The 72,089-nt window shown below is 42.0% G+C and overlaps 2 protein-coding genes across 2 annotated transcripts; both read right to left on the bottom strand.

The window, feature by feature from the left end:
- Nucleotides 1–25,102: 25,102 nt before the first annotated feature.
- On the bottom strand, nucleotides 25,103–43,562 carry ptp4a2b (protein tyrosine phosphatase 4A2b). Its single transcript, XM_034544700.1, has 7 exons — nucleotides 43,404–43,562; nucleotides 29,941–30,232; nucleotides 29,501–29,609; nucleotides 29,328–29,420; nucleotides 29,089–29,219; nucleotides 27,427–27,501; nucleotides 25,103–26,409 (listed from the first exon to the last, which is right to left on the bottom strand). Exons 2-7 carry the CDS (start codon nucleotides 29,943–29,945, stop codon nucleotides 26,298–26,300), a joined length of 525 nt encoding a protein of 174 aa, XP_034400591.1. The 5' UTR covers nucleotides 29,946–30,232; nucleotides 43,404–43,562; the 3' UTR covers nucleotides 25,103–26,297.
- Nucleotides 43,563–45,178: 1,616 nt separating this feature from the next.
- col8a2 (collagen, type VIII, alpha 2) lies at nucleotides 45,179–54,841 on the bottom strand. Its single transcript, XM_034546059.1, has 2 exons — nucleotides 54,679–54,841; nucleotides 45,179–50,424 (listed from the first exon to the last, which is right to left on the bottom strand). The coding sequence occupies exons 1-2, from the start codon at nucleotides 54,839–54,841 to the stop codon at nucleotides 48,521–48,523; spliced, it is 2,067 nt and encodes a 688-aa protein (XP_034401950.1). The 3' UTR covers nucleotides 45,179–48,520.
- Between the last annotated feature and the right edge of the window lie 17,248 nt (nucleotides 54,842–72,089).

The following is a 72,089-nucleotide window of genomic DNA, read 5'->3' as shown; positions in this document are numbered from 1 at the left end:
GCAAGTTCCTATTAACGATCCTAAGAGTATTAAATGGACCTGAAGATAAATGCTTCAGCCCACAACTCTGACTCCCTCGTCTTTCTTCAGCATCCAGCTAACGATGAGGTCAGCATTATTTTAAACAAAGTTCAGAAGAAGTTCTCCATTTGGCCTTTCAGTAGGAAAAGCAGCTTACTTTTTATTGGCTAAAGGACAACTAAATCAATCCTCAGTCTGGGTAGTGTCCATTGCCCGAGCATCAGTGCAAAAAGGTTCTCACCTCACAGAGAAGTTCAACACATTCAGCACAATTAAAATATATTTACATTAAGAGATGACCTGATTGCAATGTTCTTGACCGATTCTGAATTCAAATTTATTTTTTATTCTTTTTTTTTAATTAAAAAATCTTTTTGCAGATTACAATTTCCAGGAACTATAATTGATATCCGACTAACTCTTTTTTTTACCATCGTCCCAAAAAAATTAGTAGAACCGTCCCAGAGTCCAAATATTCTTTTGCATAATAACATAAATTGTTTTTTTTTATTTCCTTCTTATTGAAATACTTCCTTTGATAAAAAAAAAGTGCCATTAGTCATATTAATTCTATACTATAAGCTGCTTAGAACAAGTTTGAGGAAGTCCAAAAATACATTTTACAAGATTACATCATGATAGCGTTGTAATTTACCTTCCCTCAATATTTTTACTGAGTAGAGCTTGAAAGCATCACAATGCAAGTCACTGCCATCTCTGTAAACGTTCGCCGTTTAGCTCATTGCTTTCAGCAGAGTTCACTGCGATTACTCTGAGTAGCATGCGTGGGAATGAATTACAATAAGATGAGTGTCTAATTAAGTTGTTTCAGAGGTTTTAGGATTGGTCCTCCATGGGATATTCTGGTCTTGCAGTTGTGAAAAATTGTGAACTCCATGTCTTCTTCACTCGTGCTGTGCGTGTGTGTGTGTGTGCGTGTGTGATGTTATTGTCTGTGCCACCATGTGCCACCTCAGATTGTCATGCGTGTGTAAATGTGGCAAAGAAACATGAGTGATCAGCCGGTCACCCGTCATTTCAGGTCAGTTGAAAACTGTCCGGTTCCGATCGACAGCCGATCGATCAGTGCATCTTTACCTACAAGCACATTCCTTTAAACGTGTTTCAGTGCTTAAAACCACAACTGCAGTCTTACTCTAATAATCCATTAAAAAACTGCATGATATTAACTATGAAATGCATCTCAATCCCGACTATCATACGTGTTAGACAGACGGGCAGATTGGCAACTCCTGCGATCAGGGTATGAATGTGTGAATGGTTGAATGTTGACATGTAGTACAAAACCACTTTGAGTGGTCTGAAGACTAGACTGCTGTCTGTATAGCACATATAAATGCAAGTCCTGGCCTCATTGGTCCGGCCTCTTTCGCGATGCCTCCTGCCATGGCCCTTTCCTAAGATGTGGAACTAATCTAATCCATTAACAAGATTGCAGTCAAACTTACTCAACAGGAACACAAAGCCTCCACATCCACACAAGATCGAATAGTATTTCCTTAGAATGGCACCGTCTAGTGCCATGATGCAGTTGGAGTTCAGACAAGTCCAACTGAAAGTGGATGACGGCGCCAAATAACATAATATGTTCTAAAAATGACATGCAATATTAACAGCTATGGGCAGCAGGCTTTCTTTTAGCCAAGGTGACTGAAGATGGTAAATCAGGGCAACATGAATCTGAAGAAAGTACATCCTTTTGGTGACTGCTGGAAAAGGACGCAAAGGGCTCTCTGTGAGCGTGACGCGGACAGAAACAGCACTTTTACTTTAGAATAATACAAAAATAGAAAAATAAAAAGAGAAAAAGTAGACAAGTGCAGACACACTCACAAATCCAACAGACTAATCCATGGGCATGACGAGGCACTCGACTTGGATGAATAAATTCCTATAGGCACACTCAATATTGTGGCATTTTGACAAACAGTCTGCCAGAAGTGGTCTGTCCACAGAGGGGGGGGATAGGAGCCAGCAGAAAGGGCTCGGAGACTGTGCTCTCCCCCCCTGGGGAGGAAGTCTGCTCAATGTCCTGGAAGGCTGGACAACTTCAAGGACAAGCCTCATTCAGAGCACCACGAATACTCGGGTCGTTCATGTCGAGCTCAACTTTCGACATTGTTTTGCACAAATCTGTGAGTCGGGCGTTCTGGGAGGGTGTGATAAGCTGATGAGGCCGTTATCAGAAAATAGACTAGAATTAGGGCATTTTTCATTGGAGCTGAATTTTACAGAAATTCTGATCATCATCTGGGAAAGCTGCTCCGAATGTACTGTGTGTGTAGACACATCGATGGTATGAGTCATTTCAATGGTTCCTTAATTCGGGAAAACTAAAGGGCACGCTGGTTGCCACGACAAAACAGAATGATTCATGTTAAATGGGGATAAGAAAAGGTGTATTTTCATATTCAACTGTAGCTGCAGGTTTTATTTATTAATAAATATACTAGGTGTTGATAATTAATCATCATTAATGTATTTTGTTTAGTGTCATTTGCATTTGAATTTCGTCATGAGTATTTAGTTCTGATTAATTAAGCTGTAGGTTTTAGAGTGGATAGGAAGAACTCCGAACGTTGATGTTTCATGGGAAATAAGTGCATAATATATAGTTCATATATTTATTTATTTTTTTATACAGCAAAGTTACTAAAGTAGTGATTTTCAGGCTTGCCAGTAAGACATTTTAATATTCTTTCTACATCTGGAAAAATCCAACGTAATTAGAATTCCACTTCATCTAAATATCAAAACAAGTTCTGATGAAAAAGGAAAAGGTTTGTGAGTCAAAAAAATAAAAATAAATTGGTAAACACATCTTCATGCCCATCTCACTCTCCCGCTTCTCGGTCCTTGTCGATGCAGATCATTCCTGCTGAGTGGAGATATTTGGGCTTGTTTGTTATGGTTGAAGTGTATCACTCACTGAAGCCTTGCTGCACTGCATCACATGAATTAATGATGAATGGAAGACAAGATAGGAAGAGGGGAAGAGAGAGGGCAGAGGGCTGCAGAGAGATGGACGGGGGAAGAGGAACATGAATCAGAGATTGGAGACATTAGGAGATGCTTATTTTGAGAAGCAAAATGAGAAAAAAAGATTGCAGAGAAAGAGAGAGAAACGGAGATAGTGAGAAAAAGAGAAGGAGCAGCCACACATGGTCTTATCTTTCCTGGTTGTTTTGTGGCAGAATAATCATATAACTCATTTGATGACAAGTGTCTCATTGAAAAACATGGGTTTTCATAAGTGTGCAGCCAAATCCTTCAATCAGCACTGCAAAGCATTTTGTAACTGGGGGTTTGTAATGAGTACTTATTTCACGACTGGATATTTCATCTCGTCTGATGTGCAGTTGGACACTTTGTGGGGATTATTCATTTGGAGTCAGTTCCAGGAAATGATTTGTAGTTTTAGTGGCGTTAGCGGCAAGGCTCACTGGCAATGTCAACCTGTCTTTACTGCACATTTTGTACACAGATTCGTGGTTCCTAGAGGATGAATCTTACCGACTTCGCCCTAACTAGTGCCCCCATGAGGATGACATCGTGAAGGTTTTTTTGTGAAATATCTGAACAAGTACTGGTGAGATTGCATTGAATACATTGAATCCGAAGGAGAGAAGAAGGTTGGGAATCAGGGCACAGCGGGCGACCGAGCCATGAAAAGAAAGCCATCAGAGATCGTTTTACCGGCCAAACACAAGACCACAATGATGGTTAATTACTCAATACAATATCAACCAATCTCAATACCCAACTGTTCTCATTTTCATGAAACGTGACCATGTTCTCACTCCTTCTTATTATTCTAGCTGCTTCAGAGAGATGTGACGATTTCCTGTCTCACTTTGCAAAGAGGTATAAAAAAAGAAACAGCCTTCAGATAGTAACCAACCTTTCTTCCTGTCCAAGTACCATTGTCTCCTTTGGCAATTTTGAGCAATTTTCTATTCAAATACTTCATTTTCTTTTACATCAAGCCATCTTTATGGACAAATCATTAGTTACAACTAAGCAGGCATCTCAACCGCCCATCTTTTTACATTTATTTTACCTTTGCTCCACTTCTTCCCAGGCAGAGATCTGCAAATGCTTGTGGAAATGTGCAAGTGCGTGGTCTGAGTCACTCTGCCAGCACTGTGCCTCGGTAGCAATAGCCTACATACCAGTCGGTAGTAGCAACCATTGGACCGGGAAAGACTGTAGACAATTAAGTTATCAAGACAGCGGTCTGTCTGGATAAAAGCACCTTCAAGTTTTCACTTTCACCGATTTTCAATAAGGCGTTATTATGTTCAATGGTTTATGATCGATGCGTTGTAGAAAACAGTTAAATAAAATCTCAATAGTTAGGCTATCGTCGCTGCTAAACTGAAAACAATACGAAAACACACACTCATCTCTTAAGAGTCTAACAGCAGCGATGAAGCCAATATGGCGATTACGTAGAATACGCCCAGCAATCTCACGCTTAAAATCATTAGGTGTGCGACAGGCAGGTTATTCGTCTACTTCCCTGCAGCCAAGACAAGAGAGAGGCACCGTGGAAACTGAAAGAGGAGAGAGACGACTAGTTATACCTTGCCGTTACACCTCTCGACAACCGGGGAAACAGGAATCATGATCTGACAGACAAAGCTAACCAGCTAGCTCAGACTAGAACAGAAGTCTCCCAACATAAAGTCATTTAAAAACATACTTCTATCAGTAGGGCAGACAATATCAAATAAAACCTGTCTGGTGTACAATGTTTCATCTAAATATATACAGTACGGCTATGCAGCACAGCAATGTCACCCTTTATTACTGGGTGCTACCGCCAACTGGTGGTATGTCGGCTGTATTGCTGCTGGGAACAGTGCAGACGGAGTGGGAGAGACAAATCTACACACACATTGCAGAGCTGTGCCACGGCAGAAGTGTAGCAAAGGTCACCTTGAAGGACAGCCGGTAGAAAGGCCTGCTGAGTTGTAACTGATTACCTTTCTGCGTGTCCAGTTCTTTGATCAAACTATTTACTTTTCACCCAGTAACATGTACGTATGCATTTACATATGTGTCTCCACATTTAAAGATCTATGTAGCATTTACATATTTGTCTCCACATTAAGAAATCTCAATACACTTAGAAAACTGAATAGAGTATTATTTACATCACGAATCTGATTATGCACACAGATTATGAATACATGTTTGCAGATTCTTCAACACATTCGCAAATCCCTGTGCGCATTTAGAGTTTGTTTTACACGTTTATAAAACCGATTACACACACACACACACACACACACACACACACACGCACACACAGAGATAAAGTTACGCAATCCTCCACACACAATTGCAAACAGTTATGGCCCCATACAAAACACGTTAACGTTACCATCCTGTGATGAAAATGTGCCAGATTTAGCCAATTGCTATGAATGAGCAGAAAGAACGAGAACAAAGACTATATTTGAGTCATTCCAAACAATGTGCTGTCCAAATAAAAAGTATTACTATGATTAAAGTAAACCCTTGGAACTCTTGAGTGACATGACATTTCCAAAATGTCATTCTGTGTAAATGTTTTAAATGGCAGTTGTAACACCACTAATGGGAAAGTACTTGTGGTAAAGGTCACTTGGTATTACTGCAGAGGTTTGGGTTTGAGGATCAGACATGCCACTAATCCCTGCCCATGGACTTTACCCCAACTCCCTTTCAGTCTCAAATCAATTTTAGGAAAACAACACACAAACAAAACACACTCAAAAATTAGGTTTTGTTTTAGCTTATTTTATAATAATGACATCCAACATGGCAATAAAAAAAAGAACGATATATTGAGAGGACGTTCTTACCTACTCATAGGTAATTCAACTGTAGGTCATTGGAGACATTTTCTTGTCTCTGTGTGCAAGTATTGAAGATCTCAAAACCATTAGCCTAAATCACACACCATAACAGTGAAATATAAAGGAATGGAGCATAAACGTGCTTTAATTCAGACGAATTTTCCATTTGTAGAAGTAAGAGGTTATGACTGGGCCAAGGACAAATGTAGTTTATTAAAGACACAATATATATCAGAGTTTAGTTATAACTAGAAATACCACGTCACGGTTGTCAAGCAACATAGTAGTGAAGACTATGAATGCAATAGACAATAGTAAATGTATTTGGCATGTTTGAATCCAGTGAAGCTTTTCAGGGGAGAAACATGCTGCCGTCACTTAGAAACCATTGTTATAGAGTACAGAAGACTAACAGAGCGCTTTGTCACGTGTACAGCAGAAATAACCTGAAGCTTTATATCAGCAGAACCAAGGAGCTTGTGGACAACCAGAAGAACAATAAACACTCTGTCCTGGTTGTCATCCAGGGAGAGGAAGTGAAGAGGATGTTCTCGTACAAGTACCTCGGGGTCCAAATCAATCAAAATCTGGACTGGGTCCACAATACTGAAGCCCTCTTCAGTAAAAGAGAGACAGATTGTTCTTCCTGAAGAGACTGAGATGCTTCAGTCTGGAGCCAGTGCCCTGTTCTTCACGGTGGCGAGCTGAGGGAGTCCAGCTAGGTGATCAAGTTAGAACTGGACGGAGAGGAGGACGAGTGACGTTACACATCTTGGATAACCCTTCTCACCCTCTCCACAACAAGGTGTGGCAGATCTGGGCCCAAATGATCGAGACGGAAAAAGGTTGGCACTCTCGTCTGAAGCATCTTCAGATTTATGTTTGTAGTTGTGAGTGCACTTCTAAGTTTGAGCATGTGTGTGTGTGTGTGTGTGTATACCTGTGAAAATTGCCATACGGCCAAGTCCTTTCCGCTAATCATTGCAGCGGGGATCTATTACCTCAAAGCCTGCTGGGAAAAACCTTCTGCTCAGACGTACTACTCATCTGCCAGCATATTTTACTCCCTCCCTCCAGAGATTTTTCATGAGATGTAAATTAAATATGAGAGTAATCAATATCAAAGTGGGTGTTTTTTTTTTTCCTGACTCACGAAGAGTAATTACCATAGGCTCATTCAGAGGACAGTATGATTCTATATTACAGGGGAAACCTGCTACAGTCGTTAATTATTCTCTTCACTGTCAAAGCTGTTGTTTCTGTCTCAATAGTGCAGGAAATTAAAAAGGTGCTTGATTGTGCATTTGATCTTTATTTGTTTGTGTGAACAAACCTTCCCCTAAAGGCTCACAGCGGATGCTGCTTAGACTTATGCCAAAGCATTAGATACATTCAGGATTGACTGAAAGTCGTCTGCCTTCTTCCCCCTTCAAAAGCAGTTTTGACACTTTTTAGAATTCAGTTCTTTTAATCACAGGAAGATGTAAATACATTGGACCTTTACATTGTAATTGGACTTTATTTTCTTTTTCTTTTTTTACCCCTCGGGATGACAAATGTGTGTAAAACACAACAAACCAGGGAGAGGAAGTGAAGAGGATGTTCTCGTACAAGTACCTCGGGGTCCAAATCAATCAAAATCTGGACTGGGTCCACAATACTGAAGCCATTGCCGATGCTTATGCCATGAAATAACCGTAGTTGCATCCCTAAATCTCGAAAAGGTCATATTTTGGGAAATACTTTTATTTGCTATCTTACAGAGAATTAGATGACAAGATAGATGGGACTTATAGACGATAGAAGTCTGCGACTTGGACTTGAGTCTCTGCGACTTGGACTTGAGTCCCACACACACAGTGACTTGAAAAAACGAGATGAAAGCTTCTCTGGAAGTGTAAGAGCCAAATGTGTTAATGAAAGTGTAACTATGTATGTACACTGGGTGGCGCTGTTCTGTGGTCCTGTGCTTGCCTATATAGTCAATCAGATCATGATTGACGGCAGGTGTTGGACCCCGGAAAGGGGCAAACGGTTTTGCCCGCTGTGGCGTTACGCGTATTAGCTCATAACATAACCGATATGTTGGCATACCTCGGCAAAGAGAATAAACACATTATATTTATACATAATCAAATGTGTCCGTGGGTGATGGGACGCGCAGGTGGAGGCTGAACAAGAGCCCGTCAGCCAGATCAATCCAAGGGAAAAACACCTCAGTAGCCTAAGTACTAGACTGGGCTCCTTTAACAGGAAGATTGATGCCACATTCATGTGTCTACAGTAAATAAAACAACAGCCAGCAGCAGCTGATAAACTTAACCGAGCATGGCGACGAGAAATATTAGGAAACAGCGAGCCTGAAATCTACCTCCCAGCGTCTTTAAAGTTCATGATTTAACATCATGATATATCATGTTTGCTCAATCAAATTGGTAGAAAAGGTATGAAAACCGAGAGCGTCTGGTTTACATTTTTAGGATGCAGTATCCATTTGCTTCTTTGGTTGCCAAGATATAGTGGACATATTACCTTTGAGTAACAGGAGGAATGTGAGGAGCATTCTTTCCTATTTATTGGCACTTCAGATCAAGTAATCAAAAACAATGATAGAGTAATAATAATCAGTCATTATCATTTGTTGTAGCCCTATGTAGTTTGCAAACAAGCACAGAAAATGTGAAATAAGTACAAAAAACTAAGAAAAGATCTTGAACAACATCATTTTGATAGAGTGGCTCTCTGAACAATTTCCTTTTGTCCCACTTAATTTTAAGCCACTGCTTATAATCCTCTTTCAAAATATTACTATATATATACACACAATACACAAAAGCAGGGTTTCTGAACTTTTCTGAGCGGCGCCTCAGTTTTAGACCTAGTCGGTACATTTCTGTCAGTGAACCAGCGCTTCATACCAATAACATTGTCTTGTAAATCTCTAACAATTCATATACTCTCTTTTATTTCACTGTCTAGCCGCCCGATATCAACAGAAGCAATCTGTTTTAAAAGCCTGTACCAGAACGATATCCAGCCAACGTGGCCGGGATGATTAAGCATTGTCTGGTAATGTGTGTGTGTCCGTGTTTCCCTCGTATTCCTCATCCTGAACATTAAAATCCTTCCACTCCTCCACAAGACGACCACAACTTCTCTCCATCTTTACTCCAGCAAGTAAGACTGGAAGAGCATGAGCGGCAGCAGATCCACTCAGAAAGGCTTACCATTTGCAAAAATAATAAAGAGAAGGAATGAGTGGGAGCAGGCAACAGGAGAACCAGAGCGATGGTGAGAACACACAAGGCTTCAGGCAACATTAGGAACTCTCAACATAATCAAAAGCGACACCTGCATTATGGATATTTGATCAAGGCCAGAGGAGATGTGATATGCACATGCTTATGGGAACACGCACAAATTAATTCAAGTACACACACTTCAAAAAGTGTTGATTTATCATAAATTATTTTTTCTGGTATTCTGTATATACACCACCCACCTGGAAAAAAAAAAAAAGGAAAAAAAAGAAGAAGTTGAGGAGAAAAACAATCCAGGGGCATTTTTAAACATTTTAATACAGATTGTTATAGTGTCGGTGCTCAAGCTCCCTCTAATCAAAAAGTGTCGAACTTAACTTTCCTCCAAGCCGTGCTGCAGCACGAGAAGCCTGTCGGTGTATTCTTCCTCCTGGAAAAATGGAAACAGAAACTCCTCTGACATTGCATTCTGCATTTCAGGCCTCGGTTTGTCGTCCTGAAAATAACGCTTCGGAGAATTCAGCGCCGGTTAAGCACATTTTCCCCCTTAAATACCGGCAGGAGAAAACTGAAAACCAAATTCAATATGGCTGCCTATGCCAGCGTCAAATCAGAGAGGGGAGGTAATGCCGCCGATACATCTTCATTACGGAATCCATGGGGGGGAAAAAAAAAAGTTTGAATAATGAAACTCCTTTTTTTCACTTTGGCACTGGAACACCTCATTATAAATCACACCTAACTCATCACACAATCACTCTACTCTCACCCTACTCAAAATCTCTGCGACTCTCTGGTGAGTGAAAAAGAAGATTAATATATATGAAATACAATGGATGCCAAAAGGTGTTGTTTTGACATTCCGAGGGAGCAGGGTAAGAAAAAGAAGAAGACAAAAAAAAAACCGCATGACACAGGAAGATAAATATATGGCAGAGGTGGAAATGGTTTCCACCTGATTTGATATGGAACGCTCTGCCTGTCCCTCTTAATCTCACTGTCTTGGTAACATATTCATTGGCACTATCAGACACACTGCTTTATAGGCTAAAGGTGGGGAGTGTTGTCACATGCTCTTATCTATGCGAACATGTGCAACTTTCGGCATCTCCGTTCAGCACACACAGAGCGCTGTAGAAGATGTTCATACGGAGGCTTTTGGGGTCACACAGCGATGATATATCATTTGTGTATTCACACATTATGGATGTTTTCAAAGCAGACTCAGGGGGCAAACACACATTAAGGTTGTTTAAAGTTTAAAGTGTTCAGGCTGATCAATCTCTCTCGCTCCAGGAATAAACGGATTCTCTGATGAGAGTCGTTCTATCTTCATCCGTCTTCCTCTCTGCTGGTCTATATTTTCGGCACACACACACAAACACACACACACACACACACACACACATACATACACACGCATACATGCATACATAAGCTGCTGCTGGTGGTGGTGATATAGAGAGGCTGCAGAGGCCCCAACTGACCTGGGATCTGCCGCTCTATGAATCTTTTATCACATCACCTCTGCAACCGTTGCTCCCCACTCTGCCTCTGCCCCCCCCCCCCCCCTGCTTTCTTTTCATCGTCATACTGCAAAAATATCCATATAAACTGGGGCAATACTAGAGAGCATTTTAACTTGAATAAATTATAACCATATCAACGACAATTGATTCCTGTAATTTCCACAAACAACAACAGACAATCGTTGCCATGAAGATCATCATCCTCTGCCAGCCAATTGAGCTCTTTGAGTGAGCTTTAATGATCCCTCCATTCTGCCCAATTGAATGAGAAAATTAGCCTGCAACACAAATATTCCTTTTAGAGCCGGGCGATAAATGAATTCTATCAATCATCTTCCCAATTCATGGTTTAGGACAGTGTTTAAAATGACTAGTGTGTGGCCCTGCGATGGGGGCAGCATTAAAACACCTGCGGAAAGGTAGGTAACATTTGCAGAATAATGTTGTCACAGTTTCCAATATAAGAAGAATGCGAGTGCAAATGAAAGCGCTGGAGCTGGAAGTCCCGCCTGCTCCATCTCTGAAAGGTTCTTTGGGCTACATTCAGACGGCTGGCAAATCCCATTCGTTTCTCATTCAGCCACATCGGTAAGGCGGACTGGCCTCCCGGTTTTATTTGCAAGTCATCAGATTGGATTTGGTGCGTCGAGACGTCACCAACCTTTGTGAATGGGTTGCTGTGGTAACGGCGTGGGCATCAGTAACTACGTAGCCACGTGGCAACGTGGAAGCATGAAACATGGGGGTTCACCATGTGGCCCTCAGAAACAATCACTCAGAAACAATCACTCAGAAACAATCACTCAGAAACAATCATGTGGATGTGCATCACATCGGAAGGGATATTGGTGAAAATGCAAGAAGAAAAAGGACGAGCTTGAAACACACAAACACAGAGAGAATAGCACAACATTTATAGTGTAAGTAATGATGTTGCAGTCGAATGTACATAATATAGTGACCTTGTATTGTACTTGTATACTTATATTTTAAGTTGTATAATATTGTATCATAATTTCTGACTACTTTGGCCGCTGTCTCGCACGGAAACAAAATGCTTTTTAACATTTCAAATCGATGCTCCAATCACCAAAAGCACAATGCACTGTTGCCAGGCAGATTATGTGACGCAAAACTTTGAATATTGATTTTTAGCAGCCCAAGCATTCGGACCGAGATTCTAATGAAGAAATCTGATTGGAAAGCACAATTCAAAACCACCGCCAAATGTGGCTTGGATCCAATATCAGAGAAACGGAGCCACAATCTGAAACATGTATAAGGGATAGGAATTCCCCAGAATTCTCAAGGAGCCCATGAATGTCATATTAGAATTTTATTGAAAAAATATTAAGCACTGGTTGTGTTATGGAAAAATGAATGATGGTCAATTACATTTTTCATGAGCAGTGATTTCAATAAAACATACCTATTTGAAACAGCCATTGTGGAGAAATGGCTTGAAGGTATGGTCTGTCATTTCAGAAGATGAAGTACACATATTCCTTAATTATTTCATTTTTAGTCACATATTCCTGCAGCAGTTTAACGTGCAGGTATGGAGCTACGTTGCATATCAATTACTTGATATCAAACATAGCTCCATGTTAATGGACACAATTTAATGGATTACACAATATATTCCACATTCTATGTTCAGGCTGATCTCATCCAGCATTTGTATCAACGAGAGATATCACACAAAATTATTTTGTATGTTATCCACGCAATCATGAACAGGGAAGTATTAACACACGGTATAGTATAAAGGAACAGAAATATTAAAGCCAGGAGACCGATGTTTGTTTCTCGTTTGAAACGAGAAGACAACGTTTATGATTTGTCACATAACTTGATAACAGTGCGGATCTTTTCCTAAACCTAACTAAGTCGTTTTGTTGCCCAAACCTGAGTTTCCTATGAAGACAGAAGTTTATTTGGAAAAGAATGTGTGCATGTAAAGGGCTGGAATTGACACGTGTTGCTGACTTTCATAGGAAAAGGCACAAAAAAAGGAGGAATATCCATTCAGACCATTGTATGAGGACACGTTGTTATGTTCATGTTTAGGCGGGGGATATTAATTAAATTTTAGATTGCTGTACAATCAATATGTGTGCATCACATAATTTCAGCAAAACAAAGCTCGGAGAAAACAACCAAAGACAATGTTTGCAACTCCAATGACAGCTGTATGTAATGTACTGATACAGCTTCATCATTATCAGAATATGAATATGCATTAACTCCAGCTCCCCCTAGGTGTTTTGGTAACCACCGGGGGAAAAGCAGACAAAAGAGGCAATGAGCGAAAGAAGAAAACAATATATGTTTCTAAAGGTTAGAGGAGAGGGTTAGAAATCACCTCCCTCCCCCATGTCTGTGTGGAAGATGAGGGACCGACAGAGAAAATGACAAGCAGGATAAAGCGTCACGCCCACACACAACTGTGTAAACACTCCAGAAACACCAGCATATCTCACAAGCCGTATTCAAATTCAAACGCATCTCTTCTTCACCTCCAGTCACTCTCGACACCGCTGTCACTCCGTCCCATGGCAGTCCGGAGAGGAGGCGCGCCGTTCAATTATCCTTCTCTTTACAGGACGAGTGCGGCGACCTTGGCCAACCCGGCTCAACTTTAAATGAATAACGGCGGGGCTTTTATGTGAAACGTGAAACAGTACGGCACATGACAGGCAATTACTCTTGGTGATGTCACTCTGTCGAGGGGTCACTCGCGCCGCCATTGTTGTTATGCTCTGCTCCTCCCGTCCGCACGACTTTTGATAGACATTTCTTTAGTGTTTGGCCTGAGCTTTGCTGGCAGTTTGTGGCGGCGCCTGGACAGAAACTCAATATGGGCCGGTGCCTGTATGAAAGAAAGAAACGGAGGGAGGGGTAAAAACGTAATGGTGGGCGAGGGAGAGAGACAACAGCTTTAAGTGACACAGACGGAGAGAGAGATTTTTTTTTTTTTTTTTAAATGACTCTTTCAGACTTGAGAAAAGGTTTTTTGTTCTAGTGAAATCCAGCCATGGTTTATTCATGCCAATCTCATTTAATTTCTATATACATGCATAACATATTATTCCACAGATAGCCCCGTCCGAGTCCTCCGAGACATTTTAGACAGCATGATGACATTTTGAGTGACAGTGAAATACAATGGCTGATTTCTAAAGTGCTGCATCATTTAGGGAGAGAAAGAAAACCCTGCTGTTTTATAACAGCTTCTTTTTGTGATTTTTTGTTGTCACTGTAACCACATCTCCAATAGGGAAATGGGATCTTTATCCCATAAGGAACAGAGAGAAGTGGCAAAAACGTGAGGAGCTCTTTTCCCCTGGGGTCCAATTAAAACTACTTTCGGCAAAGTGGCAGCTTTTCATCCTTTTCGCTTTCGCAATGTTTTTTTCCACCACATCTCTTGACAAACTGAAAGAAATAAGCAGTGAAAGCAGGCTTTTAGAAACCGAGAGCCAAGTGAGCGAGGAAGGCGGGTGAGATAGGCTAGAAGACGGAAAGAGCAAGAAAGCTATTAGTCATGCATTAGTCAGAAATTATGGAATAATTTCAAATGTTAAAACTCCATATCTGGTTTTCGGAGTCATTATTATACGGTTTGCTTGAACTTAAGGGAATGAGCGGACTGCTTATGTAGAACAAGAACGACAACTAGGGAACGGGGGGGAACTTTATAATGCCACGAAACCAGGAAGCGGCTGCGAGAGGTGTTATGAGTGCCGTGTGAAGGCGAACTCACGTGTGGCTCAACATACAATGTAAGGATTCAGATCCAGTTGTGAGCATTTCTTTTGATTCTGAAAGATGTTCATATTCACAGTATGACGCTGCAGCTCAGGCTGGAACTGAAACTTTATCTGTTCGATTTAGTGCAGGTCTATATTCATATTGATGCTTGCACATCTCACATAATTACACTTCAAGGAGCCTACAGTGAACTTAAACCCCCTACATGTCACTATTGCTTTGATGGGAGGCAGCACGCTGTGGAATGATTAGTTATGCTTCTGGGGTTGGGATGGTTGGCTAGAAGTCTATGCTTTCTTTTTGCCATCTCCATAAGCCAACAGCTCAGCGTGTTGTTTCTAAGAATACAACGTTTTCATCCGGACCAGACCATCAGATTCAATTACTGAGCACAAAGCCCACAGCGGCACAAAACCCGGAGCATTCAATAAAAGATGGAAATAAATAATGTGCTCTTATAAAAAAAAAAAAAGGGGAGCTCTAAGATGGTGGAATTGGCTCATGAGGTATTTTGATTAAAAAATATGCACTGATTGCTTTCTATCCATCTTTCTATTTAATTTGTGTGTGACTTGCAGCATTCAAAAGACCTGAAAGAATAACGAAAGGGTTCTTTTGTGCCTCTAAACTTGTTGAGATTAGACACTGCTTTAAGCAAAGAAATATTAATATTGGTTTGAAAATGTCGAAAAAGTTATCTCAAGACCCATTTGAAGCTGATTGTATGGAAATAATCAATCCGGAAATAAAACAAGAACATTAATTTTAGAAGTAGGGTACCTTCACAAGCAGAATTCATATCTGTCTTCTTAGAGAGTCAACCCTTTTAAAATGAGTAAAACAGAGAAATTAAAATTTAAAGAAATCCTGTTCTTGAAATCTGAAAGACACGTTGCTCTCCTTTCACACAGTGGAATGTCAAAAAAAACTCAATTCAATTTAGAAATGTAGCGTTTGCCCCTGAGCATCACTTCTACCGCACATCCAGAAACATCAATCAACACGAACCAAAAGGTGATTGGTCAAGGCCGAGGTGAATAGACTTCCCTGAGCAATGCTGCATTGGCCTCTGTGTGAAAATCAATCGCTGATTAAACCCCGGCACATAATCTCAGTGTTGACACCAGAGTATAGAACCCAGAAGTCCTATTTGTGACACTGTCTGAAGAACTGGAGTCAATATCCAACTCGGAGCGAACATCGGCACGTAAAGCTCAACTGAACGTCCCCGTTCCAAAAAGCTCCACCGCAGCTCTCTGCAGCACGTGAGCTCTCCATCAGCTTGAGAATGACATATTAATGACGTTGATCCGCAGCTATTTCACTCGAGCACAGATAAGAGAGCAAGCATTGCTCCATATAAATGAAATCAGGGACCATATCTCACATTGGTACATGACGCATTATGAAATATAGCGTCAACCATGGAAGCTGGGCTGGTACTGTGTTGGTAGTGAAACGTGTGTGTGTGTGCGTGCGTGTGTGTGTGTGTACGTGTGTGTGTGTGTTGCAGGGGATGTGACAGCCGGGATCAGATAGCAGTGAATGCATTCCAGAGTGGATTTAGAGTCAGCCTGATATAAAGGGTTTGAAAGGGGGGGGAGGGGGGGGGGGAGATTGTCTCTGATATTTATTGTATGCAACATTGTCGCAAAGGGAACTTTTATGCTTTGTGTTACCGCAATTGCAAACTTGTATTATATTGGACTTCTCTTCACGCAGCTTGATGGAACGAAGAGCCCCTCGTGTGGTGCCCTGCAACTTAATACTATCTGCAGTATTGGATGTCCTTGCAAAAACATGCGGGCCTCGTCATAACACGAGCTCGGATTGAGCATTCTCCTTAAAAAGTCTGTCCCTTAAGGCCAATGCTTTACAGCATGTCAGCAGATGATTGCAGATGTCAGAGCCACACTCAATCAAGCCAACGTCCACTCCTTGCCAACCATTTGTGAGTGTCCTGCAAAGAGCATTTCAGGACGTAAGGCCTGAGAATCCTGCCACTTTACTCGTGGCGAGGAAGAAGGATAGACTGCATGCCTCTGGGAGAGCGATGGGTAAAGAGAATAAAGAATACAATGTTTGCAGCCAGGAACGCTGTGGAACAGTAGGCAAGAGAGAGAGAGAGAGAGAGAGAGAACACGCATTATACTGTTTGCTCTTTGCTTGACTGAGTGTACTGCGTGCAAACTATGCACAACCCCATCCATGTGCGCTTGCCTAGGGTGTTGACACAGTTTGTCACCAGGAGTTTATGTCCTAACAAGTCTTTGTCTGTAGTCAGATGGAGGCAAAGGCCTTGAGTGGACAAGCAGCCTGGAGAGAGAGAGAGAGCCTGATTAGCTACAAGAGGCCAGGCCCGTGGCAGACCTTTCTCAAGACCTTTTCCTGTCTCCCTCATCTCACTACTGGAGACAGCTGAAGACAAAGCCCTGGGTGCCTGGCCCTGAATGTAGAGTAGTCATCTAACAGTAAACACTGTGGCACCATAGGCCTTTATTTAGCAAAGAAATTGCATCACATTTTTCCTATATGTATGCAAACAAACAGCCCCAAAGGCATGAATTTCCTGATTTGCCCTCCCACTGCAGTTTATTTCTACGCCTTGCCTTTTGTTTGCCAAGAAGATTGCCTCCGAGTCTTCGCCTGTGCGCATTACCATCAAGGTGGTGCACCACAAACACATTTGAGGGAACACACGCTGAATAGTTCACAAGTACATTTGCATGAAGACAAGTTCATCAGTTCCTCCACCTCTCGTCGACCTCTGATTTCCTCCACTGCCACTACGGTCGCCTCCACCAACAGGAAACCCGTGATACATCTAGACAGTGGAGAGTGTTTGCCAGCTGAGTAAATGGTCGGCATGCTAAATAGGTTGATACAGTGTTTCTATATAGGCTTGAATTATACATGTGTTTGTAGATCATTGTGACTGTGTGCGTGGAGAGGGAGAGAAAAACAAAGCAGCAAAGGTCGGAGGTCCGCTGTGTAAAATCAGCTGTCAATTACAGTGGCTTTATATTCCCCCATTCCTCTCCCCATCTCTGGTGCCCTCTGGCAACTGCACTTGTTGAATTTGGATGTATTATTGTTTATTCCCTCCCACCACTGTCGTTCGCTCGGTCCCCCCTGATTGCAATCGGAGTTCCAGCCTCCCGGCATTAAGTATGCAAGCCCTGCCACATGCGGAGCATTCGCGAGCAGCAATCAGCAAATGCCACCGTCTCTCGCCTTTTTCCTAAAGACAAGATGAAAAAGAACCTAACACAGACAGAAAACTGCACACTGACGGGGGTCGGGGGTCGGAGTGTGTGTGTGTGTGTGTGTGTGTGTGTGTGTGTGTGGGTGGGGGGGGGAGAGGGGGTGGGGGGGTAGAGGGCAATGAATGCTGACGACATAGAGGTACGCAATTACACGCACTTGTCATTGTGCAACTCAGGTGTTTACAATGAAGAACCCCCCCACCCCCCCCCCGCTACCTCATTAGCTCCATACACAGGATTGAATCTGTACCTTAGCATCATGGGAGTCTCATCTTAAAAACTGACTTTTACATGACCTTTATGAATCTTACATTTTTACTGCCAATGTTTTGGATAATCTGCATCAACAAACATTTGATTTTGCCAAACCCGGATTACAAAAACAATGCTTGATCACAATTTAACAGCCCTTTGGACATTTTTTCAACACGCTTCACAGAATTACAGAAAAACTGAGTTGTTTTTTTGACAGGTCTAAATCTCTTTTTTGGAAGCGTAATGGAACCAAGAGAGAAATTCTGGTGTTTTTTGAGGATTAAAGGCATTTTTCAGACAGATGCATGTTGTCTGTCGTTTAATGAAAACATCAGTGCCTGCACTTGTATCTACTGAACAGGCAGATGTCACAGATGATCACAGCTACCGAGAGGAGCACGTACAGATGCCTCAATCTCACACACTGATGAGCTCACCGTGTACCTCCAACTGTGGCAGCGACAGTCGAGTCTGCATTTAAATAACTTTGCTTCAAAGTTGCAGTTGAGTAGGTTAGTGCACTTTGTTCTTTAAGTGATTCACTGCATGCGTTTCTCTTAGAAAATCAAATACACAAGATAAAAAGTACCTGAGCAAAAACCAGTGACTTGATTCCTTATAATGCTGAAAAAGGAAATTCTGGTGATGCATTATCTATTACCATCAGTGTATGAATGGGTGTGAATGGGTGAATGAATGATGTCATGTAGTGTTAAAGCGCTTTGAGTGGTCGGAAGACTAGAAAAATGCTGTACAAGTACAGGTCCATTGTTGTTATCAATTGGTTGCCAAGCAACCAGTAGAGACTCCAGGACATTCATAAGAAATACTCCGGCACATAATTTACATTTTACACGTCAGATAGATTGTGTTACCGTTGGAGAGCTAAACTAAGCTAAGCTAATCTAACTGGCTGCTCGCTTCACCAACAGATTTACCACACAGACGTGAGTGTGGCATCTATTTTCTCATCTCGGCAAGAAAGGAAAGCTTATTTCCCAAAGTGTCAAACTATTCCTTTAAAACAGAACAGCCGTATACACGTTGCCGATACTCATACGCAATAGCAGCTTTTCGCTGGATTGCTCGGGGCCTGATTAGCCCTTTTGAACTTCCATTTGGGCCAACAACCTTTCATCCATTAATGGAAAGGCTTTCACACTACATCGGAGTATACTTCTCCACAGCAACATGGCATGCACATATCCAGAGGCCTTGCATAAATACCACTTTGATCTGGCCACAATGGAAGAAAAGCTTAGGGATAATACAGAGATCACCTCTTCAAGCCCCTCTCATCCACTCCCTAGTATATCACTCTGGCAGTGGTCAATGAGCAATGCTTTGTACCACGAGTCAATAGTGGACAAGGCCAGCACTGAAAAGAAACCATTATTGAGTCAATGACTTGAACATGACTGTAAGATTCGCATTACTTGAACTACGTGGACTAGACTGCCGCTGCGCTCCTGTGAAGGTTGTGAATCAGCAGGTGGAGCGTTTGTGGAACGCTGCAAAGATCTCTCATGGAAACACAAGTGGGCCCCAGAGGAGCAGACACAAAAGAATAGTGTACTTTGTACGGGGAATAATAGAGAATATATAATACCATGATGTACAGTATGTTAATAATTTCTACCTTAAATCCACCGGGACAAATTCCTTGTACGGAAATAAACAGTTCTCATTCATCTCCTAAAGCCTGACCAGTGCAAAAAAGGGTCTCTTAGGAAAAAAAGAGGGTGAGTAAATAGGTTGTAGATGGAGCTACATCCCTGTAAACAATATTCCTCCACTATACATACAACTTGGTATACGACCCCTGTTTGAATATTGTATGTGTGCATAGCCTCTAACCCGGTCTTTTTCAGGTAGGAAAGGAAGACTGAATAGTTGCTGATTAATGTAGTTTGTGTGTGTGTGTGTGTGCATGTGTGTGTGTGCATGTGCGTGCGTGTGTGCGTGTGCGTGTGCGTGTGTGTGTGTGTGTGTGTGTGTGTGTGTGTGTGTGTGAGCGCGCACGTGTCCGCTTTGCTAGATTCAGAAGCTATTCAGATATGTGCTGAAGTGGAAAGAAATGCTCAGGACAGGTCCAGTGACTCACAGAGTTCCACAGAAAAGAGATAGTAGATGAGGTGAAGATTAAGAACAAAAGGAATGCACACACCTGCCTTCTGGAATGGCGTGACCCTAACTGCTAATGAAAAGAGAGCTCAAACACAACCAATTAGTGGAGGTGCTTGTTAAACTGGCCACTTAGCGCATGCTGTGTCAGGATAGATCGGCCTTTCATGGCTGCTTTGGGGCTATTGATAAGGCTGCTGAGAGGAAAAATGCCTCTGCTCGGGATTACTATTTCATCTTTGGTGAGCAAAATAAATAAAGACCAGCCGGCCAAACAGCAACCACATACCACTCAAGTGCTCAGGCTTTGCTACTTCAGTTTTAGTCCCTCGCCAGCTTTGAGGGAAAAGGGAAAGGTTAGAGGCTGAAGCTGTGGAGCTACAGCAGGGTCACATCTTCCACAAATGGGGAAGATGAAAAGAAGCAACTGGAGTTGAAGATGAGAGCTGGGCTGAAAAGCAAACAGGTGAAAAAAGACGGGAAGAAGAAGAGAAAACACCATCCGCAGAGATGAGCCAGAGGGGATAGTAGAGAAACTAGTACAGAGAAGCAGCGTGTAGGGTGGGGGGGGAAGGTCTTGGCACAGTAGAGGGCCGTGGTGAGATGCCTCATGGGAGGATGACACATATCTCATCCCCTAGACTAGAGAGTGAAGGAGAGGGGCCAGACAATCCTGCTGATTGACTGGCAGCGTGTTGGCCTGTCATTCACCATGCACTCACACTCATTAACACTGGAGCCAAGGGCAGAAAGCAGCACTGCACAATAACATTCACCGACACAAAGCTGCCCTCTGCCAAACGACTACACTGCATAAAAAGGAGCTTTTAAAAATATGCGATTCCCCGTCCTCACCTCTTTTTCAATGAACATCAATGTTATTCTGGCAAGACATCAGAGAGCTGCCAACCATTTCTGATATAAACAAACAACATTTCATATGCTGTCATCTCAGGGAAAGAGCTTGAAAGAAATGGGCTACAAACTGTTTTTATAACTTATAATACTTCAAGCTGAAGTCTCCTTGTTGCAGCCTCTCCTTATTGAGTTAGGTGGTGAGTTGCAGAGATGCTAAACAACCTACATTTTCCACAACTTTCCTTGTTCCACAAATACTAAATATGTAGTTATTAATTACTGCCTGCTGAATCCAAACATCGCGAATAGTGTCAGTATGACTCACCAGATTGACGCTGTCCAAGGTGCACCCAGAGAGAATACAACACACTTCTCTACACTAGTAGCATTTGAGGGATTGGTGTGTTAGTACCGCTCTCTACTGGCTGTTTCATGCATTACTGCACTGTTCTTACAGGTCTCTATCACCATCTGGTGGAGAGGGGAGACATTACACTTTATTATATATATGTGTCTCTACACCCACTAACATCTAACTAATTATTTTTGACAATGAAGGAAGTGTTGAAGTGAATTCAAATGTTGTATCATAACTTTGTATCGGCTGATGTTAAAGACTTTGAATTCATTTAATATACAATATGAATATGCAATATGGCAGTTGAGTGAACTGGTGGTGCGTTCCTTTACCCGCCAATAAAACACCCAGCATGCGCCCCAAGGGCAAAATCCGTTCTGAGCCGTCACATCCGCAATGCCACATCTGTGATGTGTACATCCCTATTCATATAGCATTCAAGCAGCACATTCTAATGGGACAAACATCCATTTTACAAATGCGCCTCAATGCTTCGTGAAAACTGATAATTTATTTTTGAGTGTGAATAGTATTAAAAGATGCTAAATCCCACTTTGAAAAGGGAATGACTGTGCTCTGAAGCACCAGAGAATGGTATGCACCAGTGTAGCCTGTGGGGGAGTTACTGTGCGGAAATCCTCCCTCTGTATTAGACAGAGACAATTGATCAAAACAGACTAATTAATGTATGTGTTTTACATATATTCATTTCCGAATCAAATATTAATGAAAATAAACGTACTTGTTTTTCAAATGAGCACAGGGCTATCAAATATTTCAGACACACCTCATTAAAGATAGAGCCAAGAGCGAACATGCATTTTTAAAGGGCCACGAATCACAATAGCGTATCGCAGAGTTGGCTGATTAATAGTGTGCCCTTGATCAGATTTGCAGAGGGCCTCATGTTGCATTAGATCAAGGTCTTCTTGAGAAGAATCAAAACCTCCTGGCTTTTTCCCCCTACGTCCTTTAAAGCAAACATAAAATCCTGATCTTAACTCAAGAGTTAAGAGAAGCTTTGGGCCACTGAATCGGCAGGGTTTGCATGTGTTCATGTGTTGTAATGACAGAAAACACTAAAGAGTGAGGATCTATACCCAGACTGCAGTGTATTGATAAGTCCATAGCCAAACTAATACATTCAGTTTGGGTTAAAAAGTCTTTCTCATAGTTTCTCCATCTCATTTATATCAGTATAACAGCTCATACTATTTAGCAGTGCTACAAACTACAGCCTCCAACATGACAATAAAGTGGAATCAACACCTCTACAAAATCAAAAGGCACTAACTTTGATGTCAAAATGATTGCCGTTTTATTTGAAATCTTATTTTATATTTCTTTTTTTTGTATTTTATTCACTAGACTTTAAATGTTGTGTTTACCAGGAATGTAATTGTGCATTAAAAGGCGTTAGAAAAACAGGCAGAAATAAATCTAGTCACTACCGACACGACAGGCAGCTCTACACTTCTGATTGGATAAATGAACAGATGTCACAGCAACAAGCCAAGGCAGAATGACACCAAGTCACAGAGACAGACCAACAGGAAATGCATCAGGCCAAACATAACATAGCCAACACAAACAAAGTCAGCGAAAGATTTAAATGACAGGCATTAGCTGGCACGGCGGCCTTCATCACACACACACGCATGAATTTAAACCAAACATAATAAGATGCTTGACTTTTCTATCAAGTTACCACAAAACGTGACTAAATTTGAACAACATCAATAAACCTTGAACGGCTTTCACTTTATATACACTGTATACACTTAGCATTGTTGTTTGAATTCTTGGTATGTCCTGCCCTGCTATTTTATTTTATTATTTATATTGTAAACATGCTTGCTGCTGCAAACAAATTTCCCCCTGGGGATGATTAAAGTATCTATCTGATATATTTCCAAGATGGTTGCCGAAAGGGATTAGGATATCTTATTGCGTCACCCAAAAGTATATTTTTTCTTCGCATGATCGTTATCTAATATTGGAAGTCGTTGTGTGTGCTGAGCCTCACACCAACATGTGTCAATGGAAACCAACAGGATCCTATTGTGGTGCTGGAACTGATGCCAGACCAGCAGATACATGCAGATACAAGACAACGATTGAAACCACAAGCCTGTTGTGCAAACAGTTGAAAGCACAAGACAAGCCAGCGGCCTGCTGCGTCCCTCCCATAACAGGTTATATTTTCATCTGATTATCCAAATACTTGGCTATTGACGCTCGTCACATCTCTGTGACGCCTGCAACTTGGATTGAGGGACACTCCCAGAGATGTGGAGAACAACCTGTGGGATTTGAACCCAAGACCTTCCTGCTGTGAGACAATATTACCACATAATTGCACACAATTTTAGTCTACCCAATGTATTGAACACATGTTGTACAAGGGAGTTTGTACTTATTGGTTTCTCCTACATAATCACCAGACATTTAAAATAGTGACAAGAGTCATAGATTTGACATGTCACAGCTGGCAACACACAGCTGTACATAATGCCATGAAAGACTAGTACATAAATAGACCATTGTTATGCGTAACAAGTGTGCTTTTCCTAATATAACAGAGGCTATGTGGAGGAAGAACAATACTCACATAGATAAGTGATCGTGCAAATAAAAAGTATACATTTTGGAAGAGATATGCAGCAATGATCTTGGACCCAACAAGATGTTCCCGTCTCAGACTAAACTAGCATGGAATTAGGCATAACATAACATCCCCAGATACACAATCTGTTTCTCAAAATCTCCACACAAAAAAACAATCATAAATCAGAAGAATTCAGGTGGAAAATTAAAAGGCCGGTTGTATTCACTGGAGTTTGATGGACTGTATAACACCAGAGGCGGTGTCTGAATACAGCTTCCCAAGTGGAACGACGAATACAAAGTCAGACTCTCTGGTCGTCATACATTTCACTGGAAGCCTATTTGGCATTCATAGTATACGAAGACGGTTACGCAGCTCTAATCTGTTGACACACGCTCATTTGTTTGTGGTTCCGCAGCATTATTGCCGGCAGTGACAATAAGCAGCAGAACAATCCCGGCGTTTATTCGGTCTGAAAGGCCAAAACTATATTGTGGTGTCAAGTTATTAATCTTTGAGCGGTTTGGTTTGTTTCATTAACTACTGGGTGGATTGTTGACAAACCGCATGTTGCACTTTCTATTCTCGAGCGCAGGCCATGACGAGACGTGAGCAGCAGAGGGCGCTGTTTCAACTGGTCCCCGTTATCGGCTGGTGTCGTGATTACCAGTTGCGGTTGTGAGTCATTCATGTTCTCAGTACCGTGGTGTCCTGTGCCTTCCACGAGGTGCTGACTCACTTTCTGCTGGGAAAAGGACATGAGGGCAGGCTTTGACTGACAAGCACGCGCGCCCACAGACAGAGGACAGAAGCGCTCGTTTGCAAAACGGGAAGATCAAGTTTGAATTTGGTCCTGAAGGACTGGCACAACAACGTCGCACGCTTTGAGTTTTGTAGACAAGGGCAAATTGATTTTTTAATTTTTTTGGGAAGAATTCAAGAAAAGCATATTTACTTGAATACGACAGAGCAGCTGGTGGCGCAGACAGAGCCCACAGCCATGTACTGCATCCAGTGCCAATGTTGACTCCAACTAAACTGCCTCCATAAAGTACAATCCACCGTCACGCCTCTCACTTCCCTTTTAAACAAACATTACATACACAAAAACACATTCAAAAGCAGGAATAAAAGACACGTGTGCTTTTTATTCAATTTATTTATCTTTAAAGAACCAATACGAATTGGGGATTTTTTTTTTTTTTTCAAAATGGGTACAATGATAAAAAACTGACCATTTTCATTCTTCTCCACTTTGTCTTTCAGGTTGAATCTTAGGCTCTGTGTGTGAGAGTTTAAATATGTGTACTTAGGGAAGTCCTATTGTAGCCCTGTTGGAGAATGAATGAAAGCCGGAGAAGTACCTGTTGTTGTTGTTGCGTTTCTTTTCCTGTATCAGGTGGTCTGAAGTATATGAGTGAGTGTGTGTGTGTGTGTGTGTGTGTGTGTGTGTGTGTGTGTGTGTGTGTGTGTGTGTGTGTGTGTATGCATGCGTGTGTGTGTGTGAGTAGGATGCTCAGCAAGGTTTGTTGGGCTTATCTGAGGTGGACTGATTATTGCACTGCGATAAAAAAAGAGAAAAAAAAGACATGGCTCTCAAAAGGAAAAAAAAAAAAAAAGGTATTGGATAACAAGTGTCCTTGCCCCTGCCAAACACATAACTGCCACACATCATATCTTGTGAATAAATATTTCAGACATATTCAAACTGAGTGAACCCCTAAACTGAAAGTGACATTAAGCAAGTGAAGGGTAAAAGAAAAACATTACTGCATTTTCAGGTGAACCTTTGAGTTTTTGTGCAAAAAATAAAAACACCCAAATACCAAAATGGACAGTCCACAATGTGTTCAAAGATTAAAAATGTTTTTTTTTCTTCTTCTTCCTTTTTTTTTTTATTTAATGTTTTTAAAAGGTACATTATTCTGGCCTGATCATAAGATTAATAATTGTGGAAATGAAAATCATTTAACATTACATCTTTTCATCAACTTTGCGTAAAAATAAAATTCACAAAATGGAAAAATGTTATCCCATGATTACAACTGAAAAAAAAAGAAAAGAAAAGAAACAGGATGGACTCAAGTTGAAAAGATTCTGGCCCGCGGTTGAACAGTATAACCGGGAGGCAGGCCTATCTGTGTGCTTTGACCTTCCATTCATTGGTTCGGCTGGTGGATCCCCAGATCTGGATTCATTCATTCGATCACTCACTAGCTCTCTGATCAATTAACCATGACTCAGTGTTGACAAATCATCACAATAATTACTGATAGCACTCTTCATTTTTTTTTTCCTTTTCTTTTTTTTTTTTAATCTCCCCTTGTTGGAAGATTCCCCACAAGATGTGCATTAGAAAGATGCACCGACAGGCCGCCTACTGCACACAGCAGTTGTGGCTGTTGGTATCCTTGAACTTCAGACGCATTTTGGGTCTGTATTTCTCGAGGTAAAGAAGCTGTTTGGAGTTGAAGGCTCCACGTCTCTTCCTACGGAAAGCAGAGGAGAAATGGGGGGGGGGGGAGACAGAACATGAATATAATAATATCCACAGAATTGGAGAACACACCATAGCAAACATTACGGTCATTACTGGAGTGATATACCTTCTAGCTTAACTTACTTTGTACATCCCTTCACAGAACTGTTAGGCTTCTCTCTTTTTAAAATTGCTTCTGCAGTTAACCCATTCGTAGCACGTTGGGAGCAGTCGGCTGCTGTGAAGCGACCCAGGGGCATGCGGGCAAAAGGAGCTGGGGATCAGGCTGCCGACATTGTGGTGAAAGAACGACCAGCTGTTCCCACTAAGCCGCAGCCAGACAACATGTTTGGCAAATATAACGCATTAATTTGATGTCAGAGAGAATATAAGCTACATTTGGCAGCGTCTTAGTACGTTTTGTACTACCGTGTCATTTGCAAGTGCCTTCATCATTTTAAGTGTTGATTGTAAAAATAAATGCCTGTGAGCTTCGCTTAAAACAAAGACTGGAAACGGGGGGGGCAAACCGCCAGCCTGGATCTGTTCAAAAGGCCCACCTGCAGGCACCTGTAATGCTCAATAAATTAGAGATTATAAGTTTGTATGATCTGTACGAATACCGAAGTAAAGATATTAGTTTGCCATTTTACGGGGGTTTATGTGCCGTATTTTGTGGATGGGTGCAGTAACTTCCTGGAGTCTCAGCCAGCCATAAGTATTGAACTATTCCTTTTACACGGTCACCTTTGTTTCTAGTCGTAGTGCCAAACTCGAGAAATACCTCTTCCCAATATTTACCATAGATGGACAAATGCCAAAACTCAAAAGTTGTCAACATACCAAAGAAGCAAAAATGCACAACTGATTTCCTTAAATGACAACTTTAAATTACAGTTTGGCTAATACCAAAAACAGGCTGTTGATTTCACATGCACTATTCTAGTCACACACATTGTACCATTTACTGATTTAAGACTCAATCTTTATTAAAGCCTTAAAGTGCAAAAGTAGGGAGGGTACTTACTGCCTTATGAACTGCACAGCATCCTCATACCTCATCCCATTCTCAATGAGGGCTAAGGCCACCAAGACTGGAGCTCTGAGAGGTAAAGAAATCCAATGGACCAGTTCAAGGAGACAGTGAGAGAATCAAAAAGAGAGAAGGAGAACAGAAGATTAAATGCCACGGTTCACATTGTTCCATAGTAATATGGTGGAAGGGAAGGGAGGCGGTTTAAACCTGGGAAACAGGCCTGGGAAATCAACAGGGGTGCACAAGTTCACTGTTGCCCTGCTGGCGCCCGGTGCTCACACACACAAAACTGTGATGAGTTACAGTAAGATAACCTTCTCCTTTCTCACCAGATGAGGAAAAAAAACTAAACAACTTTCTAGACCACTTGGAGGGTCAAATCTCAGTGCTGACAGAGCATTTTCTTCAGTGGCTTCTCTCTCACACACACAATTCACAAGGGATAGATAGGATGTGAGGAAGAAAATAGGCGTGCGTTAGTGTGGAATGAGAATATTGTTAAAGAAAGGACAAACGACTAGAGGCTTCCAACACTGAAGACCCTTAAGAGTGCAAAGCGGATCAGACTGCAGTAAACGCAGGTCAGGGGAGAAGAGGAGATGAATTCAGAAAATAGCAGTCTAACCAATACTGGTAATTATACAACCTCTGGAATGCTACAGCAATGCAAAATGCTGGAAGCCATTGAGAACTGATTGGCTTATTGTGCATGTGTGGTCAGGGAGGACATTTTAACACTAGTTCTCCCACGTCATGGGCTTCTGCCTTCTTTGTTTTCACACTTGAGTTGTTGTTCTGCACAACCCGTTCTGTGAATATGACATCAGCGCATTGCCTGTGCAACCTCACGACCAACATACAGTTTTCAAGTCTGCAGAAACAACAGAGTGTTGTCATTAATGATCATTTAACCAGTCCATTCATGCCTTGTTCATATTAAAACAACTTTAGACCTGAATTTCCAAATTTTTTGGAGTTCCCGGAAAAAAACTAAAACAAATCGGAGCCAAAGCCGCGTTCACACATCGTCACTCAGGCGCTACGTGTCAGCTGTTCAAAGACAGACGCATTCCGGATATCTAGCATGCCAAATATATGGATCTGTCAAGGAGCTACAGCCAATGAGCGCTGGAGGAGAAACCGGGCAGAGCGATCGCCACGCCGACAGCCCACCCGTGTGTGCCATGTGTTGCATTTGCAACACGGAGCAAAGTTGGTGTTGAATGTTCGCATGAGAACTTCGGAGAGTCGTGTGGTGTGAACTCGGCTTTACAGAGCACAAGCAGGAAGTAAGGACAACCAGTCAAGATACTCAATTAAGTTTAAACTAAAGATCAGACACAAAAAGAGCAGGCACAGATGCACTGGCACAGAGAGTGCAGCTCATCCAGTCTGAGGATGCTATATATTGAGAAACATCAGGCATGGACAGGTGAATATCAATTGAATCAAATTGTGAGTCCAGTGAAGAATCATACCTCTACTGGGCTAGCCTGCTAGCATTGTGCCACGGACCATGATAATCAGCAGGACATAGATTGACGGGAAATCTTTGGATGAAACATCAACAAAGAAGTTGACCGTACAACAATCCACACTGCCTCTCGCGTTATTGTCACAGCTCCAGACAAACCGATGCAGCTTGCCACTCACCGTCCAAGTCCTGCTACACAGTGCACAGCGATGCAGCAGCCAGGTTCCTCTCGGAACTTGGTGTTGAGCAGCTTGAGCCAGTCGTCCACAATCTGAGTGGGAGGAGAGGCGCCATCATCGAAGGGCCAGTCCTAGAGACAAAAAGGGAGAGTGTGTGTGCATGAGTTTAAAAAAAAAAAAAAAAGAATAAACATACACTAAAGGCTGCCACAAATGTGTGTGTGTGTGAGAACTCTTACCAGGACCTGAATCCCCTCCTTCTCCACTGGAGTCTTATCATAAGTGGCATCACACACTCTCACCAGTGTGTTCACGTCACACTTTTTCAGGTCCTGGTGGACAGAAAGAGTTTTAGACTCAGGACTTGCAAACGAACGCACACAGATACCAACATGGTCAGACGCGGGCGTACCTCAGTGAACTTGTTGAGTGTGGCATTGGTGGGGTTGTGGGTGATGAGGAACCTCATGCACTCGTAGGCAATCTCGACTGCAGCGGGGCGGTTCATGTTGGCGAGACGGCTTAAAGAACAATTACAATACTCTTACAAAACAAAAGAAACTTTTGGCTCAGAAGTCAGCAGAGACCGCTAAGAGATTCATGTGTTCAGGAAAGGGTAGAATAAATAAAAATGACAACACGTGGTGAAGAATGGCTCAGGAGGACAACAGGTGTTCAACTACGGGATGATGTACACAGAAACGGGTAACAAAAGGATCAACTAGTCCACAGTACTCCGGGATGTAAAAAAATGAATTACTACAACAACAAAAAAATGTAAAAGAAGAAAAAAAAATTTTTAAAAAGAAGAAAAGATGGAGAGACTATCCAAGAGTCATCCAATCAGTTTACCCCATTCAGGAGAGCTGTTTGTGATTGGCTGTTCGAGAAGAAAGCGGCGAGCAAAGATTTGTCGTATTGGTGGGGACAAGGCAGGACAGTCGGGCCAAGGACTACGCAGTATCCCAGGGGTCTTTAGATGAGTCAGCAGTTCCTAGTGTGCTGTCAATCAGGGGGGTTTCTGGGTAGCGTAGTCCCTTGGGGGGCGGCCGATTCACTTCTCCACGGAGGTGAGGTGCTGTGCCTGGCAGAATTCTCCACTCACACACGCCATATAGGTATGGCTCAAGTCAACACAGAAACCCTGCCAAGAGAGGAGAAAGACAAGAGGTTACATGATGATAAAAATAATAATATTGACAACCCCTCCACACCCACGTTGCTTGGTGGTTGTAGTCTAACATTTGGACGAGTTTATTACAATCCTGTGACCGACAGATACCAGACTTGTTTGCGTCACCGCATTTGATTCATTAATTGCTGTCGGGATGACAATGAGAATTTCAACAAAAATATAACAAATGTTTTTAAAGACGATTAGCAACCCTGCCTCGAACTGAAACATACTTGTAGAATGCTAAAACTTGTGGTCACAATGGGAGAAGACAGTTGCATCTTTAAAGTATAATTAGACCTCTGTACTTCTTAAATGTCAACCTGTAATTTTGAGTTTAGAAGAAAAGGCATCATCGTGATTGTACCTTTCAGCTATAGGTATACATGGCGTATGCGTACCATAGTGACGCCGGCGCAAGGTGCGTGGGCCTAATAATTGTTGTCAGCACAACTTACATGTCGGGCAAGAGGCCAACAGACAAGTTACTGCATCAGTTGGTCGTGCACCTCTGAATTGTTCAATCTATGGGGACTCGCGCCACGGTACTTTGCGCGAGTATAAACAACACTTTATGCATCTGCTGTGAACCAACTAGACCTTGGGATTACATTAGCCATGTATTTTACCACCCGTCTCAAAATTGGAAAGTAATAATATGCACAGTATGAAGCGCGTGAGCGAGGGAGTCTAACGCAACAGGTAATGTCTGCTCTGTAACTAGCCAGGGTGCAGTCAGTCAAACTGTGCCAAGTCCTTGTCAGTCTAAACCCAGCCGCCACAAACTGGCTGGAACCGTCTCAGAGCAACATAGGAGGGGGGTGGGGAGAAGGCGCACACACACACACACACACACACACACACACACACACACAGTGGGCGGGAAACCGAGAGAAAGGGCTTGGACTTCAGCACCGTGTCACAGACAGTAGTCACAAGGTGAGGATTGCCGGGTGGGCAAAGCTTCAAACAGCCCCAGCATTACAGTCCCACGCTCCCTCTTTTCACCTACTTGAGACCGACACAAGAATCTCTGTGTTCTAACTCTTTTTATTCCCATCTCACTCAGAAATTACTCAGGATATTAAACTTAACTGTAAGAAGTATATACCATTTTATATTGTGGCTCTTAACCCCACCAGCTTGATTTCTAGTAGTTTGTTTTTAAAGAGCCAGTAAGAGAAATCTAATTTTTTGCAATCCACAGTCACTCTCCAAAACCACAACAACTCTCTCCTCTTTTTCTCATGCTCTCACCCACTACCCTAGTGTCACTTGCCCTCTCAGTTAACTGCCAACCACAGAGCCACTGTCAAGGGGATATTTCAACCCCCTCTCCTACATACATTTATTTTCTCCCCTCTGTCTTTTATACTTGGCAACAGCTGCAAGGGCACTCAGAATAGCCTTGATGTTTTTGGTTCTTGCTTGATGGCCGAGATCCTCCGTGACGCCTTTAATTATTGTCTCCGAGCAGTTCTAAACACAATGTGGCACTGCTGCATGCAGACAACTGAAACTTGGGGAAAAAAAGAGTAACCAGACTTTAAAGGCTTGTTTGCTTCTAATCTTCCAGAAAGGAAAAGGGATGGACAAGGGGCTGGAGTGGGCGGTGAACCTGTGCCTTCACCTGTGAAACCAGAATGTGGAAAGGAGAGGTGAAACATGGTGGAAACACTGAGGAAAAAAAGCCAACAGACACACCAAGGACACCACAATGACAGCTTATGCTAAAGGGTGAAAAGCAGATGGTTTGTGGATGCTTTCCCAGATGCAAAGTGACATCATACCGTCTGCATTTTAAATGCAGCCAATAGTCAGGTTACCAAGAGCAAAAGGACAAAAAGCCATTTAAAAGTTCATACTGGTATGGGCTGGGAAGCAGTAATTAAGTGTGAGTGTTAATGGGACCAACAACAGTGTTTCTTTATTGGCCATTCCCTCATCATGGTGAGGTCTCACATACTTCGACTCCACTGATCTGAGAGAAACAACCCGAGTGAACTTATCAATAGGGAAGTGAGTGGACTGTCAGCGCTGGGAACGCATGCAAATTACTCAGAAATTTGCAAACTGGTTCTGTAGTTACAGTGTACAGATGCATCAAGAACGAACACACACACACAGTTTGTAGAAGCACAAACATGTCAAACCACACAGGAAACAAGAAGCAGAATAATACAAAAGCCTCAGAACTGTAGACTGCACAACCTCCAGCTGGTGACACCAAACAGGTGACACCAAACAGTTTTGCAAAAGTTTACCGATACTATAAAGGTTTTAACTTTGCTGCAAGTGGAAGCCAGCGGCTCCACTCCTCTTAGTGTTTTTTGTTGATTATTTTGTGATAAAAGAATTGACATTGGATTATTATTCTTGTACTTAAACAAAGTCTTTTTTGAGCAGCACTATGAAACATTACAAAATGTTCGAAACACATTTGCAGCATTCGTGCAATGCGATTAGCTTTCTCATTAGAAAACATCGTATGGCATCGCTAACGTTAACTGCAGTGGACGAGGACGGGCGGCTACTTGCCAACCAGGTGAAAACTGTGCATTTCTGTAGATTTATACTTTGCTTGTTTGCCAAATGTTTTGATACATTTCAGGTATTACCTTCCTTACTTCCAAAGGGTTTGATTGCATTTGTGGCAAAGAGATTTCTCAGCATCTACTCGAGTAAAGTGTCACCACCCTTTTGACCTTTTGGTTCATGGGTGTCTCACGCTGTCCTGAGCTGGAGTGTGTGCACGAGTAAAGCACACACTTCTTCTGCGGAGATCTCACTTTCTAAAGTAAGAACCGTCAACTCTGGATCAATACTTTGGGTATTTACTACTTTAGAACCGGTTCCCATTTAGAACCAGGTTTCGGGGGGCATCGCTAGTTACGGTGGTGTTCTTTCTGATTTTAGCAGCTTTTCCATCAACGTTTTTGTTTTGGAGGCCTCTTGCTGTTTTTATGTGCAACAGTACCACTCTCTGCCCGCTGTTACTGATAAACAGATGGGGGAGATTTTTTACAAAGAAAGATGAAAACTTTAAGTTACATGCGTTGCCATCTACTAATATTTCATTTGTTTACTTTTTTTTTGCAGTGCTTGCCATAGAGATATTTAGGCACGGTATCATGTCGACACTAACCATCAGTCTAACTTGAAGATGGTTAGTTTACTATAACGGAAGACTCAGAAATCCAGCAGACATCCGCGTGATGCTGCAAACCACAAATCATTTGGCATTTTTGCTTTAAAAATGAGCAGCCGCTAAAATGTAATAACCAATGCCTCTCAGAAATCTCCTACAGTGACTAAAGAGACAGAACAGAAAGAGCGGGTATGATGGGAAGAGGGAGACTAGCAGTACTAGCTGATGAGGACAGCTGTCTCTCAGAACAGAAAAGGACACGCGATAAAGTCGAAAAATAATGGAAATCGGGTATCCTGCAACTGCTCACTGATTATTTATGGATGATGATGATTCATAGTATGGCAAAGTATAGAGCGTCAGGTTTAATAGCAATCTGAAAGAAGAAATGTATTCGATTGAAGTGTGGTTTCATTAATTTATCGTGATTTAATACGTTTCAATAACAGAGCTTAAAATATCGAAAAACACATTGGAACACTGCCTGTGGAAGTTGTTAAGTTATCACAACTAAAGCGCATGGAGACAATGAAAGTGGGAGTCCTAATTGAAAGCCTTCCACATTGTGAAGGATTTTACTGCCATGGGACTCCATAATTGTAGAGCTAAGGCCGTGGGCAGCTCTTGCTGACACCTGATAGCTGTCAGGTGGCAAATCCTCATCACTCGCACACTACCACTGATATACATGAACTATGTAACACCATTTACATACTGTGGACAGTCACAAGCTGGCTGGGGCAATACATTTGCCACAAGGGCGAGAGGGTTGTTCTAAACTTAGAGAGAAAGAAAGAAATGGTCACACAGACTCAAAATGTCTGCACATGAATTATACAGACTGGGGGTGGCAAAAACGTTGAGAGGTTTACACAAAATGTGGAATGTCTGAGTCCATCTCCTTGCCACCTTGTGAAAGATGTGAGTATTACATGTAACCCTGTCTGGTGGTCTGAGGTTGTGCCCGAGTCTCGCTGGTGTTATGTCTGGAGCCAGACTGGGCATGACTAGACTGTTCTGCCTTAAAGCAGCTCGAGGGCTTCTTTGCTGTGTGGGAGCCGAGTTAAGAAGCAGGGGAAGCGCCTGTCATCCATGTCGAAACATTACACGCCTTCATTAACACAGATACACACCAGCAACAACAAAAAAAAGTGGGAAAAAAACCCGATGCTAGCTCCTGTCAACGGTCCGAGCTAGCATTGATCTGAAACTGATCTGAAAGACGTTCACATTTAAAAGTCAGAGACACCGTCAATCAATTGGAATTAAAATGAGGCCATAAGTCACAGGGCCCTGTCTTCATTCCTGTGGCCTCTATGAATACCAAATAGAAGATAACAGATGTGCTTGAAAATGTCAAGGTGGACAGGGACAAAGGAATAGTAACATGAAGAAAGCTGGTAAAATCATTAAGAGGACATAACAATGGATACGCCAAATTAAACAAGTGAGGAAGCAAAAAACAAAATGAGTTCAGTCTAGAACTTGGCAGTGACTTTGGCTGCAGGGGATCACACCTGCCCGAGGGTCCAGCTGGGTCCTTGCAGTGACGTCAATGCTGTCGAAAAAGGCTGGGTGGGTGTATCTCACCTCAAATTGGAGCTGTGCTCAACTTAACTGTGTGCTCACACCAACATAAGATGAAGAAACCACTATTCATTCATTTTAAATGAGTGCTGGGACACAAGAAGCAAAAAAGCAACAGCTGGTTGGGAGATCTCAGTGACAGGGAAAAATTGGGCAAGGTCCAACTATATACAAAGAGCTCTACTGAGATATGACTACTCTTAGAGGAGGAGGGGGGGATACTCCCAAGATAAGGCAGGCATGATTAGTCATAAATTAAACAATTACGCTGATTTGTATAGGGTGCCTATGCGCGTTGCAAGGACGATAGATTGAATGTTATAATGCATAATTTCCAAATTGGGCAAAGCGCTGCCAGTTGTGGCAGCATCATCAGCTGTAACCGCCATATGAGAGCAGTGCAGAGCAGCAGCTGTGAGATAACCAGACGGGCCAGGCTACATCTAACCAAACAGGGAGATGCTTGGTTAGCAACACAAAGGGGGAGAGAGACAACTTCATTCTCTGCTCAGGTAGAAGTTACTCCACTTTATCTTTACAAGGCAAATGGTTGTTTGCTGCTATGCACATGTTAAATACAGCTCCTTTAAGTTTTCAATTGTTTAAACGTTTGACATACCTTATGTAGCACAATCAAACCACCGATCAGGACACCTTCAGTAACTTCTCCTGAACAGATTTTGGTTTCAAGTATTTGGGTCTGAGAAGTCTGAAAATGTAACGATAAAAGTCTCCCGTGGGTCAAAAAGATAAGATAATTTACTTTATGCCCAAAGACAAAAGCATGGTATGGACTCTGGGGACACGGTCCCCGACTGAAGGGGGCCTGTCAATGTGGGGTATGTTGACAGGTCACCACACCATTCAGCAAACAGTACGCACATAAAAGCAAGTAGCGTACGACATCAGTCATGCTTGAAAACACAAAGACAAACAAGAAGAAAGCACTCGCACGCTGACGCACACAACTATAATAAGCTACACTAGTTAAGCTTCTAATACTTTTTCTGAGCCTCACCAGTTTATCTAGTGTTACAACCAAGACTAAAATCTCCAGGCAGGCTGGGACAAGACAGCATTGAGAGCTATAGGCCTATATGCAAAACTCCAACAGAGATCCTAAACCGTTGCCGTGCCTCCCATGAGCACACCTCGGGGCTTTGCAAACTGGAGACTCGGGCTGAAAGTGATACTTGGACGTTGTGTAGATAATGTGTGGCCGCATGCTTTGTTTACTGAATTCTGATAATGTGGCCGCCTGTGGGTTTCTGAGAATACAGTCTTGGGGCAGGGAAGAACTGATCCACGTCCACACAAAACATTTCCGACAACAGCACTTTTATGTCAGCTACCATGAGGGTATGGACAGGGTGTGTGTATATGCATTTAATTATCTAATTCATCTATGTATTAGGAGGTGAAAAAAAAAATAATCTAGATTTTCAATTCAAAACTCCCCCACCCCCCACAAAATAACCTAGATATTGCTACCGATGAATATCAATCCTGCACATCAAAGCAGTCAACGAATATTCTAAATTAGTGGCGAGCAACAGGGATTAACGTATGACAACAGTTGAGCTCAAAATAGCACACTGCACCTTGTGGCCAGATCGGACACAGAATCATGGAAATAATGCATGCCATTTATTGGGTTTTAGGGGGGGGGGAGAACATTTCTTTATTTTTCATGTCATTCTTGTTTTTATTTGTGCACATTTAGGATGAATATATGTTAACTTTAAATATAAAAACTAGGAATGCACAATATTGGATTTTTTAAGATATCCAATATACAGATATTTTCCAGCTTATTTTGATGCGCACATATTTTTCTCCAAATTTGCAGAGATCATTGAGTGTCTCTGGCCGGTGAGCCTTAAAGTTACGTGATAAACATGCCCCATGTATTTCCGTGCAACATGTTCAAACAAGACAGAAAGATTCATCCAATTTTAACGAGGTGTTAATCTCTGGCAGATATGTCACTTTGAAGCCATTATCTGCCAATACCGATGACGCGCTGATGTAGTCATGCAGTCCTAAAAACATGACTCTGTTTTCAAGCCAATATTTGGACTGCCTTTCTTGGTGCACAGGGGATTGGAGTAGACTGGGAAAAAGAACTCAAAAGAAAACTGTAAAATGTGGAAATGCCTTGAAAAACCTAGACGCCAAAAGGTTTACTCATAAAAAAGGTCTTAGTGTTGCCATCTTGTATTTAATTGTCAACAATATACATGCTCCAGAACTGTTGCTGCTATTTTGGGAACTTTTTTGCAACCTTTCTTCTAGGTCTTGAAACATGTCATCTACGTATTGTACAAAGACTTGTTCTGTGGTTTGTCAGAACAGAGACAGCCAAAACATGTCGTCAAGACAGGCTCTGAAATGTGGCTACGACATGCACTTCTCCTTCTTGATTAGATCCACTGATGGCTTAATGTATTCTTCGTCTACAGCAGCTCAGTTTGGTAAAGGATGGACCTGTAATTGTAGAGTGCTTTTCTAGTCTTCCGACCCACTCAAAGTACTTTCACACGACTTGTCATCGTTCACCCATTCATACACTGATGGGAGGGGCTAAGGTTCCACCTGCCCCTCAGGAGTAGCTAACATTAATACACCGTAGGCACACACAATTTGAGGTGAAGTGCCTTGCCCAAAGACACATCGGCATGGGCTAGCGGAGCCACAGTCGCCCTGGTTTGTTATGTTGTTGTAAATGGGCGTACAGTAACAGTGTCCACTATCTTTGATGCGTTACTGGTTTTTAATGCTTTTGTACCATGCCAAGTCTTTTTTTGTATTGTTCATTTGCTTAGTTGGAAGTAGTCTTATTACCCATCTAAATGCTGTTGGCATTTTGCTTAATGGACATCCTCATTCTGTCTCCTTCAGTGCAACAGGTTACCTCGCTTTGCGCCCAGAGGACAGTACTTTTTGTTCTGGCTTCTTGTGTCCGTGTAAACTGGGCTGGAGAGGGGAGGTGAGAGAATATGTAACCCCCCTTATTTCCATGAACAGACGAACACTCCACACGCACGTCCTCGCACATGGCAAAGCCCACTTATCGCACTGCTTTGCAGCCTCTGAGTGAGCACAGATAAACAGTGTGATGATCAAAGGCCTCTGATAGCGCTTACGGGGAGGGCGAGGGGGGCAAGGACTGATCCGTCTCTGGAAAGGACTGAAAGAGAACAGGGCTTAGTACCTTACAAATGGGAATGAAAAGAGGAAAACATATCCAAACAAAGGCCTGTTCTGTTCTCGTGGTGGCCTAGTTGCACTTTTAATTACACTTTACACAAAAATCAAACACCTGCATGATAGACACTAATGACAATAAGCCAATACCTTAGAGGCAAAAGGAGGAGGACAAAACCACTAAATGTGTAAACTGTGACATGGGGAAGTCTTTCATTTCATGCTATGACTACATAATTAATCAAGTAGGAAACAATTTGTTACATGCAGGATTAAATAATAAACGACATTGGGACATCCCCAGAGCTAAAATGATTGAATCATTAACCTGTTTGAGCCTCAGTCGATTGAACATGTTCACGATGTTTTAATGGATCACTAAATGACTCTTGAAACTCATCTGTTGAGAACAATCACGGATATGATGTTGCAATGAAGTTCAAAGTAAGTCAGTAGATGGGAGCGAGATACCGCTTGGAAAGTATCATATTTCACCAGTCAAGTGTTTTAAATGACCATTTATACTTGTTCCAATGAGTATAAATGTGCTACGAATATATTTGTCCATATTAACTATTATTGTTTTGTTTGTTTTTTAAGTACTGCACCCTCCTCAGACAGAACATTTAAGTTGTTCTAGTCTATATAAGTTTTTATCTGGAATATGGGTCGAGGGACTATATTCAGCCATCTCTGAGCTCCGTTGAGAAATCATAATCTCATGTCACACAATCCTCAAATCGGCTACAGGATAATATTTCCCAGCCTCAACAGACACATTCGTCACACCAGTGAGCCACACCTCTACCTCTTTGCCAACAAATCAAGGTATGATAGTAATATTAAAGCTCCATCCACACTAATGCGTTTTCCTTTTAAACAGGGTTTTAAAAAGAAAATGATCTACCACACGGGCGTTACAGCACCATTTTGGAAATGCATCCATACTAACATGCTTGAAAACAAAAATCACATGACTACTCACGTACACTGTAGATACCGGTGTAAACAGGAAGTAGAGGCTGCCTCGAGGTCGCATGCACGCGCCTGGAAGTCCTTGTCACACTGGAGAGCATTTATGCCTTTGTTTGTTTAGAGTTTGTGCAGAACAAAATAAGCATTGTTAGGCAAAGGAAAGTCCTCCACTTTGAGTCCATCCCCCTCTTTAAAGCTGCAAACCGACAAGCAGTATCTACACGAGTACTAGTATCGATAAAATCATAACAATACCCATCCCTAGTGGACGTTAGGAGTAAACGTATCAAAAGATATGCATTTTAAAATGGAAACGTAGTCGTGTGGATGTAGCCTAAAAATGGGATTACAAGAAATTAGCAGGTGGATCTGTAAAGCTATAATGCTGATTAGTTGATCATAATACACATTTTTCCTCCTACATGCCAGGACACAATTACTTCCATTCTGACAATTAACTGTCCACCACTTCCTGTGGGGTGAACAGTTTTACAGGGACAACAGTCCCTGTGTGTACGCGTGCCTGGATTGTTGGTTCATTTGAGTATTTAGATGTCAGAATTATATACTTGAGTCAATGTGGGACACAATTACTATGGCTGAAATCATAGTCATTTTGTAATCTAAAATAGAAATACGTTCTTAGACCGACACTCAGCAACAGACAGGAGAATGTCTGCTCACATTCTTGCCGAGAGATGCAGAGTCCCACTGTGACATCAATTCTTCTGACATTTGGAAACTAAGTTGGCTTTCGGACAGCAGCATCAGGGGATGCCTGTTGCCATACCAACGATTATCTCAGCAGTAGCAACAAGTGCTCCTGTAGGGAATTTTGTTGTCCCTTGTGAATAGATGAGAGAAGAGCAATGGTGCACTCTTAAAACATTTGCAGAGCAAAGCTGAAAATGCAGTATGCAAAATTAAAGAGGGGCAGGGCTGTGGCTGCTCATATAAACAAAACTCAGATGTCCAACTTCCTTCCCAAAGGCATCAAATACAACCCACCATGTGATCTTGAATCTGCTCAAAGTAGAAAATCCATCTTTTTCAGATTATGGCCTCAATTAACTAGTTTGGAGGTCATGTTGTGAGAGGTAGTCACACATTCAATAAGCTGCTTAAGGAATGGAGAAACGGCCAAGCTTCTGTGAGAAGCAAAATAGTGCCTAGGCAAGAGGAAAACACACCAGGCTTGTCAATGTGCAATAACACAGCATTTTCTGGACTACAGTTGCTTCAAAACTATAACATGTTCTGGATCAGTAAAGGTGAGCAGCTACATACTCCTACAAAAAAACGCTCTAATGACAACATACTTTACTATAGCATGTTTTGGCCACTGACAGTTTTTTTGCCTGCTAACTGCAGTTTCTGGCCGCTGCAGCTAGACACGATAACTGTAAACACAAACAACAAAGGAGGATCCTATTCCTACCTGTTGCTATAGTTTCAGTAGACAGCCTTGCAGCAGCATCTAGAATAGTTGTCAATCTGTCAGATACTACCAGCATTACAGAGCCGATGTCTTTGCTTTATCCCAGCACTGTGGCAACAACTGTAAACGAACGCGGTGTCGAGCAGGGCATGATTCATTAACCAACACACCACACAAGGTGCCCATGGCTACCAGGGCATAATTATATATGGCTTTTCACTTGAGGGCTGGAAATTAGACGAAAGTGATGATAAAAAATTGTGGGCATCTAATCATAGCTTTCCACTTTCACCTTATTTCAACACAACTGCTGTGGAGCCAGGGATCTTAGCAAGCAAAAGCGTAGTAAAACAATAAAATAAGCTTGTGTTCACTTCTCAGCACAGCCAGACACACAGGGGCATAACTATATTTTTAAAAAGTGGCCAAATCTGTTAATTTAGTGGAATAGACTTCTTCAACCCTACCTTTCAACACTTGTAGCCACCCTGTGGCTAGATGGGCTGAATGCCAGCAGGCTACAACATAGGTGTTCTTCTCCCCCAGTAACCTCCATGGTAAGGTGGTGTCATGTTACTGGACAATGGGCTTGCCTTTCTCCATTACGGTAACCACGGGTGAGAACTTCCCCACTTGTCACATTGCCTTTTTTTTATGCCGCCTATAGACAGAGGAACCAACCATCTGTTGGTGTAAAATGTCATGCAGCTAGATTTAGGCCAACTTTGACACACTTCAATACACCAAATTATACACCAAATTATTTGTAAGAAAAAAAGAGGTAACGCAAAATTGAAGAAGTGTTTCATCCAAGTCCTACAACAATGCAGCAAAATGAATGCTCGGATTAACCTTGAAGTTCATAGTTTACAAACATGCACAAAAATAAGGTTCTGCCAATTTGACTTTAAGTGTGGTGTCTCTGGGATGAGGGCTTCCTACTGTATAAGGTCTGCTTTTAGCTGCAGGCTGTGCTCTCAGTGGACTGAGAGGAGCGATGTTATTTCTACATCGGGCTGTCAATTACCTATAACATGAAGCAGGTCACCAGTATGAGTGTCCTACTTCCACAGTAACATGTAAATAGAGCATAAAGACTCACTTTTCTGTAAGATATGTGGAATCAATGCATTTGCGATGTAACATTGTTGCTAGCATTACTTAATGTGGTACAACTATATGATTCGAGTCCAAACATAAGAAAGATAACAGGAACATATTGCTACTTCTACTGTGCATTTCCATGTCCATTTTGATAACTGGTTGCATTAAAGACATATCTTCTAAACTTGCAGAAGGCAAAATTGGGTCACCTTGCAGTGACTCATGAGCAGGAATGTAATTAGCTTACCTGTTACACCAGTTACTCATTGACTCATCCACCCATGTTGGTAGGAGTGTTCAAATCTATTCATTTGTATTAGCTACCCACTGGCATTTATTACAGAGAGGGGACTGAAATCATAGGAAGGTCATAAATTGAAAACTGAGAAGCATGGGAATGTGCTGCGGCCTTTAGTGTCACAGCTGCTCGAGTCAACTTCCTCCCCAAGTGCATTTCCTCATTTTACTTCTACCAACATGGCTAAATGGTTGGGTGCTTTCCGTTTTAAGAAACCAGACGAGGCTAGATTATAGACCCACAACTTTCGGTGCTAGTTATATTTTTACATGAAAGGCTGACAAATTTACTGAGACTAACCGGTTAGTTAACAATTAAGAGAGAGAGACGATACAAACGGTCACCAATGACACCACCACAACAACAGACAGGAAATGTCGGCCAACTCGTTTTATTCTTAAGATGCGAGCTAGGCATGTTGCTTCAAATAAATGGGTCAAGCATGCTTTGGGTCAAGATTTGTCACAAAGGGCGGAAGGCAGTTAGCTTAGTCGCCATCTATACTTCTAGCCAAGCTTCTCACAACTAACGTCACCGACGTCTGTCGAGTCCACCGCAACAAAAAGACAACAAAAAAAGCTGAAAACACTAGAAAACCCAGCTACTGGTTACAGTTTAAACACGTGAACGGTGTCGCTAACATGAACGCCAATGCATCACTCAAAAACGTCAAAGAACCGGTAACGTGAAGCTATCTTGTTGTCCAAGAGAGGGGCTACCTTGATACGCCAAGACTTCATTGTATAGCTAGGCGTTACATTAGCCCTTATTTTATGAAACTGCAGACGACGGTCAGTGCTGGATAATAAACCATGGCGTGAGGCTGCACACAATGTGCTGCGTTACCAAATACAAATGAAAGTCAGCGGGTACTCCCGTGCTGACACTTGAAGCCGAAACGTCGGAGATGATTCTCACTGTTATTCTAGGAAATAGCCTTAGCCCGAACAGCAAGCTAACGTAGCTGCAGTAGCTAGCAGGCTAGCTCAGCTCCGTCACTTTGTTTTTCCCAGCAACATTTGGCAACCAGTCCAGGGATATGCCAAGACTCGCAAACTTGAGTGGAAAACACCAATTGGGGGGAAACAATTAGGGATTGCATTATTACATGTTGGCACGATTTGGAATAGTGTAGAGATAACGTTACGTGGACAAGAGTCTAACGTTAGGCGTTTGCTCTGCGAGCTAACGAGGCTACATACTGGTCCGTCTACTCAGAACCAACTTACTTTAGCTCCCTTGTGTTGTGCTGATCTTTCTACAATATGCAACCCAACTTTTAATCGGGTTTCTGCGGATCTGTGTTATTGCAGTCGTGTACGATCACACCGGAGACACATTCAAAGGGGGTCAGCTATAGCTAGTTAAGTTATTAGTTACTTACAAAGAGCAGGCTGAACATTGAAATCCCGTGACTACCCCGGAGAAAGTGGAGGGAGTGTAGAAAACCGCTGCCAGGTCGCCTTTTTGTTCCACTTCAATGTGGCAGCTTGAATTCTCGTCGGAGGTCGGGAACTGTTGTTGGGGAGGAGCCTCGTCGGTTTGTCCACACATTCAGGGACTGTCGGAAATATGATAAACGAGGCAGTCAGTGGCAAGTCAACACAGTGGGAGACGCCTGGGAAATCTGTCACTTTCTACGGCACACGAGTGTATATTGTGTGCTTTGTAATTTAAAAGAAGAAAGAAAAATATTATTAAAAAACGAAGGAATACAGTGACAATAAATTGTGCCCATTTGGATACATTTGCATACACTTTGTTTGATGTGCGCATCTCTCTGCGCTTCCCTATTGTAGCAAAATGTGCCTCGGTGTCCCTTTATGTATTCATTGTAACTAGGTAAATGAAGGCACAAGTTATTACGAAGCTATCTCTACGAGAGCACGTGTATGCACGTCCAGTCGTAATCTCACGTACGGAATAAAGATTTGTACGAGTTTACTACTATCACGCGAATGCAGCATGAGGGTCTGGAGTCAGTGCGACGTAAGAAGAATCCGGGTGAACGACGAGGGCTCACCAGTGACGACAGTTCCAGAAAATAACCGTACAATTATGGCTTTACTGATGGGTTGTTTTGCAACCTACATTTCATGAATTTGATCATGTGTGTGTTTGTACATATACATATACATATATATATATATATATATATATATATATATATATATATATATATATATATATATATATATATATATATATATACTGTGCATGTATGTGCATGTATAAATGTCTGTATATATTTTTAGTTGGATACCAATGGCATAGCACAGTAAGGTTAGACACTTGTCCTTCTGTTCCTGAAGATGATTTGCTGCTTGAATTGTTTTTCACTTTGGATGGCATCTTCAAACAGGGCAAATTGTGAAACATATTGCTTTTGTTTATAATAGGCCTTATGTATTTTTGTATTATAAGTTAAGTATTTTTGTGTTACAATGAATGAGCATTTCGGCCATACAAGCGGCCGAAATGAGCTTCCTCCGTAGGGTGGCCGGGCTCAGCCTTAGAGATAGGGTAAGGAGCTCGGACATCAGGTGGGAGCTTGGAGTCGAGTCGCTGCTCCTTCGTGTAGAAAGGAGTCAGCTGAGGTGGTTCGGGCATCTAGTCAGGATGCCTCCTGGACGCCTCCCATTAGAGGTTTTCCGGGCACGTCCAACTGGTAGGAGGCCCCGGGGAAGACCGAGGACACGCTGGAGGGATTATATCTCCCGGCTGGCCTTGGAACACCTCGGGATCCCCCAGAATGAGCTGGAAAGTGTTGCGGGTGAGAGGGAAGCCTGGGTCGGCCTGCTGAACCTGCTGCCACCGCGACCCGACCCAGGATAAGCGGGTGATAATGGATGGATGGATGGATGAATGAGCATCCCAAGTAACTGACTAACACACAAGTGTTATCCAAGTAATCTCAACTGACCAAAAAAAGCCTATCAATTCAGCTCTGATCTTACTAGTAGATCAACAAGGATCTGTCAAAATCGTGGCCTGAAATGCTGTTTTTACTATATTGTATATCTCCCTCTAGTGTTCATTCCTTTACCTGTAGCAGATTTCTACACCAGATGTAGACGTGAATGAAAGTCACTTACTAAAACCGTAATGGCTACTAACATGTACAAACAGTGTATAGAAAGAAGGGGCCTGACACCAATATAAAAGAAGATTTTTATTGATGTGATATCAATACAATCAAGTACTGTAGATGTTGTATAAGCAGACAAACATTTTTGATCAAAAAGAGTGCATTTTATACCCAAATTCTATTGCATAGTGTGCACGCAATAGCCTTGTATGACAAACATCTTTGAAGTTGATACATTGTACATTACTCAAATAGAAAATAAAAGTCAACAAATAATCCTTCACAAACAACTCTAGAATGCTAACTACATGCTTTTAACTCATCAATGCTGTTAAATATCATTTATACGTTCTAGGCTTCGGTGGTCGGTTTTGGCATCCCTATTAAATTATCATAAATGTATAAATACATCTTCATTAATTTCATGTGCAAATGGGAATGGCCGTTTGTATTTACGGAAACTAAAACAAACAAATATCCCTTAAGAACCGAAGCAAGGCTTTAAAAAAAAAAAAGTGTCGTTATTTTTAAAGAAAAACAGAAAACACGTGATCGAGATGGTACGTGAATCTTACTAACACTCGTTGACTGATTTGCACACAGGGCAAACTCTGCAAGCAAAACGTAAGGACAGAGAGCTATAGCCACATGTAACTCACGTCACCATTTCATATGTCCAAAAATAGAAGGCGACAAAAAAAGGCAACATACAGTACACAACGAGCCTCGGACGGTCTTGGAGACTCACATGACAATAATGTTACAAAGCAGTTGTAGGTGTTTTCTTTATGAGAAGGAAAGGGCAAGAGCAAGTCCACTGTTTGCATTACATAGACTTAAAATACTGATTAGGCCTTCTCCTAGCACTGCTTTCCCAGAAGAGTTACTGTTTATTATATCGTGACACAGCACGGTCAATGATTTATAGAAACATTCTATACAACATTTATTCTGATTGCAAAACTCAATATTTGTCCCACTCCTCCTGTACATTGACATTCCTCCATCAAGATGTAAGGTAGTCCTTAATTCAGTGTAATGATAGTGTTTGGGCGGCATAAGTAAAGGCACGGTAATCGGTCAGTAATTATAAGCCACTTTTCTCAATGTTACCCAAACGTCCTCTCTTCTGTAACTGCAACCATGATAAAATATGTTTGCACACTTCACCAGAGTGACGTTTTTCTGTTCGTGACTGAGTACAACCCAACAATTGTTGCACACCAGTATGCCACTCATTGAACCAATATGCAAAATAGTCAAAAGTGTTCAACCAGTAATTTATTTTTCCTAAATGTTGTCTTCATTATGTTGTTGTCACCTCTCATAATCTACCCATTACCTTCCCCTATTTTATAACTTGTTCCCTTACTTTGCAGTGTGTGGATTTTTCTTAAAAGCCCAAAGCAGGCTGAGAGATTTTGGAGTCAGAATACACGTGGAACATTAACAGGACTGTAAGCTCTTTCTCAGGGTTTGTAACTTCATTTAAGTTTGTGATTATCTTCGCTGAAGTATTCATGACCTGAATGCCAGGGGGACAATGTGAACTACACACACACACACACACACACACACATACGTACACGTGTGTTGACATAGTGACAGACAGAAGGGTATATTTACCAGAACGTACGAGCACTCGCATACACACACAGCATGTATCCTTAATGCCTCATCCAACAGAAATGAGTACATACACCACTCTCACCTCTGGCCCACTACCTCTCCCAGAAATCTGGCAGGTAGTTGTTAAATGTTACACAACCTGTATTTCACAACCTGTGGGCCTCAGTCAGTCCCTTTACTTATTCATGGAGTGAATTCAGATTGATTCTCATTTCCGGCTGTATATTTTTTACATTTTTCATCATTATTCTGTTCTGAGAGACATCTTGTCCTTGTAGCCACAGATGTTCCATGAAGCAAAACAATAATTTAGCTATTTTAGACACAATGGTTTTGGAATTATTAGAAACAATTTCCTTTAGGAATGATTCAGAATTGCTCTTGTTTGCCCAGCAACAATAAGTTGCTTAGAAACTAGCATTGAAGGAAGATGTATTTTGTTTTTCAACCATTTGCATCCCCGTTTTTCATAAACAGTCAGCATCTTCAAAGATTTTGCAAAATGTGGTCAGAAATGCAGCTTTCATGGTATGGCAGCAGAGATAACTCACTTAGAATGTTAATGTGATACTAAATATATAAATGGTTAGGATACCATTAGAAAGCAGTGATGTCATGGTTAGAGCATCTGAAAGGGATGCCTGCGCCACCATGATGGGATGGGCAGTGCAAATGTGAAAAACAGGATCAATAGAAGGACACGGGCCATTAATCCAGCTGGAGTTGAGTCCTAACCATGCATATTGCAGTTGCTCTGAGTATCTATTCTATGGCATGTAAACCTTGACTGTATGCATACTTATAATCCTTAATTATTTTTTCCTGAAAATAAAAAAGCATATTGTTTGCAATATCAACTCTTAACAAGCCAGTTTCATTTTTAAAGTTGAATACTGTGTGGTTATATTTACTCTTGGATTGTGTTTCTTGGATTGCATTTCTGGACAGTTCAATAAATTATAAAAAAAAAGATAAAGGTCATCCTTAAATGGTCGCCAACTAAATTCAGAAAGAAGCAGAGAAATAAGCACCCTATAGAGATGCCAACTAATTGTCAAAATATATATCTCACTCTTTAAACAAAGATTTAATCCCATTAATAATTTTAACGTAGCAATTGTTTAGAGTACCATAAAGGTCAAACAAAAGAAACGTGAAAAGTAATAGTATTTCAGCCACAAAATGCCTTGTTTTGCTATTGTCTTTCTATATATTCTATGTTGTATCGTTGCTCTTTATGTCAGTATTGCCATTCACGGTTTAAATAGGAACACAAGGGGGACGTGACTGCAGCCAGAGGAACCAATCACCCCCCAGGGTCTGGTGATGTCAGAGCTTGTGGGCAGGATGTGCAGTCACATAAGGTCTGTCACTAGCACATTACAAAGTAAGGCACTTAATAGTCTGAATCCGATAAACAACGACACCAACAACAACAACAATGATGACAAGGACCAAATAATAACAATAAAATTATGACAATATAATAATTAAAATAATATAAGCTAAAAAACACCATTGTGAAATACAACCCAAAACATACATTTGAAGGACATTGAAACAAAGAACACAGTATGAAATTCCTTCCCCTGCTTTTTAAAACTTTCCATATTTAATTCACAAAGTTTTTCTTCTTGCTGATATTGCTGAGGGTGAGACAGATAAAGATGATGGCAATAATATTGAGAATCCTATGGGTTTTGTGTTTCTGTAATGGCTGTAGGTATTTTAGGTTTAGGGCTGCTCTGAGGTGCCGATACAGGAACAGGAATGAAAGGACAGGGTTATGTGGGACAGAGCAGAAATCCTGAGAAGGAGGAGTGAATGTATTCGGTAGAATAGAGGCCATTTGCCTGATCCGAGGGCATCTGGACCCAGACCTGGTCACCCTCCTTCAGCTCTAGGACAGCACTACCGGACGCCTGGTCCATGTAGCCTTTCTTGTATTCATCATAGGTGTAAGTAGCTGGCACATTGTTCTTGTACAGTGCCACCCACAGGCTTGTTCCCTTGACATGCATGTGGTATGCAAAGTAGTAGACACCAGATAAAGGAGCAGTGAACATGCCAGTAGCAGAGCTGTAGGCATTTTGCCCGTTGTACAGGGTTCTGTCAAATTTGATTGGCATGGCAGAGGGAGGGAAAGGTGTGGTGAGGATGGCCGTGAAGGCCGGTGCCACAGAGGCAGAGAGTGGGACTTGACTGTATGCAGGCCCTTTCCGGTCTCCTGGTACTTCATCCCCTTCCAACTGCGAATCAGTTGCCCCTGCAACAACTGTTTGGCCATTTCCTGGAGGACCGGGGGGCCCTGGAGGACCAGGAGCGCCGTGGTTACCATTAAGCCCAGAAGGGCCTGCTTTTCCTGGAGGACCCTGGGGACCTATAGTTCCCTTCTCTCCAAACTTACCCAGTCCTGCAGGCCCTGGAAGTCCGGATTCACCCTTTTGGCCAGGGCCACCCTGTGGCCCCATGGGCCCCATGGGACCCTGTAGACCAGGAATTCCTGACTGCCCCCTGGGTCCTGGAGTTCCTATAAACCCTGCCTCACCTTTAGGCCCTGAAACACCTGTCAGTCCTGGATTTCCAGGTAGGCCAATATGCCCTGCATCACCTTTGGGTCCAGGTTTTCCAACAGGACCGTTAGGTCCAAGAATCCCTTTCTCCCCAGGTATGCCAGGTTTTCCAAAGGATCCAGTGGGGCCTTGGTCGCCTCTGAGGCCAGGAAGTCCTGGAGGGCCTTGGGGCCCCAGCTCTCCCTTCTGTCCTGACATTCCATGTTTTCCAGGGAGTCCCATTGGCCCTTGAAGTCCTGGTGGTCCTGATTGCCCATCAAGGCCTGTTTCCCCAATTGGGCCCAACATTCCTTGCCCTCCTTTGTCCCCTGGGAGACCAGGCAACCCACCATAGCCCTTGTCTCCTTTAGGTCCACTCAGACCAGGTTTTCCATAACCAGGAGTGCCAGGAAATCCAGGAGAACCCCTAAGCCCTGCCTCACCTTTTGGACCTTGTGAACCTAGTCCTCCAGGCAGTCCGTCTTGCCCAGGCTTCCCTAACCCAACTGGTCCTGGCAGACCTTGTAGACCTGGAGCCCCAGCCTCTCCAGGTTCTCCTTGTTCCCCTGGGAGTCCTTGATCACCTTTAAGACCAGGCAGTCCAGACAAACCTTTTAAGCCTGGTTTGCCTATACCTGGAAGACCAGGAGGTCCTGAAGTGCCTTTCAGCCCAGGAGGACCCCTTATACCTGAAGGCCCTGGCTTTCCATTTCCATTCTCGCCCCTAAACCCACGTTCACCTGGTGGGCCAGAAAGGCCCTTTCCTCCCGGTTCACCCCGAGAGCCAGAGGGGCCTCTCATGCCTGGAAGTCCAGGTTTCCCATTTAGAGACAAGCCAGCTGGGCCAGGGAGGCCGGGCTGCCCTGAAGAACCTCTGGAACCTGGTTCACCACGAGGGCCAACCTCGCCATTAAGCCCATTCATTCCCTTTGGACCAATTTTTCCTGGGAGTCCTGGAAGTCCGGGTTTACCAATTCCTGGAAAACCAGGAGGTCCTTGAGAGCCTGGCTGGCCATTGAGACCTGGCTTGCCCAGTCCAGGTTTGCCTGGAATTCCTTCAGGCCCGGTGGGGCCTCTAATTCCAGGTTTGCCTTGGGGGCCTGGTTCCCCCTTGACTTCCATCATGGGTGGCATATCTGCAAAAAAAGAAGATCATATTGTTGGCATGATAATATATTTAAAAGCAAATAAGAAGTAGAACACTGATCAGAAAGTTTAAAACATGTAACATATAAATGGGTTTATGTGTAAATAAACAAACATGCGTAACACATCTTCAACATTAGGAGCAATAGGCTGCTGTAAAGTGCCAGGGAGAAACCTGAGGTTCATATCTCATTCAAACACTGTTGATTTGTGATAAAAGGATGACCAGCTCTACCATCGGAGCCACAGCTGTGTAGTGTCCTGAATGCATTTGGATGGAAACCAAAAAATTCTCTTAAATTACTGTAGGTCAAAGCAATACAAACAAACCCTCAGGGATGCAATTCTCATCTCCACTGCAGCCGACTGCATCAACCAGCTGCTTCACCGTTAGAGGTAAATTCAAATCTGTCTTTACGAAACACTGCTTCATCGTCATGTAAGAACGAAAGATACTTGAAACACTGGACTTTACACAGGTCTGCCACTTAGCGGTGAGGGTGTCAGACCTTAAAAAGAATTAAAAAAATTTAAAAAGTTAATGAATCCATCCTACATGTGTTGTAGAAATACCTCAATCATTTAGCCCAAAGTTAAGCTATAGTGAGGCAGACTGTTGCAGCAAAGCAAGTGCCAATAGACCAATTAAAAAAAGAAAACAAATGTTGTGTTGATTTCAGCAGTTTTTGATAAGCCGCTGAAGTTTTGAAACAACGTACTCAACATCGAGAGAATCAATGCAGCTGCAGAGGCACTAGAGAGAGAAGATGTACAAATGCAACTGGGGGCTGAGTACATTGTCCACTGTCAAGTGAACAACAATTGAGGGCAGACAGAATGAATAATGAATTAAGTAGCTATACAGAGATGAAACATCTGACATCACAACGTTGTTACCGATTAAAATCTCAATCATGTTGGAAAGAGTCCCCTGAATTCCCTTTTATATAATTGTGTCATTTGATGACCTTTTCCATGAGTCGAAGGCATGGTAAGCTTTCGGACTATTCAGGTCATTAATTAATCATTTTTCTTAACTGCGTGTTTATTGTCATGAAGGGCTAAAGTCTATCCCAGGTTAGAATGAGCAGAAGGCAGGCTATATTCTGGACAGGTCTCCAATCCATATAACAATCCATGTAATCGTACCATTAGACAGGAATTCACTTATCTGTTTTACACCTGAGTGACTTGGGTTTGAGAGTGTCTGTAAAATGAAAATATTTTGATTGTGTAACAAAGCGGAAACTAGACTGAAGCAGTGTTCCACATGTCTCATTATTCTTTCCTAGCTGAGTGAGGGCCACAAAAAGCAGAAGCACAGGCCTGGCCTGCAATCACAAATTGTCATCAGGTTTGCTGCTACTCATCTCAACAACATTGTAGGTCTCATAGCCAGAGGGCAGCTCACCTTGTATTCTTTTCATAAGAAAGCACAAATGACAAGTGCCCACTTTTCAAAATGCATGGTATCTGTTTGGATCTCTGTCAGACAATCTTGCAGTGAAATAAAGAAGTGACCGCTGCTTCAGTCAGCCTAGCCTAATGAAAGCAAAAGATTCAGTTGTGGAAAAGTAATTTATTCTCATTTTCTAACCATATCCCAAAACAGTGATATGTAACACATGCCCTCTCAAACCTGGGATCTGTCAATAAACCAACAGCAATAAATTACCAAGGTGAAAACATATTCTTTTCTCTGCCTTGTAATATTAAGCTTGCAGAAAAATGAAAGTTTAAAATCCCATTATTTCAACCACAGACCACTATTTCCCCCTGCTGGCACTTAATGAGAATGCAGCCTTTTTGAGATCATTTGAAATCTAACACAATGATGATAGAAACAAAGCTTAACACACTAGATAGCACATGGGTCATAGTACTGTATGAGTCTAGGTATGTGTGTGTACATTATTATGTTCGGCATGTGAGAAAGCCTGCATCATGTAGTTTTGAAATAAATATTTGATATACGAAGTGATCATATGGCCCCAAAATGGGTGCAATCAACTTTTAAAGCAAAATACCAATTTTAACAATGAAGGTATTATTTTTTTTTTCATTCTGTATGATACCATTTACACTTTAAGTGTTTAATTTTAATATGTTTAGACATTAACAAGCAATCCTTGGGTAAATGTGATGATTTTGCTTACTCTCTGAGGTTTAACTTTCACCTGTTAACCAGACTGTACAGTTTTTGTAAGATTTCAGATGTAATCACTTTTGTATCCTCCTCCAAATAAATGGTTCCTATAATACATTTAGACTATAAGTTTGTCTATATCAGCGAGGGTGCCAGTCGAAACATTGTGTTCAGGTGTGTAATGAGCATTCTGGCCTCTGCTTTGTGTGTTTAGCTACTGTAGAGTGCCTTAATAAATCACCCAGAGAGAGGAAATAAGGTGCTTCACACTTGAGAGGATATAATGGCTTCTTCAGTACGATTCTCTCCAGATGACAAAGACTTAAGTTGTGCTTTCAAATACATTTAAACTGACAGAGTCACTGAATTTATTGAACTCTGCTCTTGTAAAAGCAAATCAACGGGAGTGCCCGAGCAAGCCTGAGGGCAGTACACACACAAGAAAACCTTTATACATGACTGGGAGACAAATCTTGCTTTTAGATATTTGATATGTTTTTTTAATGATAGTCTTTCCATTAATTTTTCTCTGAACACCTATTATTCCTCTCAACGACAGAACATATTCTTTGAGTTACTACACTCATATGCTAAGTTATTAGATGTTGTATCTGTGGTTTGTTTGTTTTATACGATGAGTACAATACGACTGCTATATACTTTCACATATTCTGTATAACATCACAGACATTATTTTACACATTTCTGGAAAAGTTGACTGTATTTGTATTTGCAAATTATAATACCACATCTGATACATTAGATCTAAGGATCCTATGTATGTATCGTTGTTTGAGTTGAACTGATAATTCTACTATATGGTTAATTAATTGATGAATTATTTCAGTGGTGATGCAATGTGAACATGTGACCACTGGGTGGCAGTCAAGGCCTTGTATTCATGTGAGCCACATGGCGCATTAGTTTCACTCCTCCGAATCTTAATCTTGTTTCTAGCACACTTTGAAATCCCATTTATAGAAAGCATAACTCCTCTTTGCAAATCTTTGATGTTTCTGTGGAGGGATTTAACTGCGACACATGAACAGTAAAATTGCTTTGAATCCAACTTCTGGATTCTGTCTTTGTCCAACATCTTATTATAGCACTGAACTGAAAATGTGCCCGTCGTTTGCTTTGAACTTTGCTTTGAAGAAGGGGCCTCTGTTCACACATGGCGCGTCTCCTATGATCCAAATTGGTATTGGTAGTTTGAGTAAAACTTGATAATGATGGCAATGACAGCAAGGACATTTATTGTCAGGATGATTATCACCCCCTCACTATCCCAGTTCCCCTTGCCTGAGTCTTTTATACAATCTATTTTTATATCCTTCACACTTTCTCCTTCATCACACAGCTGAAGAATAATTGATAAACAGTGGGGTAAAAGCATCCAGATGGCAGGAAGAACCACTGGCCAAGTGGAGCTCAGCAAACGGTGGGCAATCAGGCCTCCATTAGGCCCCAACTGAGAAGCTGCCAAAAGCTGTCGGACCCGCAGGGCAACGAGACACACACTTCAGCGAGTCCTTTGACTGCCTGCAGAGAGCAACTAAACCAGTGGCTTGAGTGCACAAGTCTGTCCTGGGAGGGTCTCAACATCAGTCACAGATTGAACCGCAACGTTGGAGACTTCTTTTGTTCCGAGCACGTCGTTCTATCTCTGTTTTTTAAGACTTGCATATGATCCACATCGGTGCTCACTTTGGTGCCGATAGTTAGAAAAAAGTAACTTTTATACTGTTTGCAGGAAATAACTTTGAGTCGGGAACTATTCAATTTGAAATAACTTACATAAACATCAAGACTTAACTATAGTGTGGCTACTGTGTACACTTGAATTAATATCAGAGACACAGGGACTTGTCAAAGGGTCAAAGAGAGTTGCTAATTGTACAGTTGATCATATACAAAATTGCTGTACTGAGGAGTGTGGCTCAATAATATAGGGTTAAATCCTCCTGAATCAGTTCCAAATGCCCCAATGGACTGTTGCTGAAATGTGAGTGGCCCTTTCGGCCGGCAGAGTTAAAAGCAAACAGTTTAGTGAGACATTGACGTAAAAGAGACAAAAATAATCTCATGGATTACTTACCAACGTAATGTCCCTTTCCTTCTCTGAACGGGGGTCCTATAGGCCCTTTCATCATGGGCTGCATGTACTTCATGTGGGCCACGGGGGGATAGCCTCCAGCAAGAGCCCGCGCTCCCAGCATCAGTAGCACACAGGCAGGAGCCAACAGCATGGTCACCAGCATCTCAGGCTTCAGATGTCACACAAAAATAACTGGAGGAAGAAATAGAACAGAAAAGAGATCCATATTTGTTATTATGCTCAAAATGACTGGGCATTATCTTACAAAAAAAAATCTTTGATTGGAGTTTACAATCAAATCAGGGAGTCAAGAGGAGTCTGATCTGATGAGGCTGGGATGAGTTAAGGGATCATAATGTTGTCGGTTAGAAATCTTTCCATCATGCTTTAATGCATTTCCTCATTTATTAAACACCACACAATAGCAAACGTTTGTGGAAACACATTTTAACTTTTTGAAAGTTGCAAGGTAATAACTATACCCCTTTTGAATGTTTTTGCATTCATTGTTTATGAGCTGAAATGAGTGAATTGCACTGCTCCAAGCAATGTGAAGTAATACCCCCATATCAAATATTTTATGCAGTGAATATTAGTTTTTAGATTTATTAGTTTGTCTGTCTACAAGCATTGCCACAGACATTTAGGAAACCAAGGAAGCAGAGGAAACATGCTTATTGAGATGAAGGAGGGAAAGCAAGATAATCCCCAAATACAAATGGGCTAAGGGTTGGCTGACATCTCCTGAAGCATGAATTACTTCATGTGCAGCTAAATATTAAAGACAGGCACTACCTCCATTACTGGTGAATGATAAGTTACACAAGACTGTTCCCATACATTTCACATGTCCAAACATGAGTTGCACACACACTGCTGCTCTGCTGCTACACTGCATGCGGTAAGTATTTGGTTGGGTTAATATTGAGCCTATATGGCTCTCAGAACCTGTGGCAAGCAGATTTGTTGACTTTAATTTACTTCAGGAAAAAATGACCACATCTCCCTGTGCCAGATGTTTCCACAACCGTGGTCAGGTGCGAACAGGAAACCACCAGTGGATGGTTAGTGTGTTTGCGTATCGTAAGTGAGCAACTGTAGGTGTCCTTATGGTGAAATTATGTGTGAAAATGGCTTCAATTTCCACTTCAACTCTCAATTTAGCTGTTTATGTCAGCTGTTTTTGGACTGATGACTGTCAGCAGTTATTTTGTGATGATGTGGGATGAAAAATTGAATCTCAGGTTGAGCCTGCTCCTGTTTTATTGCCCAAAATGTCATGCATACACCAGGCATGGATATTGTGTGAACATGAGAGAAAGTGGTGCATAGCTATAACAAACTGCTAACCTGCTTTAGTATTTTAGGATTGAACTGACATACAGTGTCATAGACTGGCAGCAAAATCACACCAATATCAGGTGACATATCGCAAACCAAATGAGAGATAGACACACTTCATCACTCTGGCAAATGTAGTTTCTGATTACCACCTCTTACTTATTTGGGGTCATTAATATGAAGCAGCATTAAGTGCAACTCTTCAGTGCCAAAGAGATGGAGGAGGCTGCTGCAGTCGGTCTCTAGCTCATCAACCCTTCCTTTATTTCCCCCGGCTTCATATAACACTCATTTCGTCCTGACTGTCTGTGTGTGTGTGCGTGTGTGTGTGTGTGTGTGTGTGTGTGTGTGTGTTCACTCTGAGAGTTCACTCATGGAACAGCAGTTACCCGAACACAAGTTTTTCTCATTTGAAAGTTATCAGACATTTTCTAATTAGAAAATTACATCAAATTCTACAATGTAGTTAATTGGAAGCAGGTACCGCGAGTAATCTGGGAGTCCGCAGCAGCCTTCAAGTCACACGTACTTAGAAAACAATATGTTCATTGCCACCATGTGTGTGCAGAGATGACGTCTGTTTTACAGCTTTGATTCTACCGACTGTGATTGTTTAGCAACCGCACAGCCAGGTAGTCAAATTCTCATCTCAAGTCATTTACCAAAGTGTTAGAAACTTATTAGACATAAGTATGTCAGCGGTGTCTGTTTATGCTCGTTTCTGGTACCGCGGGTTGCACCTCTCAAATGTGCGTACAAAAGCTTAATCGATGCAAAATGAGGAAACCAAAGACAAAGATGTGAAAAGAAATAAACAGGAGAAAGAGAGAACAGTATTGGTGTACGGTCGTTGGCCGACTTGCTGGCTGGCTGGCAGGGGAGAGCTCGTCTGGTATGGGGGTCTGCGGTTTTGTTGCCGATGTAATTTAACTGGCTCTGGATGCCCACCATTCTGCAGGCCGTCAAACACTCTCAAGAACCAGAGCGACTCACGCTCAAACCCAGAAGCCGTGCATGACCAGGGATCAGACGCAGACAGGCAGTTCACAGACCTGCGCAATCTGTTTATCAAATGTTTTTCGTTCAAAAAAGCTCTGCAGACGTTGTGAAAGAAATCTCACGCAATCCTTCGCTGGCTGACCACCATGAGCCACTGCTGGATTGAGACTCGCACACAAGAAACCCCACGTAACACAACACCCAGTGTGAGGGTGTAGGAGAGCACATTATAGCTCTGGTAAGTGATTACGCGGGTTTCTCGATAATGCTTTAACTCGTTAACTTTCCCCCTTTTTTCCTATAAGAATTCGTCCTAACCAAAACAAAACCCCGGGTTTTCATGGTGAATCGAAGCCTCCCTCAGTCATTAAACATGAGCAGCATCCAGACTTACAGTGAAAAAGCCTCGTCTGGCAGGCCAAGTGACACTTTATACAAAACAGATTGAGCTGAAAAAAGAAATCACCACACACATCAAGGTAACAGATCCAAAAATACACAAAGAAAGAAAGAGCAGAGGAGCAAAGAAGCATTAATGAGGAAGTGAGGCAGAGTCTGACCGCACCGCCAACTCCATCATGACATTCTTACAGTCAACACGTTGCTGTTCCAACTTCAAGCCAGCTGTTAAAGAACTACGTTATGTCTGACATCCACATGGACAGATGGATGGGTAAAAGGCCCCCACCTCTCCTCCTTTTATTGTAATAATGTTGTGTCTCTTTGTTGTTGTATTGTCTTTCATTGGGTGTTTTATGTATCTTTGTTGTAATTTTGTGTCCCACTGTTCTCATTTTGTATTTATTTGTCGTGGTTTTGTCTCTCTTTTTGGTCGTTACGTATTGTTTTGTTGTCATTTAGGATCTTATTCGTAGTTGTTTTTCGTCTCTTTGCATCTTTTTTGCATCACTGTCTTGCAGGTGATCCATGCTCTCGCTGCTGTTGGTTCACAAACTGCACCTGAACATCTACACCATGTTCATATGGGATATGAAGACAGGCAGGAAACCATCAAACACAGCCTGAGGTTCATTTTAAAGTTGAGCTCTTCTTCTGAAAAATTTAAATGGCTCTAATAATGTTACAGTATTTTAATGAAACATTACTGTCGCCTCAGTATGCTGTCCAGCTGTAGTATGAAGGAAAGAAGAAACAAAAACAAACATTGGGACTATTTTTGGTTTGCAGTGACTCGATAATAAAAGACTGATGAAGATCAGAGGCATAAAGGTCTGACGGGTCGGTTCAGAAATCCATCCATGCCAACACTCCAATACAAAGACACATGTCGACGAGTGGACATAATGAACACGGGCAGACATCCCACTTTCCCACATCCAGTACACCTCACATATCTGTCTCCAAACCACCAGGTAATCTGAGTCACAGACACAAATCTTTTTTTGAACATGTGTTGGATGCCATTTTAACGGGGTCGAAAAACACTAATCTGCAAAGGCTTCAAGCCGCAGAGACGACTCAACAGCCTCCAAACCCAAAAACCCAAACTCAGCAGCATCTCAAGTGGCCTGTTCAGACAGGCAAAGGAGACACAGACACCGCGGCTGAGTGCGAGCCGAGCACACACTTCCCCTGCTCCCTTCTCTCATGAAATCAACAGCGCTGGGGAGGTGAGCTTGAAGGTGCTCTGCCTCCACTTTCCCTAAGTGGTACATGTGTGGATCCAGACTGCCAGGCATTTCCGAAACCACGTGCCACGGAGAGATTATAGGTATACCAAGAGTGAGGGTTCTGTGTCATTAAGGCAAAATCATCATGTACCATGCTTTTACAAAAACTCCAAATGGTTCAACAACAACCGAGGTCCATGATTGTTAAATAGTTCGGTCACGACCGCAGGTCTCGCCTGACCACATATTTTAGCTGATTCGTCCAATCCTGACAAACCTGAGCCACGAACCATGACCATTCCTGACTGTTAACCATGAAGCCACATGGGTGAACCAGCTTCCTTTACCGAACCCTCTTCTTGTAAATTCATACAAAGTAATTGTTGGAGACTTTCACGGCCAGAGTGAATTGCCAGCACTAAGAGGAAGAGGCACTCTAAAAAATAAATAAAATGTATACATCAGTGGTTTATTATTCAAACTGTAGTCTATACATTTGAGTATTAACACATTTGACAGATTTACAGTAAAAACACATGCACCTGCAAACATTAAGCAACCTCTTAAAACATACACAGACAGGCCGAAGCATTGCGAACGTATCTCTTCCAGACAACACAGAGCTCCATTGACCATTGTACTGTGTGAGCGCCTTGTTCTATACGAGACTGACGGAAACACTGAGGAGGGAGAAAGTGAGCACAACAGTTACACAACATGCTGGCGGACAGAGCCACACATCTCTTCCCGAGTTTGAGGGCACGTGTGACGTGGGAGAGGAAATTGAGCATGTGGGGTTATATTTAGAGAATCACCTGCTTTCGAATGAGGTAATCCCTCCTTAAACCTGAGTGGCACTTGGACCATTCCACCTTTGTGGTTTCAGCTCACTGTGTAATATTTGAGTAGTGGTCAGAGTTGTAGGTGGCTTTGAACGCACCCTGTATGACTCAACACGATGCAAATAAGCAGTGGTGGAACAGTTTGTTTGTTTGCTTCTCAGGAAAATATTGTCCCTACTGGGCCACCACAATAAAAGCCCCTCTGTTCCTCAGTAGTGTTTACACTGAATGATCGGTAAATTATAAAGCAGCCATTAGAAATACTGTAAATGTGTTCAACGTTGAGACATGTTGTGTACATTTACACATCCATACACATTTGTGCTCACACACAATCACACTAAACCGTATATTAACTATAATATACACAACGAATTTTCCATTCTCTCATTCGTGTAATTGTCCGATCAATGAAATATCACAAAATAATGATTATTATTTCTTCTGAAATCTGAAAGTTGACATCAAATTGCTTATATCGTCTGACCAGATTGCAAAGATATTTAGTTTACTGTTACATATGATAAAGACAAGCAGCAGATCCTCAGAAATGTTCTGCATTTTTACTTGATAATGTTTAATCAATCATCAAATATAGCTAACTTCAGGGTATAATGATATTTTAGACAATAGTTTGGGCATGTTTCATCATGACAATGGCCCTAGTCACATCGCCAGTTCATCATATCAGTTTTCTGAGTTTGGTGTGAGAGGACTTGCCCGGCCTCACACTTCAACTCTTTGGGATGAATTGGATGGTTGACCACATCACATATTGCCCGAACTCGTACTGCAGGTGACACAAATGGCACTCTTTCGCTTTACACACGCGATGCTTTCAAGTGCAGGTGCAGGCGAATACAATCACAACCGTGTCTTTTTTTCCGAATCTGTCACGGCGGCCTATTGTGTCTGTCATCTGTCTTGCTTGTTGTCTTCTCTTGCCACCGGAGGGTTCCAACATTTACAACGGCATGACAGCATGTGGTTTCTTGGTTTTCAAATGTGTCCGTCGTAATGTGAATGGGAAGAAGCAAAATAGGAGATGACAGTCATAAATTTACCACTGGTGAACTGAACACAGGATTGAAAAAGGCCTCGCTTTGCTCCAGGGGAGAAAAAAAAACAACCTCATAAAACAGTAAAAGAGAAGAGTCTCATCAATTCAGGAAATGGTACCCGTGGAGCAGGTCTGTGTTTTTCTAACATCCCTGAAGGTTGAAGCGGGTGAGAAAAGGGCTAAGAGATGGTCGCAGAGGGGTGAGTTTATGCTGATGGTGCACTTTAAGAGGGAACGAGTGAGAGTAAAAAGGAAATGGGGGGGGTGTAAAGTGTGGGTCGTGAGACAGGTTGCGAAGAAAACATGGAGAGGGGAAATGAGTGAAGAGGTCGGAGAGAGGGTTTCCGTTCCTTGATGACTTCATTCAGAAGAACACGTTAAATACCCCTGGGCACTTATCTAAGTGCATAAGCAGACGTGCTAATCATAAGATGGGGCTGATGTATTGTGCATATGAAGTGTATGTGTGTGTATGTGTGTGTGTGTGTCCTCAGGGGTAAAGGGTGAAGTAGTCAAAGTGAGGTTAATTAGTCACAGAATTATTAACCAGTAGGACATCACACATTTACGGTTGCATGTGAGTCTTGAAAAGGGGACGCTTATATGCTCTTAAACCCCGACAAGGAACAGTTTTAGGCAAGTGAAAGCATATTAATTACAATTTATTAGCCAGTCTGGCTCCCCTGCTGTTTTACCGATTCATGCTCTATCAACTCATCTTTCAGTGAAGCATTTCAGATCAAGATATAGCAAAGGGAGATGGATAGAAAGTCTGCAAAACATCCAGACAATAAACCAGTTGCAGTATGGGGGAGCTGTGAAAGTGAGTCTGCCGTCAGACAGACACGGCTATACCTTTCTGGCTGACCCGGTGGTGCACTTTAACTCGATATGAGCGGCTAATTAGATAATCAAAAGGAAAGAGTATACAACAAATATCCTCATAAAAGGCGCTCTGCTTCCACCTTTCCAGAGCAAAAAAGTGTTCACCCATCTCAAAAGACTGACGTCACATGGCTTTGTATAATTTTCTCATCATGTGAATAATTTGAAATTACTACAAAGATGTAGATTTATTGATTGGAAAATACAACCATAATGCCAACTGTGTGTGTCAGAGGCCACTGTGGAGATGCCCTCTCCTCAGAAAGAAAACTTCTAGGACGTCCAGTAATATAATGTCATCCATATCAAAACGATCATCCGGTCGCTTCCTGCCTCGTAGGCCTCGACTGGCAACCTCAGCTCTTCTCTCTCACCTCCTTAAGCCTCCCGCTCTCCACACCGCTCATTGCTGGTGTGACTATTATTATTGTGTGCTGCCAAGGCAAAGCAAGACGGTTCTATTTTTTTCTCCCTGTAAGTGCACCGGTACTGACATATACTTAAGTCTCTGTTATTCCTAATTAACATAACCGCAAATGTGGAGGTAGAAGAACGGAAAAGGTGAAATGGGAGAAAGAAGGAGTGAGCAGGGCCAACGTGAAGTGAGCTGCCACTTCGGCTCCGACTTTAGCACGGTATATAGTCAGTTTATAATAATAGTGCAATTCATAGTTGTTTTTTCAACAATTATTTTTCCATTTCACACATAAATAAATAAAAGCGACTTCTGATGGACGTGGATTTTGTCGGCTAAAATGAGGATGAGGATTTATAAAGTAATGGAGGTCTAACGTTCTCACGCAAGTTTGGCTGGGGTTGCTCAAGTGTACAATCCCACAAAATAAATAAAGAGCAGGAAAGCGTTGCTAGTGTTACTTAAAACTAGCATCATGTCTCCAGCAGAATGAATATTCTGGGATTTTTTGAACATATTTATCTGCAACCGGACAAAAATGGTTAGCTAAAGAAATGCTGTAGATAGTATGCTGGGCATGCTAACTTTTAAAGCTCATGTCACAGAACATTAACACACAGTTTAACTCTTATCTCCAAACTCATTTGTATTTTGCCTTTGGAGATATCCAAAGCACAACAGGCCTGATGTGATTAGATCCAGTTGGTGATCAGTTGGATAGTATGTTGCTGTGCAGGATCAGGGATCAGATGCCGGACTCTGTAGGGCTCTAATGTGCTGGGTTGGGCTTGGTCTCTGTTGCGGCTTGTGTTTCAGTGCCATGTCTCCAAGTAGCTGTTACCTTTCACTGGGTGGGTGGCTTTGCTTCTGCCAGAACGGGGCCTCTGAAATGTGCTGTCGACACACAGGCCAGAGAACACACAGGAAACTGACAAAAGTGAGACAAAGAAAAGAGCTCCACACAAGCTATCGCGTAAAGGAACCATGACTTTCCTCATAACAAGTTTTGTTTTTTTCGCAACACAGCTTCGTTATTTCTAGTGTCAAAATATTCACGGTGGCAGTTCATCCAAAAGACAAAGCCCGACTGTGGTGCCGAGTCAAGACCATGTGGAGTGTGTGTGCATGGGTTTATCTACGATTCAGTGCATTGAAGGTGAGAAATGTTCCGGGGCGCTTAAATAAGAAGACTAAATCCGGAACAATCGCACACCATCAATTGTTCCATTCTTTTCTGCCAAGACTGGGAAAAATACCAAGCTGCGCGTAGCTGGGGCTGACTTCCAGGAGGGAAAAGCCCAGAAAAATCCTCTTGTAGTCTGTTTCTATCAAAGGATTCCACAGTTTGACGCTCCATGAAAACACTAAGCTAATACAGATCACATCGTCAGAGGCTACCACTGATGGAGAAGGAGGGCAATGGAAACTTGTTTCAAGAGACGGTGAGAAGAAGGAGAAACAGAGGACAAGCCTTATTGACCGTGAACGAAACTCACGGTCAATAAGGCTTGGTGGGGGGCAAGAAGCCATGAAGAAGATATGCAGTCGCTACGACAGGCCGGAGAGAAAGACTGGGAGATGGAGGTGAAAAAATGAAAGGGGAGCAGAAAGTAAAAGCTTTAGCTCTTGAGCTCCCTGTTGACCCAGTTCAGATGTTTGCCCCACCAATCATCCCGTGCAGCCCTTCCGCTGGCAGCCGAAACAGATTCACGCGTATATGCACACGTCGTGCACACACAGAAACACACATCAGTTGGCAGCAAAACAGAGAGGGAGGCCTATTTTTCGGTTCGAAAGAAAGCAGTAGAAGGGAGATTATAATTTAATAAGGGGGAGGAAATCTTGGTTGAATCCTCCCGAAGGAGCTGAAAATGCCTCCGTGCTGGAGTCTACTGGGCTACGGGCTGACTAGGCTCCAGCTGAATGGGCTTCTCTGGCACAGGCCGCAGGACAGATGACAAAAAAGCCGACAACCGACCAGGAAGAGAGAAATCCCACCGTTCCACGGTTTGGGGCATATTCCTATTTAATGTATTGAGCCATCAATTTGTAAATCCATAGTATCAGCTGCTTGACTTTTGCTGGAGCTAGAGTGATGAATTTTGCGGTTGGCATTAATACAAATATGGCACAAAGCCCAAACGTCCAGAAATACTCTGTTTTTCTTTTCTTTATTGCCAATTTATGAAACACAGTTCATCTCACGTCTTACTGAGGCATGTGTTTTATTGGAAATATTTATATATTGGTGTCATACAACATCCAATAAATTAGCTTCAGTAAAATAGATTATGTTATACTGTAATATTTTGTATAACACTGGCAAAGTGATGACCGAAATGTAGATATATATGTGTAAAAAATGAGTTTTAAAAAGGTACATAAGTAGCCTAAGCCACCACAAAAGGAAGCGGCTCAACACTGGCCCCTGTTACCTTGTCTACTAAAATGATTAATTCATGTCAGTAACCAGAAATATATATTTGAAGTTTAACATTAGCTAACATTAATAACCACCATATACTGGTCATCCCAGACCAAGGCAGCAAAGATCTTGAGTGTATCGTTAAAAAAAAGATCAAGAGTGATCATCTTATTACATGGATGCATTCAACCTTCCATTTTTAAGAAGAGCGCTTTTCAGCTTTCAAAAGTTAGCCTCCCTTTGCAAACAGAACAAAACATAAATACATAAATACACATGAGGGTAATTATTAGGTAAATGACAAAAGAAAAGATTTGAGTTACTGCAATTAATATTGCCAACATGAAGCCTGAAGCTTTCACTCAACTGTCAACCATAACCGGGATTTACTAAATGCAATGTGTGCTTTAAAAAAGGCAAATAGGAGGAAATGAGCAAGTATTTGAACTGTTGTTGCTCAAGGACTCAGACTGTGTGACGCAGGGCCATCAGAGGATGAAGGATGGGCTGACATGAAGCGATGCTGTGAGCTCCTGGACTCCATTCAAAATATGTTGCTGTCTCTCCAATGTGTGTAAAGGCAAGGGGTAGTGTGTGTATTCGCAGTCTTTATATTACACCGAACATAGTTGAGGATATCAGGTCACAAAGGCAGTACTCTTCTACCATGTGTGTAGTCATATTCAGTCTGCCTTTCTTGTATGAAACACATAAAATAAGCCAATTTGGCTGCTGACGCGCACCCACAGGGCCATGTACAAACTGTGAGAAAGAGCGAGTTGGAGTCGTATACAGTGGGCTCACACCAGGCCTATAGGCCCAAGGCTATAAGAGCCACCAGGGAGCAGCACCGGTCAGACCAGACAGTACCAGGAGCTCTGGGAAGTGTCAGATTCTTGGTAGGGGAGAAGGGATCATGCCCAGTCCTATTTCACACTAATGCATGTTAATGGTTGTCTGATTCAGGGTCTGTATCACTGTGGGATTTGTGTGCCTGCAGGTCATAAAGAAATACTATACTCTACATTGAATAACACAATAGCAGAAGTGTAATTGCCTAAATACAGATGGCTCTTTTGATGAATTTGATATAACGTTGTCAAGACTATGACATTATAGGACTGCCAGACAGCTTTAGGAAAAACAATCTGTTGAAGCTGTAAAGACTATATTATACTATATTTTTGACAATAGGCTGTCCTGTTTGAAAAATAACCACAATGATCCAAAACATGAACATGTCATCTGTCAATACATACGTGGTCATATTCATGCAACTATTTGTAGAATAAGCAATGATGTTTATTGTTCCTGCTGAAGGTGTACGTTATTTAAAAATAGGTCAAAATAAAAATAATAATAAAAACAAAAATAATAAAAAGATATAAATTCAGTTCAGTTAAACCTTTTGATGATAAATACAATGGAGCAAAAACATAAATAAATATGTTTTAAACAAGAGTAAATAATAACCAGCTAATGCTATCAATTGGTTCTCGTTCATCCAGTAACGCCTGAAAATAAAAAATAAATAACTAGAGACATTTCCTTGTGGAAGTACAATGTGTTCTCCAGGTCAGTCAATTAGAAACAGACCAAGTAATATCATGACAGTTAATTATTATATTATATCGCCAATATATATTGGCGGCAACAGCCAACATATTCATTAAAAGACCTGAAACCATATTTGGATTATTTATAGTAATTAGCCGAGATATTCCTGATTTTAGACAGAAGACATAGCGGGCGTGCTGTTTGCTAATTTGCTCGTGAGTCAGTATCGACTCGACATGCGTTGTTAAATATCAAGAAGGGAAAAGCAAACAGAAACATGTTGGTTTGCCAAAAGCACCGCGTCTTGTTTCAATAATCACACTTTGTGCAGTGAGGAGGAGGAAACCAAAAAAAAAAGAAGCTGAATGAGATGCTGCAGCAGGGCCACGACAACAGGAAGGCCACCGCTAATATAATAGACTCACATCTGCAAACACAGCTTATAATAATAAGGTTTGCTTGCTCTTTTCCCCCACGGAATACATGTTATATCAACTTCACACAATGGTGCAAAGTAACAAATAACTTCTTGGCCGTCCATCACATCTGGTTTTTTAAACCAAACCCAGGCAAGTCAGAGGCCCGAGGTCGAAGAGCAGATATTGGACAGTGGTGTTTGGGAGGTGAGGCGCAGAAAGAGATGAGGAATAAATCAGTCCTAGCATGGAACAGGACAGGGGAAGCGTGCCTCGTAGATAGATACAGGGGTTAACTCTATATTTCCTCCCTAAAAGCGTATAGTCTCTCTCCCTCCCTGACCCTGCATCTCCCTCTGACCTTCCCTCCCATCCTGTCAACACCTCCTCCGTTCTCTTGACACTAATCGCGATCAGGGTGACTCCCTGTTCAGTTCCCTTGTGTGTGATTGATTTCACCGGGTCTCCTTTTTATATTAAAACCAGATCTGTTCGTCCCTGGTCTCTGACTCTTATCTCCATAGCGCAGTCATCAGGAAGTGATCAGAGACACACAAAGGAATGTTCCAGTCGGGACAAGATATAACGACGACGGGTGATCAAAGGCGGCGGGGTGATGACATGGTCGGTCTAAGAGACCAAAAGCTGGCTGCAACAATACAGTAAACTATATACAGTACTCTGGATGTGACTTCTAAGGCCATCTGAAATGCCTGCATGCTATACGAAAGACTCTATATCGTCAGTATGATTCAATTTAGTGAAAAGGAAGTATTTGCACATCTGTTAATGCTGTAAACACCAGAAAATAAGGACACATTTATGGTTAATGAGCTCTAAAAGTGTCTGGTCTCAGTATGTGGAGTTTTAGGGCTGTTCATCAGGAAGGAGGGGGAAAAAAGAGCTTTTAATGACAACAAACATTCAGATAATTGTATAGTGTTGAATGAACTCTATTTCCTTGTTCACCTGCCTCGTGGAATTCCTGCGCCGCTGCCAAGAGACAATAAAACAGCACATGCAACCTTTGCGAGGCCAGACGCAGTAATAACCTTCTCATTATGCATTATGTAGCAAACGTCTGTAATTAGGTGGAAATACAGAAACGAATGAAAACGCCTTTTTCTTTCAAATCGGTGCTCCGTGCTTAAAATCAGATAATATCAGTCTATCTAGCATGACGGAGCAGATGTTTGAGAGGTTATGATAAGACAGAGGGAGGCTCCATCAGCCTGCATGCATCTAATGGTTCATTAAGGACTGATTCTCAGGATCTGATATAACCTGGCAGCCTGAAGAAGGGGACATTTTTGGGAGTCTGGAGCTATTTTAGAATGATGGGCCCTCGCTTCGATAATCACCAGACCAAAGGAGGGCTGAAGCAGCTTCTTTGTCTCCACTTGGCACCTGGAAAGGACGTGAGGATTGGTGAGAGGAATATGAGAGTTAGAGAGGAATAAAACGTACACCACAGACATGAGAATGAGACACATCCTTGGATACCAGAGGAGCTGTGGGGGGAGGATGGAGCGACACTTAGAGGCAGCGGAGGCCAGGCTCCTTAAACTAGAGCCTATCCAGAGCAAATAAATCAACAGGCAGAGAGAATGGTGATGTTGTATTTACAGGCTCAATGTGCACGAATTCCTCAAACAATAGTCTGGACCGTTGAAACCTCTGGGTCTCTGTTGTTCTGCATTTTAAAAGTAGTCCATATTTTGTACATCAACAATAGATCACATGAATGGCATTAATTAGTAAAGTTAGCTAAATATAAACATGTAACATGTCAGTACACCGCTTGTTTCTGCTTCCCCCAAGTGGCTACAAAATCTGTTATTTCAAGTTTAAGAGGTCTCAAAAATCTTAATTACTCCACATTCATTCTAGCACAAGAAAACTGCTGTGCAATATGACACATACATAGTCTGATATGGAGAGTTAATGAAGAGGGAAAGGTATACCTCCATGAAGTCATATTCAGTCCTTCCAGCGAACTCTCCAGGGGTGGGAGTCTCTGCTGTGTTATTACTCCAAACAAACCTAAAAACCGACCCGCCAAAATAAGGAATGACAGGGATGAAGAGGGGATGTGAGATAGAAGTGGGTGTTGAGCGACCTCTTTCACCGAGTTTGTTTACATGTTGTGGGTTTGCAAAGAGGAGCGAGGGGTCATCGGGTGTGAAGTGCGGTCGGAAAAGCGCACTGTGACTCTGTGTTGACCATGTGATCTCGCCCTGGCCCAGGCAGAGGCCTCCAATCTACGTGCAAATGTGCGAGTGAGATCATCGATGGGAAAATATGTCATTTCCTCTGGGATACATCCCTGTTAATGATCTGTGACATTTTACACACAGCAGAACACCTGATACACCTGATACTTTATTAACTACAGAATGCGACTCAGCAAGTACTTCGATGGTTTATCTGTCTGCCAGAGACAGGTATAAGTGTGCCATTTTAACCGTCACAGCAAAAGATATCATCTGCAGACTGATCAAGGAACTTGAACCTGAACCAAGCAAAGTCAGAATGACTTCCAACCGCTGCCAGTCAGAGAGACAGTAGAGAGAAAGAAGCTAAAAGATGCAAAGCTCCTTCAGTTCCTCGGTTGACACACAGCAGGCCGCCGCGGGAAACCTCAGCTCCTTCTTTCACTGTGGTCTGAGAACATAAAAAGCCCCACACCGTTTGATCTCCAGACTTGAATACATCTTTCAGCTTCATAAAAAAAAATATAACACCATTTTGGAAACCATATTCCCCAATTATTCCCCCATAACTCCCCACCCCCTCTACCGCTCTCCCTCCTTCCTTCCATTCCTCCCACATTAGAGATTCGGTCTCTGATATCAAAGGGAGAATAAGATTAAAGTCTTGGTGAGGAGAAGAGTTGCGTGGTATGGGGCAGCTCGGCACTTTGCCACAGCTTTAGAGAGGGCTTGATCCATGGAGGTATTCGGCCTCTGACTGCCCACCGTGAGCTCTGTTCTGGTGACGGAAGATGGCTGAGAAATGAAGGAGGGCTTTTGTTTCCTCCCATGCAGGCCGACATACTCAACAAATACGCGGCATACTCCATTATCCAGTCACACCTCGAGCTCTTACATCTCCGGAAGGATTTTAAAGTCTGTGTCTGGGAGGAATGTGACCCTGTAGCTCTGTAAAAGCAAGCAATGGCTAAGCTTCCCTTCGAAGCCGCCAGCCAGCTCTCCATTTTTACATTAAATCAACCGGCATCTGCTCACACGCAAAGCACTTGTCAGTCAGAGGTCCAACAAATCCCATGTTGGTCACTTTCAAGGATCATGTTTGTTACCCTTGTCACTCAGCTGGTCTATGCAAGTTATATACCACATAAGAGATATTTTCATCTGGATCTGTCAGTATTACATGTTTTAGAGTCGTTTTTTATTCTTATGAAGGAGACTCTTATGCTTTTAATACTTTTAGAATACAAGTGGAGTTACAATGAACAAATCATCATCCTTCATCTTTGTTGTGTCCCTTCTGGATGTAAGATCGCAAGTTTGAAACATCACAGCTTAAAGTTTGCATTTTTGGCCTTTTTTCGTTTTTTTCTTTGAGGATATCTGACATAAAAACATGATTTAAAACGCATTCACATTTCAATTCATAGTGTGTTTTCAGTTGCCTTAACTTAATTGGGGAGGGCTAATTAACACCACCACCACTCTTTAAATGCTTACAGATGGAAATTACACTGACATGCCCTAATGGTGTAGAAAGTCTGTTCATGTTTTATTCCTTCACACAGTAAGCTCACATTTTCTCTTTCTTTTACGTTTTTACTGTAAGTTGTTCTCAATGCTGGAGGATTCAAAATGGATTCAAGAAAATATTCACAAATTAAGAAAAGGTCCTAATTGTCCACTAAGTAGGTGTAATAATTATACTGAATGTAGATTCATAATTCGATACAGAAACATTTTTTATATTTTTGAAAACAGATAGAATTTATTTCTTTAAAAAGTGACATGAATAAAGAATATTTCTCAAAACAAATAATGTTGCACTTGAACAAGACTATAAGAGTCTACAGCCAAATGATGGTGTTGCTATATATGGATTACTGAAGTTATTTAAATCCAAATGTCAATACAACTGAAGTAAATATAATAGTGGTGCGAGAGAAAAAGGTCAGGTGACCACCAAAGTCTTTAGGATACATCATCTAGAAAACATAAACATCTGTGCTAAAATAAGCATCCAATAGTTGTTGAGATATTTCAGTCTGGACCAAAATGGTGGACAGACCTAGTGACTGACATTGCCATCACTAGAGCCATGTTGCCAGTATGGCTTAAAAGGCAGATTATATAACACCACTAGATGACATGTGATCAAAGAATATTCTACAAAACAAGTAGAATGATACAAAAATAACTAATAACTAACATGTGTATTTTGCACTGTAAAGGACCCGGTCCCAGAGTAACCACTACAACTCAACCCTAAGTTGCAAAATAGACTTGGGAACATCATCATTTGTGTACTACTGCCATCACTGACTTCAAAGACAGAAGGAGAGTAACAGGGGGAGTGTTTGCATCAGTGGAAACCCTCAACCAATCCTCTCATGCTACCAGGACCATTTCCATACCGCATTCTGGCTTCTTGTCCTCCCTGACCTCATAAAACCTTTTCAAGTAACATCACAGTTGTCGGTTGAAAACCAAAAGCAGAAAAATGTTTTTAGCTCAAAAGCAATGAATTTGTATAAGTAAGTTTCATTGGCTATGAAAAGGTTTCTGTTTCATTGCCCAATAAAGTGCTTTGAACTTGAAAATATGCAAATGTCCATAGGAATATTGTCATTTTTGGGACAGGGACAATATGCTAGCATCTAAATGACTACTGGCATTGGTTTCCACAAACACACACGTACTGTAAGAATGACAGTAAACAGGGAGCAACTTCCAAACAGCAAAAGCATGCATACGCACAAGGGTTTTTCTCTGTAGCACATGGGCCAGTGTGCATCTATGAGAAACAGGGATGTAGAAGGAGAAGGGGTTCAGGCTGCAGACTGCTCGGGCAAATTATCTTGTTCCTCCTAGGCGTTAGACAAACTACACGCCAGCCTTTAGGTATGAAACTTCCAACTGATCCACGCCCCGTTCTCCTCCTCTCTCATTCCACAAAATATTTTCATAGGACATTTGACTTTAGTGGCTGACTATTAGTTCCACAGGTGTGCAGAGACAAACGCCATTAAAACACCCCGGTACATTCCACCACTGCACTTGCCATGGACCCATGAAATTGTTCTCTCTCTGTCTCACCATAAAATGCAATACCTGGCCATTCTGCCATTCCCCTCAATGTAATCCGTCACCAGATTTCAGAATGATATCGATTTAACAGTTACCCACTTGGATTTCTCTGTGGATGAACATGTCTGTGAGTGTGTTTATTGCTGCAGTAGCTGGAAATATGCAACCAGCCTTCTCGGCTGTGAGCTGTTGTTGTTTTAAGCACCTTGGAGGTCTCCGTATCACTCCCACTCAAACTGGCACGGGATTCTTACTGCAACCAGATGGAGGGCTTCTGCCATTATTTTCCAGTTGAGCAACACCATGCTAGTGGGCAACGCAGAGGGAAGGGACGTGGGTAAGAGCATCATCGACCAAATCTGAGATATGTGCTCTAAGGGCATGCATTAAATACTGAAAAAGGATTGTGAAGTCTTTCTGTCTTTTTTGTCTCCCATCGTCTCTCACCTTGCAAACACTAACACCTTTATCTTCTTCTCCCTCTTCCAGAGTGAGGTAATGCTTGAACTTTACTGAACGAACATGTGTGAATGAAGGCCATCA

The sequence above is a fragment of the Cyclopterus lumpus genome, chromosome 11 (assembly GCF_009769545.1).
Source record: "Cyclopterus lumpus isolate fCycLum1 chromosome 11, fCycLum1.pri, whole genome shotgun sequence".
NCBI lineage: Eukaryota > Metazoa > Chordata > Actinopteri > Perciformes > Cyclopteridae > Cyclopterus > Cyclopterus lumpus.
The sequence above is the reverse complement of the archived record's forward strand: the minus strand, read 5'-3'. Positions and strand labels throughout refer to the sequence as shown.

Bases quoted from the DNA above. Each gene is read 5' to 3' on its own strand.
- ptp4a2b (XM_034544700.1), bottom strand. The intron at 29,421-29,500 runs GTACGCCCGCGT...TCTGTCCACCAG, and splicing joins CACTCAACAAGTTCACTGAG to GACCTGAAAAAGTGTGACGT. The intron at 29,220-29,327 runs GTAAGAGTTCTC...TTTTGTCTCTAG, and splicing joins AGGAGGGGATTCAGGTCCTG to GACTGGCCCTTCGATGATGG.
- col8a2 (XM_034546059.1), bottom strand. From the start codon at position 54,841: ATGCTGGTGACCATGCTGTTGGCTCCTGCCTGTGTGCTACTGATGCTG. The intron at 50,425-54,678 runs GTAAGTAATCCA...CTTTTTTTGCAG, and splicing joins AGGAAAGGGACATTACGTTG to ATATGCCACCCATGATGGAA.